General features: G+C 38.6%; 3 protein-coding genes and 1 long non-coding RNA gene across 5 annotated transcripts; 2 read left to right on the top strand and 2 right to left on the bottom strand.

Moving 5' to 3' along the window:
* Positions 1-21,539: 21,539 nt before the first annotated feature.
* On the top strand, positions 21,540-23,599 carry LOC139128293 (uncharacterized). The gene is made up of 3 exons (XM_070694097.1): positions 21,540-22,235; positions 23,146-23,232; positions 23,517-23,599. Exons 1-3 carry the CDS (start codon positions 21,716-21,718, stop codon positions 23,597-23,599), a joined length of 690 nt encoding a protein of 229 aa, XP_070550198.1. The 5' UTR covers positions 21,540-21,715.
* A 2,154-nt stretch (positions 23,600-25,753) lies between these two features.
* On the top strand, positions 25,754-57,274 carry LOC139129764 (uncharacterized). Of its 2 annotated transcripts, XR_011551663.1 has the most exons (4): positions 25,754-25,842; positions 26,331-26,717; positions 27,340-28,001; positions 57,163-57,274. XR_011551663.1 is itself a non-coding variant. In XM_070695452.1 (3 exons), the coding sequence occupies exons 1-3, from the start codon at positions 25,809-25,811 to the stop codon at positions 27,912-27,914; spliced, it is 996 nt and encodes a 331-aa protein (XP_070551553.1). In that variant the 5' UTR covers positions 25,754-25,808; the 3' UTR covers positions 27,915-28,169. The 2 variants fall into 2 exon arrangements, 1 of the variants encoding a protein (XP_070551553.1); XM_070695452.1 differs by lacking the exon at positions 57,163-57,274 and having other exon boundaries at positions 27,340-28,169.
* Positions 31,197-60,575, bottom strand: LOC139129765 (uncharacterized). Its single transcript, XR_011551664.1, has 3 exons — positions 58,897-60,575; positions 45,670-45,757; positions 31,197-32,818 (listed from the first exon to the last, which is right to left on the bottom strand). It is a non-coding gene; the product is annotated as an uncharacterized lncRNA (long non-coding RNA).
* Positions 60,576-68,819: 8,244 nt separating this feature from the next.
* On the bottom strand, positions 68,820-71,608 carry LOC139125435 (uncharacterized). The gene is made up of 5 exons (XM_070691518.1): positions 71,504-71,608; positions 71,011-71,178; positions 70,568-70,678; positions 69,753-69,960; positions 68,820-69,122 (listed from the first exon to the last, which is right to left on the bottom strand). The coding sequence occupies exons 1-5, from the start codon at positions 71,573-71,575 to the stop codon at positions 68,998-69,000; spliced, it is 684 nt and encodes a 227-aa protein (XP_070547619.1). The 5' UTR covers positions 71,576-71,608; the 3' UTR covers positions 68,820-68,997.
* Between the last annotated feature and the right edge of the window lie 481 nt (positions 71,609-72,089).

Below are 72,089 nucleotides of genomic sequence, written 5' to 3'. Positions count from 1 at the left end.
TGTAACGTTTACACAAAGTATTTCCGTCATCTTATTTGTAGTTTCTTTCTGTTAAAGCTTATAACGAACCTGTACTGTAAGAAGGATTTAATTAAGTATAGTTTATATAAGGATTTGCATTAGAGTTCTCTTTGAAGTTTGTATCACGCGCCACAAACAGAAGCAGATTGTGATTTAATCCGTACCAGGCGTACTTTCTTATCAAGCATGATTAGACACCAACCGCCATTGATCTTTCAGATTATTCTTTCCAATCTTACGCTTATCATAGACACTTTACTCTTGAGATTTATTTCGTGTTGTTTTTTGCATTTGTGAATTCAGTTGTGTAAGATTTTTGAAACTCTTTATCTTGCTGGCGGGAGGATGTTGGGAATCACGTGTATGGTGTAGCTCCGCCCACCCTTTCCTTTACTAATTATGTAGATTATGCATTGGGCGTGTCATTAGTTAGTCGTGTCATTCATTGATTCTAATGATTATTCATACTACAATGTATATATGGATCTGTGATAGTAATAAAGGTCAAGATTTGAACTTGGTCATACTAAGACACAATACAAAGCTGTCTCCGGCCTATTCTGTCTCTCTCTAACCGAACCTATCCCCAAGTGTGTACCCCACACGTTCCTGTGGAATAGTCCGTTTTACATCACAAGATTGGTATGTTATTGTTGTTTTGAGTGTGTATATGTGTTATAGACAGTCAAAGCAATGCATTGTGGGATAACTGGGAATATGTGTTTTGCATGGTGCTGCCAAAACACGCAACTAGACTTCCAAGTGTTTACAATTCTAGAACACCAACGTCACAGAGCGAAATGGAACGGCTCGAGGCAAAGTCTAAGAAATAATAATTACCAGACCAAAGCTGACTTTTTATTAAAAAAAAAGGAGGACCCAGTGCAAAAGCGACGTAACCTTGTTTATTCAAAATCAAATTTTTGATATATATTTGTTCGGGAATGACAAATACATATTTTTTGAATATTTTGAGTAAAACAGTCAATATAACTTAAATGAAATTACGCAGCGGACGTACCTTGAGTTACGACCCTTTACACTTGATGACAGTCCGTGTTCTAAGAAAATAACTCAATAGTTGTGTCTGTTTTGCCCGGGAAAACTGTAAAAAATTCAAAATATAAAAACATCTCATAATGATGATGCTATTCAAAAATATTTCATCGAAAACGGAAAATCAACATGTGCATAAAGGACGAAACTAATGATAAGCTACGTCCTTTTTGTTCAAAATGCTAGTGCCAGATAGACATAACTCTAATTTTTTTAATTTACATAAAACAATTACATAATTGTTACATTCATTTGTGACATGTTATATATCTATAACATTACCCTTTACCCATGAAACAATTAGCTACAAACAAATTCAATTTTAGAGTTAAAGGCTTTTAAAACCTTTATTCCGCTCTAAATTAGTTTGTTGAAAAATGAGTTACGTCTAGCTTGCACTGATCTATCGATGTTATGTAGAAAGAGTATAGGTATCCCTCTACCTGAATGGACATGACGGAAACCCTACATGACAAGTTATCTCGTGTTATTTCCAATTTGCCCTTGTTGCTGCAGTATATTTAAAACTTAAAGAGGCACCCCCACTGGTTACATTTTTAAAACACATTTTTTTTATTCCAACGGTCGATATTTGACGTGGCGACTGCGCGCGGATCGCGAGATATCGATAAAAACATGTCATTTCCCGAGCGTATTTTTACATCCCGAAGTTTTACGATCGTTTCTGATTATGACCCGAAATCCCCGAAGGTTTGTTGTTGTGCTGATTGACGATATTCTAGGGAGTCCATAATAAGTTCGAACGACGCAATTTTACCTCCCACTGCGAAGACTTTATATACAGCATTATGCCTTCACTTCAGGTAAGTTTTTTTTAAACTTCTCCTTAGTTTTTGTCGTTTTTATTATTCTCAGTCAGTTCTATTATATTTTTAACCAATACCACATAGATATCAGTTTTTACGTGTAAAATATTAGCCGCCTCTGATGACTACATTTTGTCGTCTGCCACACAGTTACGCGTGGTTCGATACATAGCGGCCGCCGCGTGGTATGCGTGCATACCACGCTGCGGCCGCTATGTATCAACCGCACGTATCTGTGCTAGTCACCTATGCGAATTCTGGTGGAATCAGCAAACTTTGTTTTCCGTTTTTTCTCCGAGTCAGTAAGACTCGGCTTTCCCCCATGGGGCATGACCGATCACCGATGCGAGTGGTACTGTGGCGTACAGCAGCGTTAGCGTAGACTCGTACTCCATAGCTTAGTTGAAAATGGCCCCAGTGCAGAGCGTTCGATGTTCGGAAGCTGAATTTAGGTGCGCCACCGAAATTCAAACATTTACTTTTTTGAGAACATATTTTTATCGATATCTCGTGATCCGCGCGCAGTCGCCATATCGATTGTTTGCATCAAATAATGTGTTTTAAAAATGTTACCAAGTGGGGTTAAGGGATTTGAGTGTATATTTCACGTATATTGTACATGTTAACAACGATAAATTAGGTCTCATACTGACATTTAGCTCACGCCTTGAATCATTTATTCTATTATTCAATCTTTATATGGTAAGCGAAATAGGATGAACATTCGACAATGGGTAACATTCACAGTCTCACTCATCGTTTTCGCCAGGGGGCGCCATTCAAAGAATGGCAGCAGAAAGCCCCTACTACCACACAAAGAGTTTGAAACATAATGTGATCATCTCCAATGGGCTTAGTGATGCACGGTTAAAGACCGACTGGCCCGTCTTCTCCTTGGTATTAATTGCCGATTGTCCTTTGGGATACTCTTTATGGTAAAGAAATACAAACCGCTAAGATTCCGGAGTTGCATTGTCCTCTGGCATACACTCAGTGTTAGTCAGTTATATTGATGAATAATTTATATCCAACGTTAACTTATATTCTAAAATTAAGTGATTTGATTCTTGGCAGCTTTCCAACTAGAAAATGTTAATTTTGATTATACTGTGGCCATGCCATATTCAATACCTTTGCAAGGGCTATTCGGTAGTGTGATATATTTACAAGCCGCTTAAAATAATTCCGTGCTAGAGTTTGTTGTTCAAGTCATGCATCCTGTTTATTATCATAAATTCACCGTAGAAAGAAATAGAGTATTCTGTCCATTAAAACGCCATACGGAATGCGCCTTCATGGTTGAACGTTTTCAAGAGACTCATTGGACGAGTGCCAAACTATGTCTCGCGCTCTGTACGTATATTGCATACATTGTCTTCATCGGCGTTCGAACCCACAATATACGACATCCAGTCAGTGCGTTGACATCTCAGATACCATTCCACGTTGCGCTTTTGCTATAAATCGGTAAGAAAGTTTGGTTACAATGTAGGAATACGGTCAATAGTCGGCCCATTTTATGTCCAAGTCACGAATGTAAGATGTATCATAATGAGGTCCATAACGTTAAAATTTGATGGTAGGTAATCAAAGTTTTCCATTAAGGTAGTATGCACCTCGAAAGTGAAAACTTAAACTTGTGCTCTAACTTTCCTCAAGGAATCTTTCAATCATTCTCTTTCAAAATCAAGAATAAAAATAAGGGGTCACCATGCAAATTTTGGTACTAGAGAAACAAATTACCCAGTTTACCGATATTAGAAATTCAGAATGGCCGCCATCCCTGTGTTAACTCTATGGAGAAATAAAAAATTCGAAAACTAAGTTTTCTCTCACCAAGAGCTTTAAAATGAACCCCCACATATGGTATATCAGAAGAGAATGGTAAAAGTTTGAGAGTCCAAATGTCTGTCCCTGGGGTGCGTTCTACCTTAAGTTGCGGTTGTCTAATCAGATAGTTAATGAGCAACACGTAAAGCAAACATAAAGTAGGAATGTCTGGTTTCTTTGGAGTTTGCAAGTCGCGGTAATGATCCGTTGTTACTTATTACTCTTCTAAAGTTTATTCACCTTAGCCCATGCTTATAGAATTTGAATCCATGTCCGCAGTTAAACAATTGAATATCACAGTTTTAAATTCTGTTAAAATATGAGAAGGTCCCTAAGATATTTATATTGACGTACTTTACGTGCGCATACCGTACACTTGCTTATCTCAATCGCAGCTTCGCACATAAGCCGACCTTATATGTAATAAATCAGGGGTCATGCGTACAAAGTAGGTTTTGATATTATGCTATTTGATAACCTCGGGTTGAGACAATCCATCATTGCACTAACGCTGCACATACTTACTGACCAAACCAAACACAAAAAGCGTACACGACATGAAACTCCATATGACATGTATGACGCCGCCTACGACGCATAAACAGCTGTTCAGAATTGACGTCACATTCTCGCAACGGCGAGAATGTATGAGACAGCGATTGCCATTGACGAACAATCACTGTATGCAAATAACATGCTTTCAATGAACCCAAGTTGGACCTGCTGTTGACTTGCGTCAACCTTAAAAACTAGGGGACCTCTACCATAGTTAATACACTAAGGACTCCCCAACTTCTTCTTATTTGGTCAGTTTTTCAGAAGTTTCAACAGGCTATAACTCTGCAATGCCTTTGAGCCCAAATGTTTAGGTCTTTTTATTCCACAGAGAATGTTGACTACTTCATATTTAATAGTTTTATTGAAGTTTATAACTGACGCTCTAGCCTTTCCAACCACCTTAAACTCATTTGTATTTGAAATTAGTGAGTAATGATAGGTTGGATACTGCACATATGCATCACTGTACGGATTAGCAAATCTATATCGAGGCTTCTCAACAACACAAAAATGCGGTGAAGTAAGGATACACTGTGCCAGCCACAATATCGCACTAGGTAATATTTTTTTAAACATTTACGGATTAGTAAAATAACCCGCTACTTAAATCGTTCATGACGATGCGGAGTCTAGATTTTACGAACTGTCAACATCAATCGGAGGCATAACATACACATGTAGTGTGACTTAACAAATTCTGAGCGGTACCATTTGCTCTCAAAAGCAAACAAAAAACAAACAAAAGCGGTAAATATCTGCAAAACAAAAACACCGACAAAACTGAATGCTGAAGTATAAAATTTGCGGAAATTGAAACAAAATCTACATTTGAAATCATAAAAGCAGCGATCCCAGGACTTATTCATTCTTCCTGGCCGAAGAGACAATAACTGTTGTATTTTCAGCATCAAACGAAAGTGTTTGTGAGTAAACAAGAGGGAATCGCATCACTACAACGCTTTTGCTGAATTTCGAGGACAAACAGAAAATTTTCTTACATGTAATGGATGCTAATTTTCATTGAAGAGAGTATAAAACACGATTGGAACTAATTGTGATAATTGGATTTTCATATTTTTCACAATTTCTCAAAAGTGTTAGGTGCCGTATAGCTGAATGTTTCAATATTGCAAATTACTCATAAAAACAAGTGTGTAATGTAAAAAGAAAAGCAGATGAGATTACATTTGCAGATTAAATCGGCATTACTTCACCATCTAATTATCCCAAATTAGTTCCAATTGTATTGAAGAAATTTAAATAAAGTGAGATGTCTGTGACCAGTTTATGCCAAAGTCACATGTCTCGTCGACCTCTAGACTGCGGGGAGTATATAACAACTTAATAATATCCAGAAATAAGATGTTCTCCTCAAAGATTGTCAGATTATCAAATTATGTAACTTCAAAGGAAATGACATTGTCAAAGTCCAGAACTCTTGTTTTCTATCTTGAAGTGTTTTCCTGCAAAGTTATATGTATGAATAACATGTTCTTTATTTGTGCGAAGGTAAACATATTTTACCTCTACGCAAAAACATGCAAAACCCAAAATATATTTATTTAGTTTGATAAGTTTCTTGGATGTTTAAAAAAAGTTGAAATCAAAGTTTAATTTACTGAGTCTTATTAAAAAGAGTTGAATCCACGTGCATTCTTACAGATGAATGCTGCGGTTTTAAATTATGCGATAATAGGAGACGGTCCCTAACATTTCTCCGTCGCCCGTTTGCCAATAAAACAAGTCCTTATCGCAGTGGCGGCACACACGCACACAAGGTGATATGATATGTACTGATCCAGCGTTAATGTAAAAAATAGAGACAATTTTAAATTGTCAGGTAGACTCGAATAAAAACCAAGGCAATCCGGTACAATACTGCCGCTACAATGACCAACTTAAATCGGCGTCAGCAGTTTACACAGCCCGACATTCACGACATTAACCATGTGTCATGCTGTTAGAAACACCACTGTCTAACTTGGAATGACGTCATCGTATTGTAAAAATGCTTTGGCAGTGAATGCCGTTTGATGAGCATCGATCGTTGCTGATCAATGGATGCATTTTGACCTAGGCGACGCCTGTTTGACCAGTAAATCATATTTTAGCTACGGCCCCGTACTTAAAGTTTGCGATATACACCGCGCTTTGTCTAGTGTTGAGCTAATATTTACTTAATCACAAAAGTTTCAGTTGAGGAACATCGTCGTAATGCACTGTACTATAAAATACTTCGAGGGCCACGCACTTTGACCGACATTTGCTTCGCGTATCACAGCAAATAAATTAAACAAATTCGAGGCTGCCACGCTTGTATTCTATGCTGGCTATGTAGCGAGAGAAACGACGAGCATACATTAAGTAATTTGCTCACCATATTGACAGCAATTACTAAAACTGTTCAAGACTAGCGATGAAACTTGACCGCAAGCGTTGGAAGGATAATCAAAGGTTATCGTCTCTCATCATTGACTTCAATTCAATACACCTTCTTATTCCTTTATATGACAAATTTAATGTGCAACAAAAGAGTCCGTCAATAAGCTGTTTGATAGATTTCTTCTGCTTTCTTCACAGGTGCGATATTGCGGCTGCGCAGTGAATGATAGTTGCTTGGTACACAGTTCATTTATAACATTATAACCCGTGTTACAATTGAGCGACACGACCTTTGTTCCTTAACTTGACTTGTCACGGCGCGAAATTCTTTCGTCGTTATAAAGCCTGGATGAAAATTTACGTAGCTAAACGGTCAGCATTATCCTAAAGATAAATGGGATTTAGCAAATGGCAACAGGTCGACTTGAAGTAGGTATCATCGAAAAGTCCAGCCCAGGGAACCTTCGAACTCAGTCGTTGAATCCAGGTGGCTACTGGCGACTAAACATGCGGCATACCATTAAAGACGTGAATAGTGTGTCTTAACAAAGACGACACAGACGAGAAATGATAAACCGATGGTGGTTTTATCGAAGGTCACACTTTAATGCCGTTGCTGTTGATGCACTTAACATTTAATGCACCGGTGCCCTACTCTTTACACGGTTTCGCAAAGGCAGCGTTCATTGTCTTGATGCACTGACTATACGCGACTTTGTGCATATAGCATTATAAGGACGTTAAATGGGAAAATACGGCTTACTTTATTTACGGAAATGGCAGAAACCCAAGTCACCTACATTCAGGGTTTATAGTCCATACACTTAATCTGCAATTTTGGCTACGCAGGACACTGATCTCAAGAATTATCATGGTTGCGTTGCCTAATGGTTAATTGAACTAGTCTGTTATAAGCTATTCTACATATCTGTATCCATAGCACAATATCCACCAATGAACAAACTGTGTTATCATTTACTGGTTGAAACTGAGAAGCTGTTCAATGCGTAACAATATTTACGATCAAAATGGGTATATGTCAGTAGAACCGCAGGTCCAAACATTAATTTATGATGGTTTCACCCGCAATGATATCTTTGAGATCATTTTAGTTTATCAAATGTTTATTTAAGATCTCAGATCATGTATGTCCACCTTATCGCTTACATGTTTTCCTTCGTACCCGCGAAGGCAAACTAAAGCCTCTGAAAATAGGAAGCAATTTCAGCGTAGCAGTCTATGCGTGCTAGAGGCAGCCGTGTGCTGCTAGTTTCACATGGTGTAAGGTCAAACAAGCACTGACGCCGCCTCGACGAAGTCACTGACAGTTGGAATTCTTATTTGCCATTTTCGAGTTCATCCTCTATCAAACTTAAATAAGAGACTGTCGACGTTTTTATCAGTTACGTTGCATGTTCTGTTTTGAAAAACACTGAGAGGCAAATGACAATTTTGTTCCTGTAAGCCAACGGGGATATATTGCAACTCGATTTCACAGTTATGCAAAGAATACCTATAGATTCGCAATTGATCTTACGTTTCCTCCTTCAACGGAAAAAGCCGACAAGTCGAAAGACACTGAGTTCTCACTTCTGTTGAAAATATTTTGAAGTACATCTTGTTTGAAGAGCGGATAGAAGTTATGATAAAGATCTCGTGTGATAACAAAGATTGTTCACTTTCACTTCTTCTGAGGTCACGTGTTTATTTTTTGTGTCATTGTTTCCTGCGTGATTGTCGTGACTGACGATACTTAATGTTTGTTAAAACATGAATAGTAAAAAAAGATACTAAATTGAAGATATAAGGTAATGCGTACAGTGGGGTTTTTAGCACAGACAGTTTGCTACCTATAAGCTCAGGTTAAACATAATTCCCCGTTTTTGGCGTCAGATGTTTATTATAGACTTGTGATAAAACAGTCAGTGGTAAATCCTTAGACATACGAATGTACTTAATAGGCTTTTGAAGTATTTCATAGTATATACGTTAAACATGGGTATGGAATTAACAATGACATGTTTGCGACCATGATTACATTATATCTTTATCCCCTGATTACTGTACTATGTTTCTTGTGTGCCATGCCTTGATGGTATACTATGACAAACATCTTCATTTTGATTTTCAATATGCACTCGTGTTTCTTTTCCACTTTCCCGTAATGCAAGCAGTCGAATCTGTTTTAATTGCCTAGAGCATGGCATGCATTTCCGTAGAACAAAGAAAAACTATAGATCAATATTTGCGTGCGGTCAGTCATGAACATTATCAAGGAGAGAGAGAGAGAGAGAGAGAGAGAGAGAGAGAGAGAGAGAGAGAGAGAGAGAGAGAGAGAGAGAGAGAGAGAGAGCGGTCTATTAATCGTTTATACTGTGCCAGTTTATTAGTTGTCAAATGTAGAAGCTTGCTATCCACAGGACCAGTTCACAAGAATTCTGCTGTTTCAATGACACCGATTGACAAAAGCAGTATCTGTCTTGTTATCACAAGTTGGTAAACTTAAACGCACTCGTAAATTAATGAGGACGAAAAGTTGTTTTTTTGTGGTCACGATTTTAGAGTCAATTTCGGTCCAGGTAACTCTTATGTATTCCACTGCAAGTAATCTTATATACTCCATGCTTAGCAACTGGTTCACTAATTTGTCCTAAATTCTGCATAGATACGCTATCCAGTGGTATATTCGTCAACCCTATCCTACGGCATCTTGATGAGGAAATACATAGCCTGTCAAACCTGTTAGTGTCGGTGTCTTTGAACAAGCCGTGTTACCAAAAACAAAATTCACGTGTTGTTGTCAGCTTGCATGTTTAGTCTATATTACTGAGAGACCAATATTATCCTTTAATACACAGTAAAATTACTTTTTTGGCAATTCGAAAGTTGCAGTAACATAAGACACCTCATTCTTTGACAATAGAGTCAAAGTAAAATTAACTTATCTTATTCTAACAGAAACTAAATTTAAGGTTGCGCTGCCTAAAAAATGGCGTTCTTTTGTCAAATTGCACTTGTTTACATAAATGGGTACGTCTCATACTGACCATGGTTGTGACAAACGCCTCTTGGAGGAAAAAATCACCGATCATAAAAATAACCGCACTTTTCTGAGAAAGCTTGCAGTTTAGGTGTTATGTGTTTGTTGTATGCATTTTGTGGAGACAACGCATCGTAATTTCCATAAACGTTTCCGTCCTACGTCATGATTGGCATGGATTATGCTAAGTGCTAAAAGGCAAAGTCAAATAACGATTTCCAATAAAAAGTAGCAGTATATCTTTAGTGCCAACTGGACGGTGAAAATGAACGGTAATGACTGCCAAGTGCGATCGTGAATCAGAAGTGTGAGAAAGCGGAAGCTTAGCGGGATTGAAAAAAGTAGCCTAAGACAAGTACCGGAAGTGATGCTCAACGCGTATAAGACCGCCAGCAAAATGGTGCTGTTGAGATCAACACGTAGACGGGATATGACGACTTTTTCCGATTTTTAGCTCCCATAGCCATATGTATATATGGCAATGGAAGCTATTCTTATAGGCTAGGGAAATGTCTGTATGTATGTATGTCTGTATGTCTGTATGTCTGTGTGTCTGTATGTCTGTATGTCTGTATGTCTGTCCGTCAACATCAAAAACTCCAAAACCGCTGTACATTTCATCTTGATATTTGGTGTGTACATGGATGATGGGCTGTAGATGAGATTTTGTTCAAATGAAGTTGTCATTGCCAAAAATATGCAAATTAAGTGAAAAAATGTAAAAACAGTCAAAATTAAAAAAACTCAATAACCACTGAGCAGATAACATGAAAAATTAGCATGTAAGTACTTTGGGCTGACATGAAATGATAGTGCACATCTTAGGTCAGTATCTTGGACTTGCTATTTTTCATGAATTTTTTTGTAATTTTCTCCATTTTTGGTCAAAAATCTCCTGCTCTGAAACCACCAGTGTGATTGATTTGAACTTGGTATGGAAGTGCATAGGAGTGACCTTTCCCAAATTTGGGCAAATCTAATTTTGAGCGAGCCAATAGAGCTAGAGGTCTGATTTTTGGTATATAGGGATAACTATAGGAGAGAAATTTTTTGACCAAATGTCATGTGACCTCGATGACCTTTTACCTAAAATATATGTTTATGTCAATAAATAAGTAACCACAAGTGCTATGTCCTTTGTATTTAGTAGGATGGGAGACCTTATGACAACACACGCTTTACCTCATTAATTATGTACACATCTAATTCTGGGCAAGCGAATAGAGCTAGAGATCTGATTTTTGGCATATAGGGATTAATTAGCAATATAATTTTTTTTTTCAAAATGTCATGTGACCTCGATGACCTTTGACCTTGATAATACATATATATGCATATTTCAGTAACCACAAGTTCTATACCCTCCAATTTTGATAGGATATTAGACCTTAAGATGTCACATCTTGTACCTCATTTATAATGCGCATATGTATTTCTTGGCTGGCCAATACTGCTAGAGGTCTGATCTTTTTTCCCGATTTAGAACCATAACTTAGACATGCCTCATGTGTTTCAAATTGGGAACAACGACATAGACGTATGTGCCCATAGATCCCAACATATACACTCCAGTGATACTTCTTAATGACCACATTTTCCTGCCCCATCAAGACTAATACTCCTATTACAAGTGGGGACTATGTCATTGTAAATGACTTGTTGAGTTAATGGTTGTATCACAGTATTCGATATATCTAATTCTGTATTTTTTCCATTTTATATTCTGAATAATTACATTAAACATATTTCACTGTCTCCAGTACATTTCATTTAAGTATTTTCACTACATGCACTTTATCCCTTTCACACATGTTCAAATATCTGACCAGAGAACAAACACTAAATAGTCCAGGATGGGAGCTACAGTGTCATTGACGCTATTTTATAAACGCAATTGGAACGATCGCTTTGAAACTGAATACTTTACATTGAACTGAGTGAGTGTGTTTCCAGGCAGAACGTTTTCGAACAATTACTCCATGAATAAGTGCAATTACCGATAACTTTTCCGGAAGCCTAGAATAAATTAAACAGGCTTGGTAATTAGCTGGGTAACATTGATGCCACTTGATCACTATTAATCTGTCGCAAATTTTCTATTAACTATTAACTATGTACTTCATTCACATGGCAAGAAGCCACTTTAACGGTTACAACTTACTAGTGTTCATGCACATGAGGCAGACGCATTTTGTCTCGCTTCGTTCGTTTGGAATCATTCTAAGTACATACGTTTGGATTTTTTAAAACTCATTAGAAACTCTTTCTCGAACCAGAAACGTTGGTTTTCTTCTAAATAAACATAATCGCTTGATTTATTTGTGACATGGCTGTTTATCGCTCAAGACGGCGCATTGCGGACCCTGAAATTCCTCAGCCACCCCTAAAATAATGGTATAGTCCACTAGGTATCTCTATGGCATGACAGTTGATCTGGCGTACTTTGTTTGCTCAGTGAGAGAAATATGTTAGTTGAATTGGAATCGTCGTGCGTTTGATAGTGTTGTTGAAACAACTATTTCAAGAGCTTTGTCAATCATTAACAAAGACAGATAACGCAAAAGCAAAACAGCCGTACTTTGTTCCGTACGCGTGAGCTGAAGTTTCTAATGAGATATTATGTTGTAGAAAGCAATGCAAACTTTTTGACTGGAGTAAGAATGCACCTCGGGGACAGATGTTCGGATTCTGAAACTTGTTAAATTCTTTTCTGATTGGCAACTTGTAGGGGTTCATTTTAAAGCTGTTAGTGATAGAAAGCGTTTCACCATCTTACTGTCTTGGAATATTTTTCCCATACAAACTTAACATAGGTTTTGAAGTTCAATTATCGGTAAATCTTGCGTAATTTGTTCCTCTAGTACCAACACTTGCATGGTGATCCGCTCTTTTGTTGTTAAAATAACAGCCACCAACTAAAGAGTATCATATATTGTGACTTTGATTGTAGGGAATAAATTATATCACTGAACTTATACGAGTTTTGGTATGGTTTTATTACCGCATTTCTAATTATAGATGCATCACGATCTGGACAGCAACACTTGGCAAAGAATCCGGGTAAGTGTTAAATAAAGCCTATAGCAGACACTGGTTGCTGTTACAAGATCTAGCAGGTATATCACTGTTCGTGTGTTTGGTTGGTAACCGGGTGAGCCTGATTGGCGTGGTTACAATGCACTTGTAAGGTACAGTGCCACATGCGTGGTGAGTGATGTTTTCAAGTGTGACAAGAGCAGCGGACGAGCCAACTGTAAATAAGGCAATATCTGTCCTATCGTGCCGAGCATGCTGCGCAAAAATGAAAGATATGTCAAATCCATGATATGATTTTTAAGAGTCAAACACCATGTGATTTGCAAACGTCTGTCAAGAAAATGTTGTGGATATAATTCAGTGTATTATTAAAGGTTAATAGTGATGGTTTGCATTGTCTTGACCACAAACAGTAGAAGCGAGATCTTGCCTCCATTGGCTATGTCTTGACATAGGGCTATCTGACAGTCTAACAATGCCTACACTGTTGGCATGACCCCGCACTGAGAACACATACCCCTGATGCGATATCAAAGCAGCTGTTGCCGTGGACACGTGAAGTGCATCTCTGTGGAGACTTTATGGACAATCTTCTATTGTAGCAGAATTAGAATGGCTTACCAAAAATATCCCTAAACATTGGTCGATTTTTCATCCGAAAAACTCAAAGCCTGGGTCGATAATGAAGCAAATGTCCCCTGCTTTACATGCAACAGAATACAGGTGAAAATTGCCACATTTTGCCAAGTCAATCCTAACAATGGGTCATATTTTTGGATTATACGTTGGCAGATGTTTTCGACGGATTTGGCATTCCCCCGTATGAAATATCGGGAGTACCGCTACAGAGCAATGGAGGCTCGTTGACCCAAATTAAAATGGGTGCTTAGTTTGTCTCTTTTTTACCTAAATACGTCCCGGCACTACCAAACGATCCTCATGAATTGCAAAATGCATTAATGTACAAATAGAAACCTGTTAAATTGGACAAGCAATTCCCAGTTTCAGTTTGATAGCATGGGAATACCATTCGCCTCGGACTGCCTTCAACAACAATGTGATTTCCGCAATCTTGCCAAATCTCGGCATCAGTGAAGTTGCTCGAATCGTCAGGTAGTCATAGCATTCTCGCCAATCTAAGCATGATTTCCTCTCCGCAAACCAACGCAAAAATCAAGTAATACAGAATTTTGTTGCCATAAAAGAGCGTGTGGTTTACGACAGTGAGTAATAGTGACGTTAGCTATTTTGATCTTAATTATGAGCGGGATGTCTACTACATGGCTCAGTTTATTGGAGTCCAGCTGGACACACGGCGATTTTCAACAATGATTGATTGCCTACACATGGCTATGTTGTCGCGGTGTGGGACACATACTTAGCAATACTCAGCCATTTTCAGACCGAATACTTTAGTACACACAATAATTGTATGTTGTTTAAGAATCAGCATAGGAGCAATGAAGATTTTTCTCAGTACATTCATTTTTTCGCGGCCTGTTTATATGTTGGTATTTGTCGTAAATTACTATTCAAGTGGACTACTATGTACCTATTTCAGTGTGAACCCATTAAAGTTAATAATTTACACATGTGTTTGTCACGAGGTCTTCGGTTTGAACACAGTTGCTTGTTGTTTGTGTTTTACTGTCCAATATTTCTTGGTTTTCCTAAAATCAAATTCCGCTGTTCCGGTCAGGCCTCTGTTCATCTTCAACTTCATTTGCACAGACCCCGAGACGAAATGGCAAGCTCTGACGTAAGACGGAGTACTTCAGACGGCAGAGGGGGTGTACCTGCTGAACGGTCAGATCGTAATGGCGGCCGACGTGGCAGTACAACGGCAGCAAAGACGAAAAGGTAAATGTTCAAATGCCGTGCTTTGTTGAGTTTTCAAAATTATGTCACCACTATATAGGTTGAACACAGATCGCTTTCTGATGCATCGAAAGCCCAAACACCCGATAAGCACCCATTGATTTGTAGTTTTCTCATGACTACGGATGTAATAAAATAACTGGGTTAACATGTAACAACGTAGCTCGGTATACTGTTTCAACTTATTACGCATGGCATCAACTGACAGTGACCGATGGCGGTCAAATATGATATGTTATAGTTGCTGCGAACAATGATCAGTGCCCTAGGACGACGAACTGCATCCGGCCAATTTGAGTGATAATGCACCTCAAGTCAAAACGACGCCTTTACTATTTGACTAAGCATGCACATTAGGTGACACTTCTGCACTGTAAAGTCAAGTGTTCAAGGATAGAACACCACTTAAACGCCTTTTTGTAACACTTTTTGAACGCGTCTAGACGTTCAGAAATTTAACACTACGTGTTCAACCAATGTGCAATTTTTGAACACACGTGTGTAGATTTTGAACACTCCGTGTTCACCAGACATTATATTGAACACTATGGTGTTCCATATCTGAACACACGTTGCACATGAAATGTGTTCAAAAATTGAACGCATTTACGCGTTCAAAGGGCTGTAACACTTTTTGAACGCATGGACGCCGTTCAACGATAAGTGTGTTAAAGGTTAGAACATATGATATGCACTTGTTGAACACCTTTAATTTGGGGCGTTCAGGGGGAGTTCAAGCCTGGAAATAACAAAACAGACCGCAGATATTCAGTTAAATTATTTTATTTAAAAATACACAAAAATTCCTTAAGTAGAATACAATTATTTAGAGTAAATTGGGCAAATAAACATGGTCACTTTGTAAAGTTTGTCAGAGGAAAACACCAACGGTGTTAACACCTTCCTATCAAAACATAAACAAAAGAAAATCCTCATAAACACTGTAGATCGTTTTCAAACAATATGAACAAAGTAATGACAAAACAGGTTTTACTTAAATATTCTGGATTACGTTATATGTTCATAATCTTAGTTGTAAAAACGTACAAAAACATTTGTTCTGAAAAAGCTCAAAATTTGGCTTACTTGAATATATCATATTCTGATAATTCCTTATGTCTTAAAAATGTATGGAAGTCTTTAATGTCTCAAAAATACAAATTTGCGTATTTCATCATAACTTGTACATATATGATTAGGATAAGCCCTGGAAACCTGTACTCCAGATATAAAAGGAATCGTACCGGCCGTTTTGAAGAAAAAGCTTGGGATGTAAAAATTTGAGGACGATGCCACACATTCACCTATGATATAAGCTCTGCGTCCTTAACAGCAAGGCTAAAAACAGTAACAAATCGAGAACAAAAGACGTGTTGATCTACAATACAAAATAATCTAAGATTTGGTAGCAGGCTATAATCAACTAACTGTTACTGGAGCATAAGCTTTCAAAGACGTGAAGTCTCCTTCATCAGATGCAAGAGTGGAATGAAGATTTGAAGCCGAAAATGACAGAAAATTCAGAGTGAATGTAAATTTCAGAAAAAATTCAGAAATTCAGATCAGTGTACATTTTTCACTGTGAATTTTCTGTCGCTTTCTGCTTAAATTCTTCTTTCCACCCTTGCATCTGATAAGGGAGACTGCACGTATTTGAAAGATCATTCTCCAGAACAAAAATACAGAAACTTATCAAAATTCAGTTACTGACCCTCGAAAGTTTAAATCAACATTAGAGATGAACTGAGATTCTCAAGCTTCTTTCCAGACAGCTACCTGTACACTCATCTTCTTCAATTTCTGTACCATCAGCTTCTGTAACAACTCTTCGATTTCACGTTAATCCAACTTTTCACATCCTGAAAATAATGCAACAATAGGTAACATGAAACTTCAAATGAAGTACAAGGTGGCCTTTAAGGTCAAGGAAAAGGGGTGACTTTGGTATACAGTGCTCTTTTCGATAATGTTACAAAATATTGGCTTCTTCTTGTCATCAACCGATGAAAAGTAAAAAAAAGCCAACTCTCATATGCTGAAACAATAGAGTGTACACTCTGCCATCTTTAACTATTGTTTTAAATTTACATGCGATTGTGATTACTAAAAGACATGTGTTAGCTGTGATTACGCAGCGGTAATGTGCCATATCGATCACGCTCGCGTTAAGGGTCATCGCTGAAGTTATTCGGTGATGACCCTTGACCCGAGTGCGATCGATACATCATGGCCAAAAACACCGCTGCGTATTCACAGCTAGTGTATGGTCTACCAGCCACTGAAAGAAACAAGGATTATTCACGTATTTTAGCTATTCCAAAGTACTATACAAATAATTTCAAAGGATAATAATACAGATACTTCAAAATTTAAAACCTTTTACTATTTTGGAGAGAAAACTTACCCTTTCTGGTCTTGCTTCCGCACGATCACGACTTCAGCGTGCGTTTACAAGAAAAATGTCGCAACTTCCGTTTTGATGCATGACGGGATAAGAAAAGGCACCAAACTTGAACACCAAGTGTTAAGGAGTAGAACGCCTCTTGCACGCCGATGTTAAAATTAAAACGTTCATTGTGGTTATCTGATTTTCTCTTCAAAATTTCAAAATTTCAACCCGTAATAAACGTATAAAATTATTTTGTATACTTCCTTTTTTAGAAAAAACATGCTTTCAGCAATTTTAGACCGGAGATATTTTTCACTTAGTGGGAAATTCGTTACATCAAAATCCGTGTACAATTGCCGGACAGCGAGGCAGTACTAAATTTAATATAGCCACAGTAAAGTGAAAAACATTAAAGATTGTTAATTGTTTTACAGTATTGTAAAATTTCTGTAATGCTGAGTTTTTGAACACTTGAAGGAGATGGCTGTTAACACTACGTGTTCAGGTTTAGAACATCATTGTTAATAATATGAACACTAGTGTTAACAATATGAACACTAGCCGTTCAAATTTGAACATCGAAATCTACATTTTGAACGCGTAAAGACGCGTCTGGCGTCCGCTATTTTTACAGTGCGCCCTCTGCAGTCCGACATTAAACGGAAAGGGGATAGTTGTGACCTGGATTTACAGGTGTTTCGTTTTATATGTACCTCAGTATAACCTTTACAAATTGAGTCGATGTCGATATCATGTTACATGGCTTGTGCAGAAAATATTATCAATACAAACACTTAAGAATATCTTCAGTGATCAAAGTTGTCATGTAAAATTACGCCCGAGATTTTAGTATGTAGATGTGCATTGCATTCAACCTATTTTGCTGCCAGATTCACAAAAGGTTGAACTATTTTGAATCAAAATATGGTGGTAAGCATGAGAACAGGTATTATTTCGGCTTCCGAACCAAATTTGAATCGCAAGTATCGGAGGGAACAGAATGTGAAGAAACATTCACTACGTATTCTTCACTTTGATTAGTTTCAAGTGAAAACATAAATGTTTACAAGTGTAAGAAGCAAGAACAGTTTTGGACCGAAGCTCTCGGGAGCTAGGTCCCCTTTTGGTTTCACTGGGGTTCAACTTTCTTCTACAACTTCTTCTTCTTTCAAGATAGAGAGACACAATCATAATTATCGCCTGTGTTGTTTTTCTGAATAAGCAACCTCAAGAATGGTACAAATTTTCATGATAGTTTTCTTTCAACGAAGGTCATTGTCTGGTTCAAAACGTTTGAGCGTACGATTGTGATTAGCGAGGCTACATCTGGATGTAATGCCCTCGAGTCGAATACAAAGATCGTGATTCTGTTTAACTCGTGAGGTGATGTGAGCTGAGGTGAGGCAGGAAGTAAACATCTGCTGTTATGTCATAAGTAAAGTAGGAATAAAAGTAGGAGTAATGCACGTAAAATATGAATTTTAGTAGCCATAGTAGTCGGTAATCGAGCTCGGTCTGTACGGTCGCTCTACTCTTTTAAAGAGTGCCGTGCTTACGTAGAACTGGCTTCGACCATTTTCAGCTTTTGTGCCAGGTGTTGGCACAACGAAGCGTCTTTTCAGTTCTGTCGTACCGATGTCGCATCGCAATTGCCAAGTGGTGTCAGACTTTGAAAATACCAATAACCAATAACCTTCATGAAACGACAGTCCCTCATGGAGAGACTGTAACGAAACTAATATTCAGTCAAACTTCACCCGGAAGGTAGTCGCTGTTTTCACACACTGCCTTGCATGCAAATGCTATTTGTATTATCGATGTGAAACACCTTTCGACCTGCTTAGAATATTAACTAACCCCGAAATTTCAGGGTTGTATACATGGCGAGTTACTATCAGCGAAGTTGTAGTGCTATGGCGCTACATTCTGTTCCCATTAATTATACGCATATCTCATTAAGGCCTTGCAAATACAACTGGGAGTCAGATTTTTGATACCCAGGTACAACTATGGGAAGAAAGTTTTTTGACAAAATGGCATGTGACCTCGATGACCTTTGAACGTAAATATACATCTATGTCTTTAAATAAGTAGCCACAAGTGCTATATACATCATATTCTTTATGATGGGTAATCTTATGGCGCCGCATTCTGTACCTCATTTACCATGCGCATATCTAACCTAGAGGTCTGATATTTGTTACACAGGGACAATAGTAAGAAGAAAGTATTTAACAAAATGTCATGTCACCACGATGACCTTTGACCTAAAATATGCACATATGCCTAAAAATAAGTAAGCACAAATGCTACATGGCGCCACATTCTGTACCTCATTAATTATGCACATATCTAATTCACGGCTGCCAAATACAGCTAGAAGTCAGATTTTTGGTGCACAGGGACAACTATGGAAAGAAAGTTTTTTGACAAATGTCGTGTGACCTCGATGACCTTTCAACCTAAAATATGCATGTATGTCTATAAATTAGTAATCACAAATGATATACCCTTCATATTCTGTATGATGAAGACCTTAACATACCACATCCTGTACCCAATTAGATATGTGCATATCTAATTCTGGGCTAGCCAATAGAGCTGAAATCTGCTTTTTGATACACAGGTATAAGTATGGGAAGGAAGGTTTTTCGTCGACAAAATGTCGCATGACGTCGATGAACTTTGATCTCAAATATGCATCTATGCCAATAAATCAGTAACCACTTCTACACTCTTCATATTCGGTGTGTTGGGGACCTTATGGCACCATATTAGGACGTTATTTGAGCTCCATTTCACAAATGTGCCTATAAATCAATAACAACTGGTGCTAAACCTGTAAATTTCGTGGGATGAAGCAACTTACAGCTTGGGGGGGTACTTATTATAATTCTGATATCATTTGCCAGTGTTTGCAAATGCTCGGGCCCCGTGAAGCTGATTTCAGATTTAATTTCATTTGTTATTTATAGATAAGAAGGTAAAATTCGATCTAAATTTTTTAGTAAACCCCGTAACTACGTGTGAAGCGAGGGAGGATCAATAAGCCGTAAAAGTTATAGTATTGGTGCCCGTTTAACTCTCTGGAATTATCCATCTCTTCTAACAACAGATCAAATACGTTCTGAGAACATTGTTGACGAATCACATATGCTTCGAGTACACTCATTATATTTACCATGTTGTAATGAATGCTTAACTATTCTTCGGTATTATAATAACATAAGACGAGCCATCAACACGATTCATTTTGTTGAAGTCGGTTCGCCCTACTGGCGATATAATAGAAAGCTATTTCTATGAAACAGTTGTTAATAAGTTCATGTTCATGTACATTCCGCACTCTCCATTTCATACAATGCAAGATCCGAGGTACATGAATATTCCACATTGATTAAGGGTCATTAGCATAGAATTTTAATACCGAAACAATGCTCATTAATGTAATCTGCATATTTGAATATCATTATACCTCGCATCTTGCACTAATAGCTCCATTTCGAAGATTTTAGGTTGCTTGTATAAAAATAGCATTCTTGAAAATCCCAAATTGCAAAGATGCGAAAGGGCGTTTTGGCTGTCGATATACCAAAGTATCAGAAGAAATGTTCACACAAGCGAGACATTGTTGCTATTTTAAATTTCACTTTTAAAGGTATTAAAGAGAGACCTCTATCAACGATGACACATTCTGTTTTGATAATGTAACTTTGCTACATATCAAATACTGACTGAGACGACAAGACAATGGAAAATATACGTCGTAGTTCTTTTGTAGCTAAGATAACTTCATAAGATAGACAATTTTTCTGTATATAAGATTTCGTATAGAATACAGACAGATAAATGAGAATACAGACACACTATATTCATTACAAAGATGCTCATTGCAGGCGATTTATTTGTATTTTATAGTTAAACGATCACTTTGTCTCCGTAATAGGTCTATGGCAAGCAAGGCATTAATCGTATGTGACCGATGGGGACCATCAATTCATGGAGGAATCACCGACGGTCTTCATCTAATGATTAAATTACTACAAGAAATGGGGATATCTGTCCATTGTACTGCTTTGCAAGCAACAGAAGAAGAGGAACTCGAGGCAGAAGAACTCGGTGTAACTCTGGAACTTCCAACAAAGACCGGCACATTGCAATTCAGATCGCCAACTCGTGACTGGCTGCTGTACCATAACGTACACTATCCAAAGTTAGAAGAATTAGCGAATGTCAAATTCGTGTTTGGCTTCAGCGCGTTCACCTCGGAAGCTGCCTTTAAAATCTTGAGTAGGGTGTTTCCGAAAGCGTCCTGCTATCTGATCAACCTCTTTGAGAAAGAAGACATTACGGATTTAATAGTTGGTTGCAGTAAAGAGGAGCTTGAATTTCAAAAGCGAATTCTATCCGACGAATTTAAGAATGCAAAGTGCTCATTTTCTCTCGGAGAAACTGTGTTCGCGGGGTACAGGCGGCTTTATCATAAAAGCAATCAACAACTTCTTTCTCCTATGATAAATGAAGAGTACCTCATGCCCCCAAGATCAGATAAACTACCGATACTCGAGCATGAAAGATTTCAAATTTTATCGTCGTCCAGGAATACGAATTTGATGATCCCAAGAAACTTGATGTTATCATCAATGCGGTAAACGCAGTCGCAGACGATATCTATGAGCTCCAAAAAACTCCTCCCGCATGGAAATCATAGGAATACCACCGAGTAGAGAAGATGAGATAGTGGAGAAGCTGACACGTAGCTCAAGATTGAAGATCACGCCTAGTTACGTGACTCTTACGGATGAACTTAACAATGAACTTTTGTCTTCCCATCTAGTACTTATACTGCCAACTACAACAAGCTATGTGAACCTCACTATCGCAGGCATGTGTGCAGCAATACCAGTGGTCTATCCTCGAGGATCTCACAGCCATGAGCTTGTCAATACACATATCGATGTAATAGAGGCGAAAGAATGTGCTATTGACATGGATGAAGATCCAAAAGATCTGAAACAACGAATAATATCCGTCATGCTGAGGAATCCGACAGCTTTGGAGCGAGCGAAGATCATAAGGGACCACATTAAGGATAAGGTCGTTGAGGATCTACGGAACAGCAATGAAAACTTCTTTTCCGCTATAACTGCTGATATGCAAGCCTCTTCCAACGACCAAAATGATCTCGAAAAAGAAACAAAATCTGGCGAAAGCAAAGGTATCAGAACTTGCATGCAGTATACTTAGCTTTTGGTGCATTAGAAAGATTGTGTTTGTGTTAGCGTTGGTACATTTTGCCGGTAAAGGGAGTAATTTGATTATGTGTTGAGGACGTCTTGGTTTTGTAAAGAAGTTTTCGAACAAGTATTGGAAATTTATGTTCACATACAAGTGGCAGAGAGAGAGAGAGAGGAGAGAGAGAGAGAGAGAGAGAGAGAGAGAGAGAGAGAGAGAGAGAGAGAGAGAGAGAGAGAGAGAGAGAGAGAGAGAGAGAGAGAGAGACCGACCAACAGGCAGACATATGACATACATATCTTCATATTCCTCCCTCCATTCATACATACATACATGCATTCATACATACATACATACATACATACATACATACATACATACATACATACATACATACATACATACATACATACATACATACATACATACATACACACATACACACACACATACATACATACATACATACATACATACATACATACATACATACATACATACATACACACATACATACATACACACAGACATACATACATACATACACACATACAGACAGACAGACAGACAGACAGACAGACAGACAGACAGACAGACATACAGACATACATACAGACATACATACATACATACATACATACATACATACATACATACATACATACATACATACATACATACATACATACATACATACATACATACATACATACATACATACATACATACATACATACATACATACATACATACATACATACATACATACATACATACATACATACATGCAGATACGTGCAATGGAAGAGAAGTGAAATATGGACAATGACATCAAGAGGCAAGTGGAATGACCTTACCCTATTTATTTTGAAATCTTATTTTCTGTCTTCCAGTGACTGAGCAACCAACGGTTCCACAAGTGGACAGAAGAGCAAATAATATCAAAACCAATTCCAGCATTTCAGATGACCAAATTCAACGTAAGTGTTGAATTTATATAAAGAGAAGGACAGCAAGCAAAGCAACGAATATGGGACAAAGATAATGGAGAAGATTGGCAAACTATTGTTCAGGCATATAATTTGCCAGCCAATGGACACTTAATCCTTTTCTGACTCGTTAATTATTCCCATAGATATGTAAATCCTTATTTGTTTCGTCTTCTTTTATGTTTATTTACCTATATTCTATAACAAGAAAAGCGCGTTAGAAAATTTCTGTCATTTATTTATCTTTGATAGTTGCTTTTATTGTTTCATTACAGAAAGTCAAACTACAGATGCTGTGAGAAATATTTCCAGTGGGGTCGTTGATAAGAAACTACAGGTAAGGAAACGAATTGACTGAGCTGAGAGTAGTCATACCAGCGAAACATGAAGAGAAATACTGTCTTCGTTTACATTTGGGTGCAAAATAGACAACACCATTGGGAAAAGGGTTTCAAATTAGCTTTGATGAAGTGTTACGCTTTTGTTTTGTTTTGTTTTGTTTTGTAGACTTTATTATTAGATCTGATTTTTTGTGTTTCAGTTAGCCAAAGTTTTGGTGTATTTGAGAGTACTACAAGTGTGGTTGTCGATAAGAAAAATGACAGTAAGAGAGTTTGTTTTTGCGAAAAGCAAACAGTAATGACAGCGAAAACGGTTGATTTAAAGACTTGCGAAGGAATCTGGGATGGCATTTTTCTCTACATTACAGTGTCGAAGCCAAGAGTGGCTTGCCACCAATATTGTCCTAATATATATGGTTAGACCGTTTGCATTTAATATATCTGTTTATCTCATTAGCGGTATGTACTTTTTGTAAGCGAGGGATTGCACACACGCACAAACATTATATATATATATATATATATATATATATATATATATATATATATATATATATATATATATATATATATATATATATATATATCATCTAGCACCTAGCATCTAGCAAACGTCAGACTGACGATTGAAAGATGCATGAAACTATAGTAACATATATGATCACATTTTACTTATATTAATTTTGTTATATATAAATATATATATATATAATTATATAATTTTATATATATATATATATATATATATATATATATATATATATATAACAAAATTAATATAAGTAAAATGTAATCATATATGTTACTATATATATTTATTATTTATATATATAACAAAATTAATGTAAGTAACATGTAATCATATATGTTACTATAGTTTCATGCATCTTTCAATCGTCAGTCTGACGTTTGCTAGATGCTAGGAACTTAAGTGTCGGGCATAATTACTTTGCACGTGAATAATTTGCCTTGCTATTTATAGCGCCCTGCTTAAAGCATTCAGATATGTCACAATAATTACATGTGAATACACGTATTCATGCAATATCCCTAAAGTATATTTCATATTCTTAAATTGCCCTGAAATTGCATAAAATGATAGAATAAAATTAGTATAAAGGAAAATGAGGGCAACCCTACAAATCGGTTCTATCAATTTTTATTAATATTACGATATGGTGAATAAAAGGATCATTGCATTTATTTTGTGTGAAATACATGGCGAGACACCGGTGGTGAATATTCTGTATATTACTGAACATTGTATAGTATCAGATTCGACTTAAAGGCCTATGAGCTGCAACTCTGCGAACTTTGTCCAGCCTCAAGGTATCTCCGTTTTCCCCAGATATTCATTGCAATCTGCAAATTGAACAATATGGTCATTATCTATGCGTCAACAACGTTTGCTTGTGGTAGAGTAGGCAATAAATTGAATAGATTGTTGTTCATTTAAAATTTCCCGCCATTTTCAAAAACTTACCATGTTATGTGAAGAAACGGATTTTTTTTTGTGAAAGTGGAGTGAATCCATTTGCCGTTCTTTTTTTGGGTGGCACCATGTTGTATTTGTAAAGATACAAATGTGTGCATACACCATTTACGCCTTTTATTATATAGTTGTATGGAGACGGCCATATTTGGCTGCGGCACCCGTTTATTATTTGTCTTACTGAAACCTCCCCCATGTGGCCACACTCAGTGGATAATATACTTGAGTAAACATCTTTGAGTAGGAACACTTGTACGAACTAATTTTAATCTAGATATAATATCATGAAAATAATATCAAAAGTTGCAGCTCATGTGCCTTTAACATTTGTTTCTCCGGAACAACATACAGAGATGCAAACAAGAGAATATTAGTGCATTGTTCAGTGATGGAGCATTCAACACCATATAAAGGGGTATTGTTGTTATTATACGCAATTAACGATACAGTTTTCCAACTATTACTTTACCAACAATATGAAACGTTATTATTCGACGACCGTTATAAAGACCTTCGTAGTCTCTGATACACTCAATACTGGATAAAAAATATGCATGCATACATTTGACAGGTGGTGTTATAGCCTGTATTCAGTTCATTCACAGATGCAACTGTCGTTGATCAGTCAAACCTTTCTTACTTTCCCTGTATCCTCACCAGAGATTATATTTTTGCAGGCAACCGGAAGTCCATAAATCCAAACGACTGTCAAAGCTTTCTCCTTCTCACCACCTATGGCGAAGGAAAACAAGCGAATGCGCCATCCATGTAAGAAGATAGAATAGTTTTTATTCAAAATATGTGGAACGAAAATGTACAGCGTTTCAAGCGGTCACTGAAATACGTAGAATATACACAGTCCTAGTATTGTCTACGTGGTTGAAGACGTACACAACTGCCAGTTGTCACAAAATTCTACTTTTCACTGAAATACGATCATGGACATGTCAGATGTCGACTGAAAGTAATAACAGGTGGAAACATCAAGGACAATTGTAGCCGGTGCAAATTATTATAGTTTTCTATACTATACAAACAAATTGCAATCCCTGGAGCGGAATCTGTCCTGTCTTTAAGAAGGAAAAGTTTAGAATACGAGTGGTGCTAAAATTACTGTCAGTTTATAATGATCAGAGGTAATAATGGCTACCTTAACTATTTTACTGTGAACTTGTCTTACTCTGGGATACGGACAACGTGTACAAGTACAAAGTAATGTACTCATAAAATAAGACAGCTCCCTTTTGTCACTTCAGGTCAAATAGAAGTAAAAGTAAGACCAGACGGTATCATTCCGAAGGAAGGGAAACGTGTTAGGGAGGTTTCTGCTGCCTTCTACTCCAACGAACATACAAAAGAAAATGCGGTATTGGTTGGGAAACAACTAGATCAACGCAGAGATGGTATGAAGTTACATCAAATAGGTAAAGGCAGCATTTCATATATTATGGATTGCCAGTCATCAAAAGCCCTGGAGTCCTTGATGAGTGACTATTCAAGTGGAAGTCTTCACAGGATGGTGAAGAGCACATTTATGTCTGACAGGCTACTGGACGAGATTGGAGCTCTCTACCTGTCGTTAGGAACATCAATTGACCATACAGAGTATCTGCTATGTCAGGAGGAATTGGCAGACACTGAAGGTACATATTCTTATGACGTTTACACATCATAGCATAGATGTGTAGACTGGCAACAAATAAAGACTTGTGATAAAGTCGAACAATGCGATTGGTAGACAGGTCACGTATGTGTCTCTATCTTTGCGTAAATGGTTTTTAAAATGTTGTTTGGGATGCGTATGTGTAGATCAGTATTATTAAAGACGTTTGCTAGTGCGTAAATCTTTTTACTGATGAGTAGACTGACATATGCAAAACAAATAATACACGAAACGTACATTTGATATACTTTTATACATAAGACTTCACGTATGAGCTCTCAAAATACTGTCTGCATTATTAATGTAAATTTAAACTTTACGACATGGAACAGTAATCACTTAAAATGTCTCTAAGCTTATAAGAAATGCAGTCAATCCGTAACAATTGCAATTAGGACCTTTCCTATGCCCAGGCAAATAAAGCTCCACTCATAATTTGAAAATGTAAATAGACACAACTCTCCAACTGCAATGCCCCTTTTGACATTCCCTGCAAAATTATTGAGTTATACAAGTGAGATTCCATAATGCTGAGATCTAGTTTGGAGAAAACTACTTTGTTATCTTCTACTTTAATGGTTATCATTCATTTCTGTATATAGGTGAGAAGATATACCATCTATCCGTCGACGAGATTGAAGAAATGAACCAGAAAATTGAATCTGAAATTCCAGCGCAAATGGCCAACGTTACAGTGAAGCAGGCAGAAATAAGGCAGAAAGCTAGAGACAGAGATATTCTAAGAGGAATGTCAGTCGAAGAGGACAAAGCTAGAGCTTCTGAACTTGATGAACTTATGAATGAATGGATTCAGATAAAGGAACAGTTACAACAATTGAATGATACTCATTCTGATTTAGTTTTCGATCGCAGAGAGTTCACTCAAAATGTCGGAGCCATAGTCGATGAAGTTGACATTCCTTTAGAAATAAAGCAAGAACTAATGGCTGCTTTCCTAAAGTTCCTGCCTGTAGGTACAGACAAGACCAACAAGCCTGGCCAAAAGCTGGTGATAGAGGGAGACTTACTCATGGAATATGTGGAGAACACCATTCTTGACTTTAACATTCCTACAGAGACGAAAGAAGATATGAAGGAGCGATTCAGAATGATGATAAAGAAAAAGTCAGGGAAGTCGACTGTCACCGAAAGTTTGGCTGCAAAGCAAGAAATCTGAATGAGCGTATCCTGGCAATCGTTGATGACGCTGATATTCCTGGTGAACAGAAAGAGGTCTATCATAAGCTGAGGCATGTTAAAAGAGGTATGTTAAGCTATAAAACGAATTAACATTATAACATTTTACAATCTGAATAGTTGAACCTTGCTATAATCTTGAAACATGGAAAATGCTAAAGGTATACAACGGAGAGTAAATATTGTGAGCATATTAGAATATGAGCTATTCGGGACTGAAGAAAATTACAGTGGGGAGGCCAGTGTTTTGTGGCTTTGTCGAATTTTTCGCAAAAGCATTTTTGAATGGTCATGATATTTCATGCATGCCTTTGGGGTAACCATTTTTATATCACTATAAGCAGGCAAGATGTGGCCGATAGAGGTTTTTGTGCAACAATACAAAATCATAATACTTGCAAGTCTTACTGATACTTTATGTAAATGTACTTTGCTTGAAATGGGAGATAAAAGGGCATGTGTTTGATTAACGAATAAAGGAAGTCTCTGGGTAAAATATGAACATTTATTGCAATATATTAGCAATATCTGTGCATTTATAAACGTTACGTTCGATAATTAATATAATTATAGCAAGTGCTTATGTGTTTGACCAAAAATATGGATCAACTATACATGGTAAGGAAAACTAAACTAGGGCATGAAAGGAAGTATATTAGAACCAGTGAGAGACCTACAATACATTGCACAAAATGAACTGAAATAATACAGTAAATTTTAGAATCCAAACTCTAGAAAAAAATTATATCTCACTAGCATGAGATATTTGATGTCCAGCAACTCACAGCAAAGAGAACATGACAGTCTCTTCAAAATGCTATGACTTAACAGAGAACTGAAGACTGATTTCAGTGAACATGTAACTCCAGCCATATAACGTGGAAACTGCTGATGTTTGCTAAGCATGAGCGCAGTTCAGAAGCAACAAGACATTGACAATGGCATAGTTCCCACTTGTAAGTGGGAATTTGTCAGTGAATGTAACTAAATTGGAGTCGCTATGATGCACATAAAAAAGAAATGAGGGCATGAGACTTATGCATAATTGGATGTTATTGTAAACATGAATAAGACATCAGTTTGAATGGCATAGGCTTATTTTTTAAACAAAGTTTCATGTACTGGCTCTTGAAATGTCAAAAACAAGTCATTGTCAATGACATAGTCCCCACTTGTAATAGGAGTATTAGTCTTGATTGGGCAGGGAAATGAGGTCATTAAGAAGTATCACTGGAGTGTATATGTTCAGATCTATGGACACATAGGTCTATGTCATTGTTCCCAATTTGAACAAGAGGCATGTATAAGTTATGGTTCTAAATCAGGAAAAAGATCAGACCTCTAGTTGTATTGGCCAGCCAAGAAATACGTATGTGCATAATAAATGAGGTACAAGATGTGACATCTTAAGGTCTATTATCCTATCAAAATCAAAGTGTAAAGAACTTGTGGTTACTGAGATATGCATATATATGCATATTGAAGGTCAAAGGTCATCAAGGTCACGTGACATTTTGGAAAAAAAAACAACATTGTATTGCTAATTAATCCATATATGCCAAAATTCAGACCTCCAGCTCTATTGACTTGGCCACAATTATATATGGGCATAATTAACGAGGTTAAGCATGTGTTGTCATAAGTTCTTCCATCCTACTCAATATAAAGGACATAGCACTTGTGGTTACTTATTTATTGACATTATCGTGTATTGTAGGTAAAAGGTTATAGAGGTCACATGACATTTTGTCAAAAAATTTCTATCCTATAGTCTATCCCTATATACTAAAAATCGTACATTTACCTCTATTGGCTTGCTCAAAATTAGATATGCACATAATTAATGAGGTACAATATGTGGCGTCATAAGGTGTCCCATCATACCAAATATGAAGGGTGTAGCATTAATGGTTCCTGAGTTATGGACAAATATGTATATTTGAGGTCAAAGGTCACCGAGGTCACATGACATTTTGTCAAAAAAATTGTATTGCTAAGTTATCCCTACATACCAAAAATCATACCACTAGCTCTATTGGCTTGCTCAAAGTTAGATATGCGCATAATTAATGAGGAACAATATGTGGCGTCATAAGCTGTCCCATCATACCAAATATGAAGGGTCTAGCACTTGTGGTTACTGAGTTATGGACAAATATGTATATTTGAGGTCAAAGGTCACCAAGGTCACGTGACATTTTGTCAAAAAATTGTATTGCTAAGTTATCCATATACCAAAAATCAGACCTCAAGCTCTATCGGCTCGCTCAAAATTAGATATGTGCATAATTAATGAGGTACAATATGTGGCGTCATAAGGTGTCCCTTCATACCAAACATGAAGAGTGTAGCACTTGTGGTTACTGAGTTATGCACAAATATGTATATTTGAGGTCAAGGGTCATTGAGGTCACGTGACATTTTGTCAAAAAAAATGTATTGCTAAGTTATCCCTACAAACCAAAAATCAGACCTCTGGCTCTATTGGCTCGCTCAAAATTAGATATGCACATAATTAATGAGGAACAATATGTGGCGTCATAAGCTGTCCCATCATACCAAATATGAAGGGTGTAGCATTAGTGATTACTGAGTTATGGACAAATATGTATATTAGAGGTCAAAGGTCACGTGACATTTGTCAAAGTGTCTGAGATATCTGCATGAACGGATGGACTCACATGGATGGACTCACGGACTGACATGACCCAATCTATGAGCCCCCTGGACTTTATCTGTGGGGACTAAAAACTGTGTCACTGCATCCTTTTTGCAATATGAATACTATGAGAAACTAAATTTTTATTTTTCTTGGCCTTATACATGGGAGTCTATGGACTGCCTTATACATGGGAGTCTATGGACTGCCTTATACATGGGAGTCTATGGACTTCCTTATACATGGGAGTCTATGGACTGCCTTATACATGGGAGTCTATGGACCGCCTTATACATGGGAGTCTATGGACGGCCTTATACATGGGAGTCTATGGACTGCCTTATACATGGGAGTCTATGGACTTCCTTATACATGGGAGTCTATGGACTGCCTTATACATGGGAGTCTATAGACCGCCTTATACATGGGAGTCTATGGACTGCCTTATACATGGGAGTCTATGGACTGCCTTATACATGGGAGTCTATGGACTTCCTTATACATGGGAGTCTATGGACTGCCTTATACATGGGAGTCTATGGACCGCCTTATACATGGGAGTCTATGGACGGCCTTATACATGGGAGTCTATGGACTGCCTTATACATGGGAGTCTATGGGGGTGAAAACTAAAAAGTCCTCTAACACGGCCAAATTTGATCGCATTGTGAAACAAATCGACGTGCATCTGTATGAGGTAGGGTACTATCCTTGTACCAAGTTTGAACGAAATCGCTCCAGGCGTCTCTGAGATATCTGCGTGAATGGACGGACGCACGGACGGACGGACGGACGCACGCACGGACGGACGCACGGACGGACGCACGGACATGACCAAACCTATAAGTCCCCCCGGACGGTGTCCGTGGGGACTAATGACCTGACTGGTACAGGCATGTCCGAGTAATGGCTCTTGACATAAAAAAATCAGAATGCTAGATAAGAACCAAATGTTAATTACAGAAAAGATCTGCTATAATTAGCTACTGACACTACTAAAATAAATGCCTTTTATGAAAAATCATTAATTATGCAAATCAGCATTTAATCTCTGTATGCCATATCACTACTGGAAGATCAACATCTGTACCAAGTTTCTTCAAATTTGGTACAGCATCTCTAGACATATCATACTAATTATGAAAGTTTTTCAAATATGCAAATTGGCAATGAATTCAAATGATACTACTTTGAATGTCTTTGCACAGTAAAACAGTACTGTAAGATGAACATATGTACCAAGTTTCATCAATTTTGATGCGGTATTTCTGAACATAGCCAACTAATTAGAACAGTTCATTAAATATGATAATTAGCAATAAATTTGAATGACACTGATAAATGTCTTCATTCAAATGATAAAGCAATGTGTGCTCAACATTTGTACTAGGTTTCATGAGATTTGATAAATAATTTCTTGACATACCAGCCTAATTACAAACATCATTAAATAGGGCTTATATAAACAGGTCACTGTCATCAGTAGATTTCGAGTTCTGATTTTTCCAGAATGACAAATCAAAGACTGACAGATAAACTGACAGACACAAACTGCTGGACTGATGACATTGGTTTCAGTGCAAGTACCGGTACATGTAGGGCATATTTAGACCTGTACTTTAAATAATAATACAAAAGATTTAGTTAAATTATAATACCAAATAAACAGATGTAAGTTAAACTGGCTAGCAGTGATTGTGAATCTTGTTGAACATATCAATTCTGTACTGCATCCCTAATATTATATTCAGAATATATTCGGTCACCCGTGGCAACTTGGAGCTAAAGCTCATGATGTGAATGAGACAGGAAGCATCACTCAGTATGTACATGTATGTTTGCGTGTAAAGTCTCTTAAATCCTCAACTTCTTCATTCTATATCCTTGTGTGAAGTCTCTTCAAATGAGAAACATAATACATTATCTTCCTCGTTGTGACTGTCAACCATTATCAAGGCAATGTTCAAGTTGTGTTCATTTTATCAAAAATTTCATTGGATCCATGAATATTAGTATTTGACATTGTGTCAGTCTTCATCAGAATTTCACTCACTGTAAGTTTCAAAGTGTGGCAGTGGTCATCAATTCTGTAGTCTGAGCATCATCAATACTGCCCTCAGAGTCAATAAAAATTTCAACTCTATATTCATCATTACAAGTATGACTGTGGAATATTATTTCATATTTTCCTCTTCACTGTATTGCAATAGGTGGTCCTGAAGATTCTGAAAGATATAAATAAAGATGTGGTTTAAGTCAACTTTTGCATTATCTGATACTTTTAGTTTTATGAGAGTGGAATTTCAACTCTCCTACTAAGTACCACTGGTAACCTCATTCTTTTAATAGGCTTTACTGGCATTAAACATTTCGATGGTACTGTTGATTCCCTGTGTGCAGACACTCATGATCAGTGACTGCAGTACTACAACCCCACTACAACACTCAGTCACACTGCCTGTATACCAACAGTCAGTGAATGCAGTCCTACAACCACACCACAATACTCAGTCGCACTGCCTGTATACCATCAGTCAGTGAATGCAGTCCTACAACCCAACCACAACACTCAGTCACACTGCCTGTATACCAACAGTCAGTGAATGCAGTCCTACAACCCAACCACAACACTCAGTCACACTGCCTGTATACCAACAGTCAGTGAATGCAGTCCTACAACCAAACCACAACACTCAGTCACACTGCCTGTATACCAACAGTCAGTGAATGCAGTCCTACAACCCAACCACAACACTCAGTCACACTGCCTGTATGCCAACAGTCAGTGAATGCTGTCCTACAACCCAGCCACAACACTCTGTCACACTGCCTGTATACTAATAGTCCGTGAATGCAGTCCTACAACCCAACCACAACACTCAGTCACACTGCCTGTATACAACATTCAGTGAATGCAGCCCTACAACCCAACCACAACACTCAGTCACACTGCCTGTATACCAACAGTCAGTGAATGCAGTCCTGCAACACAACTACAACACTCATTCACACTGCCTGTATACCAACATTCAGTGATGCAGTCCTACAACCCAACCACAACACTCTGTCACACTGCCTGTATACCAACAGTCCGTGAATGCAGTCCTACAACCCAACCACAACACTCAGTCACACTGCCTGTATACCAACAGTCAGTGAATGCAGTCCTACAACCCAACCACAACACTCAGTCACACTGCCTGTATACCAACAGTCAGTGAATGCAGTCCTACAACCCAACCACAACACTCAGTAACACTGCCTGTATACCAACAGTCAGTGAATGCAGTCCTACAACACAACCACAACACTCAGTCACACTGCCTGTATACCAACAGTCAGTGAATGCAGTCCTACAACCCAACCACAACACTCAGTCACACTGCCTGTATACCAACAGTCAGTGAATGCAGTCCTACAACCCAACCACAACACTCAGTTACACTGCCTGTATACCAACAGTCAGTGAATGCAGTCCTACAACCCAACCACAACACTCAGTCACACTGCCTGTATACCAACAGTCAGTGAATGCAGTCCTACAACCCAACCACAACACTCAGTCACACTGCCTGTATACCAACAGTCAGTGAATGCAGTCCTACAACCCAACCACAACACTCAGTCACACTGCCTGTATACCAACAGTCAGTGAATGCAGTCCTACAACCCAACCACAACACTCAGTCACACTGCCTGTATACCAACAGTCAGTGATGCAGTCCTACAACCCAACCACAACACTCAGTCACACTGCCTGCATGCCAACAGTCAGTGAATGCAGTCCTACAACCCAACCACAACACTCAGTCACACTGCCTGTATGCCAAAAGTCAGTGAATGCAGTCCTACAACCCAACCACAACACTCAGTCACACTGCCTGTATACCAACAGTCAGTGCATGCACTCCTACAACCCAACCACAACACTCAGTTACACTGCCTGTATAACAACAGTCAGTGAATGCAGTCCTACAACCCAACCACAACACTCAGTCACACTGCCTGTATACCAACAGTCAGTGAATGCAGTCCTACAACCCAACCACAACACTCAGTCACACTGCCTGTATACCAACAGTCAGTGAATGCAGTCCTACAACCCAACCACAACACTCAGTCACACTGCCTGTATACCAACAGTCAGTGAATGCAGTCCTACAACCCAACCACAACACTCAGTCACACTGCCTGTATTAAAAGTCAGTGAATGCAGTCCTACAACCCAACCACAACACTCAGTCACACTGCCTGTATACCAACAGTCAGTGAATGCAGTCCTACAACCCAACCACAACACTCAGTCACACTGCCTGTATACCACAGTCAGTGAATGCAGTCCTACAACCCAACCACAACACTCAGTCACACTGCCTGTATACCAACAGTCAGTGAATGCAGTCCTACAACCCAACCACGACACTCAGTCACACTGCCTGTATACCAAAAGTCAGTGAATGCAGTCCTACAACCCAACCACAACACTCAACAACACTGCCTGTATACCAACAGTCAGTGAATGCAGTCCTACAACCCAACCACAACACTCAGTCACACTGCCTGTATACCAACAGTCAGTGAATGCACTCCTACAACCCAACCACAACACTCAGTCACACTGCCTGTATACCAACAGTCAGTGAATGCAGTCCTACAACCCAACCACAACACTCAGTCACACTGCCTGTATACCAACAGTCAGTGAATGCAGTCCTACAACCCAACCACAACACTCAGTAACACTGCCTGTATACCAACAGTCAGTGAATGCAGTCCTACAACCCAACCACAACACTCAGTCACACTGCCTGTATACCAACAGTCAGTGAATGCAGTCCTACAACAAACCACAACACTCAGTCACACTGCCTGTATACCAACAGTCAGTGAATGCAGTCCTACAACCCAGCCAAAACACTCAGTCACACTGCCTGTATACCAACAGTCAGTGAATGCAGTCCTACAACCCAACCACAACACTCAGTCACACTGTCTGTATACCAACAGTCAGTGAATGCAGTCCTAAAACCCAGCCAAAACACTCAGTCACACTGCCTGTATACCAACAGTCCGTGAATGCAGTCCTACAACCTAACCACAACACTCAGCAACACTGCCTGTATACCAACAGTCAGTGAATGCAGTCCTACAACCCAACCACAACACTCAGTAACACTGCCTGTATACCAACAGTCAGTGAATGCAGTCCTACAACCCAACCACAACACTCAGTCACACTGCCTGTATACCAACAGTCAGTGAATGCAGTCCTACAACCCAACCACAACACTCAGTCACACTGCTTTTATACAGACACTCAGTGAATGCAGTACTACAACCCAACCACAACACTCAGTAACACTGCCTGTATACCAGCAGTCAGTGATGCAGTCCTACAACCCAACCACAACACTCAGTCACACTGCCTGTATACCAACAGTCAGTGAATGCACTCCTACAACCCAACCACAACACTCAGTCACACTGCCTGTATACCAACAGTCAGTGAATGCACCCGTAGAAAACTGAACGACTTATCAAGCAGTTACGTAGTGATTAGGTCTGTACCGACCCAAAACGACCTATTTTGGGGAAAATAAGTGGTTGGAACTTCATACATACTTATTTTGTGATCATACATACCTAATTGTTTTACGTCCGGAGAGCATAACCACTTATTTTGTTATCTACTTGGTCAAAATAAACAATTCCGTTTAATTTCCTACAGACTTATGTTGTTGCAGGCCGGTGTCGCGTATTTTAAGTCTGCACAATAAATACGCTGCATATTCGGAAATGTGTGATAGTTGATTTTGATTTTGAAGTTCAACAAATTGTGTGAAAAACTACCATTTGACTTTGATCGGTACAGAAAATCAATCACTGACTTTTCATGTACGTTTTGCGAATGATCAGTTCTCATTGAAAAGCGTAACTGTTTCTACAGAAAAAAAGACAAAAAACGATCAGACAGTTCGTGTCCGTGTCGGCTACATGGACGATCTGCCAAAAAACGCTTTGCGAAAAATGAACGTTGAGCTCGACGTAAAATATGCTTGAACTTATTTCACGTGCGTATCTCCCTTTAAAAGCCTAGTCTTTCAAAGAACTGCAACTAAAAAATAACGTATATCTGGTTCTTTTGTGTTTTCTTACCGGGCCCTTTCAAACATGAACTACGAGTCCGATCACAGAGTAGATTGAAAGCTTACGACTACGTATGATGCCAGGCAGCTATCCAAGCGTAATAAGCATAGTTTCAACATCGACTCACACCGGACGTGCGCGATGAAAGTCATCATCGAGCCAAGTTTGTAAGTCACGAGACTTGTATGTCGGAGACGTTTTTGCAGAGCGTTGTGATGATCTGGTAAAGGTTTACATGTAATGGATTTTTCTGTCGTTTTAGCTTTTCAAACGCGAGCTCGCATCCCGGGCTCGCATACAGCTAGCTGTGTTCGATCACGTTGCTAGCTGGCTGAGTGTGTGGGTGACATGGGTCATCAGACTTTGAACCCAGGACTTTAGAATCACGCCTGATGATGTCATAGATCATGTGAAGACTTCTTTATGATTGGTCAGATTATTGTAGATCATGTGAAGATTTCTTTATGATTGGTCAAGTTGCCAAAAGGTCACGGGTCAAATCCTAAGCGGCAAATTAAATCTGACACTGGGACGTTTTGAGTGAGAGAGAAAATCGTCACCTCTTTCCGCTCTGATTTTGACACAGTTTCGCGTAAAATTACCGTAGGACATAATCATTCAGGGTATGTACAGGTTAGCTATGAATTTAAAACCAACAAACAGCGTTTACGATGCGTTGATGGCCCTTGGATGACCGATTCTGAGATCGACCGCAATATCGTCCCGTAGAACACGAACACAACCCATATGCATTGTTCGATCGGAGCATGGAGGCAGGATAGACCGAAGAGATTCTTTAAAAATTCGGTAAGTAATTTCCAATACGCCTTATCCACGAGTTGTCTCTGTAATTTTCGCAGTTTTCACTTCTTTAGTCACGCTATATTGATGTCATTCTTGGCGAACCCTGTTCAAGTATACGAAACGAACGGACAGTGTTGGCAAAAATTAAACCATGATGGAGGTTGGTACCTCAATATAGACAGTGAAGTGTTACTCCACACTGTCACTGTCTATCTCTGTGCGTTAATTACAAGGAGAGTTGTAGTAACGAATAGAGCCAGGCTATTATCTGTTATTTTTACTCATTGATTCAAAATTTTGACCGGATTGATGATATACAACAGATACTCATATATTTTTATTATTTAAACTTTGACCTGGTTTTAATATTATAAAGGGATACTTTTTGATTTACATTTCTTCTGTTTGAGATGTGCTGAACCCTGGGCCCAATCACCACCAGTCAGTAGTTGTAGTTTGGAATGGCGTGTCACTAATCAATGGGGAGAATGAGGCTGAAAAGCAAAGATTTGGTAATCACAACGAACATAATTTATAGATATGTCATGAGTGTTTTTATCAGAAGGTAAATTATTTTATATAAATTATTATAATTTCATTTAAGCACGTGAATGCTCTTTCCATGAATTTTATATAAAGGATAGTCGACGAAGTACAAGCAATTTCACTCTCCACATGTAATGCATCCTTGTCTGTTATTTATCATTTTTATTCTCAGTGTATCTATCGGCAAAGGCCAAGAAGCTGAACAGACCAATGTGAAGTTTCAGAACAAGATCGGAAAGTATAAGGATGGCATCAAAAACAACTTGTGATAATGTGAACAATCAAATGCAGACTTTAAGACGTGTTCTGTTGGGTTTTTCACATGAACCTCCCCTTCCCACTATGAAATAAAGAGCTTGCAAACTTGACATCAGAGAACTGCTTCTTGTGTTGTCTTGTTGCTTCTTGTGCTGTCTTGTTCCCTATGTTGAGGTAAGACTAATTTTTAGTTTCTTACATGGCAAGTCTATCCACTACAGTTCATTACAAAATGATTCTGAACCGAGTAAATTTGTAATGGATGGAAGTATTGGGAAGGCTACTATGTACACTGTCCCATGAACTCTGCTGGAAGCTGCCCTCTGTCTTGGGTATCACTGTCCATTTTTCAGTTGTTGACCTGGTATATCAAGTTTAGAAGCATGATAATTATGATCATACATAAAATGTTGGATGTGGCTGCATCACGACACTGTTGTCAATTCCTGGTTTTGCAATTTTTTCATGCATCGAGACTTGAATATATAGGCATCATGTATGCTAATTTTTAAGAACATACATACTTATTGTCAAGAAGTATGTATATATGCTAAAATATGTAAATTTTACATACCAATTTTACCTGCTTATATATGCTAATTAATATATGTAAATTTTACATACCAATTTTACCTGCTTATATTTACGCGCTTTAAGTATGTATTGTTAAGTGGTTATGCTAATTTTTAGGTCTGTATGGCCGATGCCTACCTAGCTAATTTACATTTTTCGGCCTATACACATACTTAGTAGTATGTACAGACCTAACTTTGGCCATAGACAAAAGGAACAAGTCTGTAACGAAACAAGTAGGTATCTGCCACAAAAAACAACTTATATACAGACTTATTTACAGACTTATGGATAACTTAAATAAGTATGTGAGTTTTATAAGGGCAGTCCTACAACTCAACCACAACACTCAGTCACACTGCCTGTATACCAACAGTCAGTGAATGCAGTCCTACAACCCAACCACAACACTCAGTCACACTGCCTGTATACCAGCAGTCAGTGAATGCAGTCCTACAACCCAACCACAACACTCAGTCACACTGCCTGTATACCAACAGTCAGTGAATGCAGTCCTACAACCCAACCACAACACTCAGCAACACTGCCTGTATACCAACAGTCAGTGAATGCAGTCCTACAACCCAACCACAATACTAAGTAACACTGCCTGTATACCAACAGTCAGTGAATGCAGTCCTACAACCCAACCACGACACTCAGTCACACTGCCTGTATACCAACAGTCAGTGAATGCAGTCCTACAACCCAACCACAACACTCAGTCACACTGTCTGTATACCAACAGTCAGTGAATGCAGTCCTAAAACCCAGCCAAAACACTGAGTCACACTGTATACCAACAGCAGTGTTTGAAATTCGTGGAAAATATCAACCAGTCAACAGGACTGGTAACTTTAAAAAGTTGCCTATCCTGCTAAAAACTTGCAAGTCCTGATATTATGCCTGCAATTTAACGCAATCAAATACAACTAAGAGTTACCTATACTGTAATAGGCTATTACCTTGTCTGTGAACAAATGAAGATGGGATATGGAATCATCTTTACTTTAAACAACCTTTATTTATAAACAAACATCAATTGCAAGGTACATACTGCATAATACGTGTAATTTACTTTGTATTCACAATGCGTATTATCAGTTTCTATGTATAACAGAATACAATCATATATTTAAAGTCATGAGTCTGGGAGAAAACAGGTACACAATGTACACAGTTTTGCATGAGCATGAGCGTTTCTGAATAGTTTTATAGACAGCTTATCAAATAGTTCAGTGTTCATCGATTGCAGTATCTTTTTCACTACCGAGTCACCTGGAGCAGCATTTTTTGCATCGAGGTACATATTTATACCCCTCTGAAGTTTCATGCGTTTTCAGAGCCTCGTGTCTGAGATTTGTAGAGCCTCTCACGAATGAACCATTCGAGTATTTTTTGTACTTGGCAATGGCATGAATGGGCGCGTACCAGGGTTTTACATCACTTTTTACTTTTGAGAGTCCCTGGGACCCCTGGTGTTAGAAAATGGGAGTCCTACATCAAAATATGGGGGTCCCAATTTATTTCACAAGAATATTTTAGTGTTTATCCATGCCATGGTCTTCACTGTGTTCAATTAGTATTAAAACACGGCAAATGGTTGCACATTTCTTAAAATAACTCTTGCATGAAAATTCTAGTTCATACTGAGGGCCCTCATTGATCAATTCAAAGAACACTATTCATAATTGAAATTATCTCATAACTTTAATGACAAAAGTTCACAACGTTGTGAAATTTGAAGAAGTATTCAAATTTGGCAAATTGACAAGAAGGTAAGTAATTCCATATTCTGAAATGGCATTCACCTAGCAAGTCCAGTAGGTTTGAGTTCACACTCTGCCAGCAGCTCCTTCGGCAAATAACCTAGCAGTGTTCATGAAGTCAAAATCATCTATGATGGGGCCAACCAGTTTGATGAACATTAGTCTATTAAGCCTTTGAGGATTGAGTCTATTTCGTGCCCTCTGTTTGATGGCATTTTGTACTGAAAAGCCCCTTTCACATGGGGCAGAGGACACTGGTATGACAAGAGCAATTTTAGCAAGAATGGCAAAATCAGGATACTCCTCTGTAAAATCAGTTAGCAACAGCTTGATATACATGTCAAAATTCAGTGCGTCCCTATGAGATCTTGTGAAGTGTTTGTAAAACAGAAAGTGTACCCCAGCTCTATCAGCATCAATACCTGGTGTATTGTTATAATGATTCAACAGTTGATCAAGCTGGTTGACCCCATAGTCAGGTAGGTTGGCCACATTGTCAGGATATCTGTGTGGGTTGAGAATCACATCAAAACATTCCAGAATATTCATCTCATCATCTGGAAATCTGCTATCTAAATTATGCAGCAGTTTGTTGATATAATTTGCTCGTACACTACAGAACCTCTGTCTGAGTGGCTGATTGTCAGTGATTTGAATGTTTTTGTATGTGTTTTTCTGACCATTGCCAGGAACATCACCCAAATCATTAAAGACTTCTCTGACAGTGTGTGAATCATTAGTCATTGTATTCAATGTGTCCCTAGTAGACTGAACACTTTTTTTGATATGGGATAGGTTGACAGAATCTTTCTGAAATGTAAGGCTCAAAATTCCTATCACAGTAAGGACATCAATCAATAAGGCAGTGAATAGCAGAAACAATGAATTAGAGACAAATTTCAACAGCCCATCAGCCTTTCCCCCTTTTTTGTCACTCGCAAGTGCCAAGGCAATTGGCTCAAAACTGATGAAAATCATCTTGACAGCTGATTCAACCGACAACCAACGAACAGATGTAGGCTCAGTAATTTGTTTTGCCTTCCCATTCAACAGAGTTTGAATTTCTCTAAGTTTGTCATATCTCACACTAGAGTCATTGAAGTATTTATACAATGAATGGATTATATTATGATATTCTTTGCAATATTCAATATCTCTGCCTGCTTGAGAAGCAGCAAGATTCAATCGATGTGCAACACAATGCACTTGAACAAGGTTCAAACGACCGGTCATTACGGCCGCCCCGTCTGTTCCTAGTTCGTATATTTTGTCTACGGCCGCGTCACAGATTTCTTTGCTAATCAAAAATTCAATCAAGGCGGTTTCGACCCCTGCAGCAGTGGCATCTGTAATTTGCTGGTTACCGAGGAAAGAAACATTCGCCTCGCCATTCTGAATATATCGAACATATATAGCAAGTTTCTTATGAACGGTAATGTCTCATCCAACATTATACCGATGAAGTCACTTGCATGTATACTATCAATCAGGGACTTCTCGATCACACGTTGAATACACTCTTCAAACTCCATAACTATCTGAGGACGTTTGTAATATTCGATGTCTAAGCCGTTCAGATTCTGTAGATGCATGATGTCAGTGAATACATCGCACGGAAGGTCACGTTTAGCGATCAGGTAAACAGTACGTAATTGTGCAGCGTACGCCTCGAGTTCGTTACTCTTACCCTGCAACTGCCGGTCCTCTGCAGATTTGCAAGCAGTAGTAAATTGCGACCTGAAGCTTAGGATTTTAACACTTGTGAGATGACTTTTCGAGTCCTGATGACGAGTGAGAGTTGAATGTTGGAAATTGGAACAACCTTCCGTGAACGGGCATGTGACATTCGCTTTCAAACATACATCGCATTCCATGACGTTTCGCTCTTCAGAATATCGAAGCCATTTAAACCTATCGAGCCAACTTCTGTTGAATGTTCGTAATTTTGCTGACTTGGCCGGGGGACCTGATGTACATGTATCAGTATCGCATGGCGTAGCTGCTGTTTCGGCCTCGACCAAACCCGCATCGTGCTGGTTGCTGCGGCCGCCGAAAAACTTTCGCAGATCGGCCTGTTTTGGGTGTTTGACACGACCCGCCATGATGCATAAACATACATGTGTTAATCGACGCAAACAAGAAATCGACCAATTAAGAATCAGTTTACATTTTGAAAGTCACTTTTTACGGTTATAAAATTTGTTTCCGCGGGTACCATTGGTCATCAAACAGTGGAGGCCAATGCACTACGGAGCATTCCATTAAAGTATGGGGTCGGTAAGGTTTACTGGGATGTGTTTTACGTGTTCAGCAGCTTCGCGAGATATACACCATGTACACTAGCAACAGATATTTCTGCGTCCGAAGGGACTCGTAGTTTAGTTTTTGAGGGGTCCTGCGTCCGGTTTTATGCGTAAAGGACGCAGAAATGCGCGTCATGTAAAACCCTGGCGCGTACACAGTTGTGCATAATTTGCAGTACAACTTCTGCTCGTGGGCACTATCGTCGGTGACTAAACAATCTTTAAATTCAATATTCCATGACTGAACAATTGTTCTCTTACGTTTCGTGGCATCATACTCCCTGTTTGCCCGTAAGGTTTCCTCCGGTGTTCTTCGTTTAGCCGGGAGAGTTGGTAGGCCTAGATAATAACGGATCGTAATTCCTCAAAACTTAACACCTCGCAATTATGTGTTATTGTCGATTGCCACAGTACTTTGAAACTCATGCAAAATCTACTTTGATTGGTTGATTTTCAAGGTCATGCGTCATTTTGTACAATCGGCTTGTTTCTTACTTGCAATACATGAACTGAGGAGGGGCAAATGATAGGGTTGGCGGCGCAATCCAGGACGGCCAGTGTCACATAACGGTCTATGAAGTATGATCAGCCAAAGTTAATTGTTGACCCCACGGTGAATTCAACCTGTCCGACGGACTGGTAACTTTTTTTATTTTACCAGTCCAGTGGAAAAATAGCCAGTCTCGGACTGCCGACAGGCGTTATTTCGAACACTGCCAAAAGTCAGTGAATGCAGTCCAACAACCCAACCATAACACTCAGTCACACTGCCTGTATACCAACAGTCAGTGAATGCAGTCCTACAACCCAACCACAACACTCAGTCACACTGCCTGTATACCAACAGTCAGTGAATGCAGTCCTACAACCCAACCACAACACTCAGTAACACTGCCTGTATACCAACAGTCAGTGAATGCAGTCCTACAACCCATCCACAACACTCAGTCACACTGCCTGTATACCAACAGTCAGTGAATGCAGTCCTACAACCCAACCACAACACTCATTCACACTGCCTGTATACCAACAGTCAGTGAATGCAGTACGTCCTACAAACCAATCACAACACTCAGCAACACTGCCTGTATAGCAACAGTCAGTGAATGCAGTCCTACAACCCAACCACGACACTCAGTCACACTGCCTGTATACCAACAGTCAGTGAATGCAGTCCTACAACCCAACCACAACACTCAGTCACACTGCCTGTATACCAACAGTCAGTGAATGCAGTCCTAAAACCCAACCACAACACTCAGTCACACTGCCTGTATACCAACAGTCAGTGAATGCAGTCCTACAACCCAACCACAACACTCAGTCACACTGCCTGTATACCAACAGTCAGTGAATGCAGTCCTACAACCCATCCACAACACTCAGTCACACTGCCTGTTTACCAAGAGTCAATGAACGCAGTCCTACAACCAAACCACAACACTCAGTCACACTGCCTGTATACCAACAGTCAGTGAATGCAGTCCTACAACCCAACCACAACACTCAGTCACACTGCCTGTATACCAACAGTCAGTGAATGCAGTCCTACAACCCAACCACAACACTCAGTCACACTGCCTGTATACCAACAGTCAGTGAATGCAGTCCTACAACCCAACCACAACACTCAGTCACACTGCCTGTATACCAACAGTCAGTGAATGCAGTCCTACAACCCAACCACAACACTCAGTCACACTGCCTGTATACCAACAGTCAGTGAATGCATTTCAGTCCTACAACCCATCCACAACACTCAGTCACAATGCCTGTATACCATCTGTCATGCAGTGAATGCAGTCTACAACCCAACCACAACAGTTTGCCTGTATACCAACAGTCAATGAATGCACTCCTGTAACCATACATAATACTCAGCAACACTGCCTATACCAACAATGTCAGTAAATGCAAACCTAAAATTCAACCACAATACTTATAGTGTGTCGATTGCCAGTCAGTGAAAACAGTAAAAACTCAGACACAAAAGTTCTCAAAATTTAATGAGGGAGGTTTTCTTCCATTTGTATGATCTGAGATGAACAATCGCAATGACATGCAGAAAATGATCAGAAAATTAGGTCTGAGACCGACATACTCATACCACACTGTTAAGTGTGGTATGTTACTTATACCACACTGTTAAGTGGTATATACCGGTACATGTAGGCCTCCATCACAAACCGAATCTCCTTGTTCCATGAATACCATCGTTTTCAGTCCTACTCAATCAACTTGTTATTTACCCACTTTGAAATACAGAAGTCACAAATTTCTCACATGGAATATTCTTGAAATCTATAATTGGTGTAATAGAGAATAACAGCACATGGATCAATGGTTGCAACACCATTCTTCCTGGGGAAACTGTTTCAACACAGATCTATGCATCAGCCTACCACTAATGCAACAGCCTGCTAAAGCTTACTAAAGAACCATAAATTTATTCTGTTGTGATATTTAAATGCCAACAGACTTGCAAGTCTAGGACAATGTATATGACCCAACTTGGTGGATATCCCACAATGCAATGATGTGAGCATGCTCTGCGCATATCTATATCCATATGCTCAGAGCATATCCATACCCATCACAGCAAGGCAGTGCTGTGTGCACAGATTATAACTAAGGCCATCTTATGTTGAACTTTGACTGTGAAAGAATAACACATACCTTACTTGGTTTGAAGTAAACTCAGTGTTTTTGAATCTGACGACCTTAGATTGCAGAGTAGCAGTGAGATAATGTCACTTCATGTAGCCTGAAAAACAAAAGTTTTGATATTCTGTCATCAAGTGCATATATTTTACACAGCTGAAATGAAGGTATACTGAACTTGCTATAAAAGAGACAAGGTGCTACACTGTACAGTATTTTATTCTGAAGATGTACTTTGTTGTTGCAGTTGCTGATATCCCCCTTGAGTAAGTTGAAGGTAAAATATCATTCTAAAACTTTTGGAAAAATACAGTCCCATATTGATTAATATCCACCGAAAACTAAACCTCTAGCCCATGTCATTTCTGATATACTCGGTAGCAAGTCAAAGATTGTTGAAGATCATCCAGGGCTGTCAATGTTTTTCAGAATAGAAGGGTACAATTGAAAGAATAGGAGGGTACAGCCTTGTGCGGAGCGAAGCAGAGCAAGGCGTGCGCGCAAGCGCACGCGGGGGGAGGCCAGGAGGGGGGTGTCCCCCCTCCTGAAGCTGAAGCTTTTCTAATTATTCATCTTCAATTGGTGGCCTGTGGTGGCACTTTTGAGGGCAATTTACTGTCAAGTTTATTATAACTGAAGTATAAAAAGTAACATGAAATTGAATCTTGTGAAATAAATTATGGAAGACAAACAGAAGTATTACAGAGTTTATATGTTTATTGATACACCAGGTTATTATTATTATTTGCCTACAAATTGTGTTGAATTACAACCTTATGGTTGAATTACAACCTTATGGATTATGGTTCAGATCATAATCTGAACCATAATCAGAATCACTGGAGTACTCATCTAAGCCCAAGGTTTGTATCGGTATAGCAGTACCAGCTGACAATACCTCAATATTGTGTGATTCTCAGGCTGATGAAACAGTAGCTTCAGCAGAAACCACATCTGCAAAAACTATTTCTTCAGATCACGGTCCCTCCACAAAAGACCGTGTTCAGATGTAGCTTTAGAAACTACACCTGCAGAAACTATTTCTTAAGAAACAACATCTGCAGAAAGTAATTCAATAATTGTAATACGTTCCCATTCAAAAACAGCTAATCGTATTAGAATCTAAAAAAATCTTGTCCCCACTGTAAAACTGATGTCATAACGTCATGACTAAAAATTCCGATCTGCGTCTGGTTGATACTGCTGTAATTTTATTTTGTCTGTTTCAAGACCTCTCCTCAGAGTTACCGGCTATGAATTTCCAGTGTGAAAATTTACAAATGTAATGGGGTAAATGCGAGACCATTACCAGAGACAATTTGAGTGGACGCTTCGTCATACAAACAATTACAATACTCAAGTTTACATCCAGTCCACTAATGAAATTGCGTGCCTTCGTTGTCCGTCGGCCTCTCAGTTGACAAGATTGAGAGTATGTTGATTTATTTACGTAGTAAATCCTTGCGCGTGAAAGTTAACGATCAAATATTTTCTCCTGATGACTATCATAGTATCTATTCTGATATCCCTCACAATAGTCAGAGTTTTGTCGAAACCCACGCCTGCCAAGTGGGTAGGCTCACTACATGCATGTTATATCCATATCCAAAACATGGTTTACCGCCGCGCCGCACGTACGTGCAAGATACCGCGAAAGTATATAGTCAAGCCTAGCTAAATTTTGTGATTGCCCTAAACATTAAAAAATGTTGGTCTTGGTAAATGATTTTGAAGGATCGGAATACCGATATTTGCTTTTGAGGAAAGATTTCGGATGTCGGAAAATATTTATCAAACTTCAATACTCGAAACAATCACAGTACACAGCATGTACTACCGTATGAATACATTTCATAGAACGGCGGCTTGGTGCAAACAAATTCAGTGGTAGTCAAAACTCACTAAAAATTATGTCAATCCCCACAAAGTTTGTTTTGCGTTGAGTAAACGATTCTTACTCATTGTAAAGAGCGTTCACGATCTGCAAACGGGAAAACAAATCAAAAATTCCAGTCGCTAAATACACGTAATGCTATGGCATTTTGCTCAGACGCGGCGTGAAATCTGCATTGCATGCTATACCATTGATGGATTGAAACCCCGATCACTGAAATTCCTCAGGAAAATAAAATGATCTACAAATATTGACATTACTTTTATATCCAGAGCTAGTGTGAGCCTCTCGGGGGTCTTTTTGGACCCAAATCCAACGAGGCTGTCGACTTTGTAGCCATATCGATCGTGTACGTCCGAAAACCAATCAGAACACGTAAAGCTTTTTGACAGTACCGATTAAAACCAATCAGAAATCGGCTACCAACGAGCCTTAGGGGCTGCGCCTCTGTAGCACAGCGCAGCCAACGGTAGAATTTGGACAGGAAAGAATTCATAACGTGTGTAAAGATCATTATTGCAGGCCTTGAATAGGGAAAACAGGCGGCGGCAAGACCTGTGTCAGACAGCGATTTGCCGCCGGTGACCGGCTATAATTGACAGCCCTGATCATCCCCAAAATTGACGAATAAATTTTGATCACATTGTAGTCAATGTCAAACTGTAATCAAACCTATTATAGCCTTGGTAGTTGCAGAAATGTGTGAAATCAGGTCAACTTTCATCCAAGGTCATCCAATACCAGTAACAATCTTACCAAAACCATAGCTGTAGCCTTAGGGGGCCATGGATAATTAAAACATGGGCACAGTAAACACAACTAGGTGAGTTCCACTTCAACCCCCCAACACCCCCCCACCCCCACCCCCTTCCCCTTAACGAAAGTTTGTCAACAATGATGCGACCAACAGAATGAAATGAATTGAATTCAAAATGATTATTATGTTGTTTTACTCATGCGCTGAACCAAATGTTCCGGTATGTCAAAGTAATGCTGGTGTAGAACCAGTGCTCCACTGGCATGGTACACACCAAACAATATAGCGCTACATTTTTGATACACAAAAACATGTATGTTGCAATATAAAAACATGTAGTGTGATTTTTGCGCACAGTGCCACTGTAATCAAAATACAGCCACAGCACCAACCCTCCAAAAAACCCCACAGAAATTGCATTTTGCACATGTTTTAATTATTTACAGTCCCTTAGTAAGTTCTGAGAGATGTAAGAGTAAAGGGTCATAAAATTTCTCTTTCAAAAATTGAGAAATCAATTACCTAGTCTTACACTGATCAACACCTCAAGAAATGTAGTTGCTGAGATACATACAGTAGAGTAGATCAAAGGTCATTCAAGGTCACAGCAAATGCAGTAATATTTTCATCACATAAAACTCAATTACTGCAATGACTGGTGGTTATTATATTGTGTAGAAGATTTTTAATATAATTTCATTGTTATTTTAAGTTTTATGCAAAAGGCATTATGGCTGTATATTAAACCGTAATCAATTGAAATGTAAATATCAATTCTATATACTCCGTCTCTGACTAATTATGAGGAAAATGGGAGTTCAAATGGCTGATTGGTTTCTGGGAAGGAGACATATGAATATTTTTCATGTTTACGATAAGTTGTCAGACTCATAATATGAAGGCATTGAAAGACTGAGGAAAGAGAAGGCTGGTATTTCTGAATACAGTAAGGATAAGAACAGTCTTTTCAGTGCAGATATGAGTGATGGACAGTATAATCTCTCCAGAATACAGTGATGGTTGAGGAAAACATTATCAGTGCAGAATATGGTGAAGGATGATTAATTTCACAACAGAATAGGATGAAGGACAACTTTGTCACAGAAAGTACGAAATGGGAATGTTTGAAACTCAGAAATTCGCCAATATTTCAGTGATTACAAGGGAAGCCTTATTAATGTGCAGACAATTACATGCAGCTAAATACAAGATAAAATGCAGAAATTCAGAAGAATGGAATCTGCACATCCTTTCACTTGTTTCTTTATGATATCTGTGATTATTTCCAATAAAGACATGTATATAATATCATAGTCCAACAAAACAGTCACATCTCCATATAAAAACCTTTCATTGAAACCTCTGATCAATTAATCACACACTGCTGTTCATACCTGAACATTGCCTAATTACCTACTCTGTTGAACTCAGTAGATGATCAAATCAGTCAGTCAATAACTCCTGATATATTTGTGAAACACATCACACTGCTTTATGATACAACTAACAGTGTTTACTGCAAATGAAACGAAACCAGCGGAAAACTGCATGTACATACAAGAAACCTCAAAACTTCTCTGAACGATGACTCAAGCCCAGGGGATCATGGGAGTATGATACAAGCCAATGGGGTGGCAACAGAAAAGAAAAGTGATAATAAAGCATTGTGTAAAGTATGACAAGGTCAGACCCAGCTGGTCATGGTGACATGACACGAGCCTGGTAGGAGTTACCGGTAGACAAGTAAAGAATGAAACCAACAATGAAAGGTGACTTGAAAACCAAGGGGATCATTGTGATATGATATGAGCCTGGGGGAGCCAAACTGGTGGAACGTGGAACAGACAATGAAAAAGCACACTGGACACTGGTGTAAACAGATGACTCAAGCCCGGGGGATCATTGCAATGTGATACGAGCCTGGGGGGGTAGTCTGGTGGGAACAGAATAGATGAAGAAAACAGGCGACAAAGAATGTGTGGGGTATGATAGGGGACTCTGGCCTATGGATCGTGGTGACATATCCCGGGATACAAGCATGGGAGAATTCAGACAGGTGGAGAACAGAACAAACAGTGAACATGCGTGATATGATATGAGCCTAGGAGAGGCCAGACAGGTGGTGACTAGAATGGACTGTGACAAACCCACAGGCAGAAGCAGGTGACTCAAGGGGATCACTGTGATATGATACAAACTGGGGTGAGGGGTTAAACAGGTTGATATTGAACGGACAGTGCAAAATGTATGAGGTAGGTGACTGAATTGGCCTAGGGGGTCACTATGAGATGATACAGGACTGCATGGGTTGAGTCAAACAGGTGGAGAACTGTTCAGACTATGAAAACATGCATGGATTGAAATCCAGGGGATCATGGTGACATGATACCAGCGTAGGGACATTAGACAGATGGAGAATGGTACAGACACTGAAACATTCCTGGAGTTTAGACAAGTGAGTCGAACCCAGGGTGACATGCATGGGATAGAGTAGAGCATGTGACCGGGGGCCCAGCATGCCTGGGGGAGTCAGACAGATGGAGACAAAACAGATGTTGATTGAACAGAGAGGATCATGGTAGTGTAATATGAGGAAGACATAATCAACAGAGAAATGCGCACAGCTAAAGAGATGTGACCCAGAACCCAGGGGATCGTGGTAGTGGAGGCTGGGGAGTCAGATAGATGGAGAGTGCATGGTGTATGGCGGGTGATTGGAGTCCCAGGGATCATTGTGATATGATATGAGTCTGGGGGAGCAGACAGGTGGAGGTATGGTGATTAAGGCAATGAAGCAAATAAACATTGTAAAGCAGTGAACTGAACAGGCATGTACAGAAATGCCAGTACATGCAAAGCAATGTCTCTTCAAAAGCATGTTGCCATCAATGGAAGTGCAAAGTCCATTGTAGCAGGAAATGTCAGTCACTGTGAAGCAAAGTCCTGCAATGAGCATGTTATCATCAGTGGAATGCATGATGTGAGGAAACTTATGTACAGATATAAAGGCAGTTATGAGAAATTACTAGAAAACTGCAATACTGCTAAGTGAATGACAAAAGAAAAGGTCTACAGTCCACTGCATTGAAAAGACTGACGCAACTGATGTGATGTAAATCGTGTTTTCGGTGCTGCCATAACACTGTTTGTGGTAATATATTAAAAATAGAGATGAGTCTGCTGACTGAAATGTTATATGGATGGCGATTCACTTGCAGGTAGACATCGAGCAATGTAAACTCAACAATAAGATTCATGCACTGGCTTATTGCACGTAGGCTTTGGTTGAGTATTCCTGGGGTCGCAGACACTAGCAAATGTATCTTTGTGCTTCAAGTTCAAGAAATGAAGACAGAGTTCATAGTGTAGATGCTGTATTGTAAGTGCAAAGCGATGACTTGTTGAAATGAGTCTGTTTCACACCTGGTGTTAACTGTCAGTGAATGGGGTTGCCTAGCAACAGGACAAAGTGTTCACTGTCACAGAACAGCACGAAGGTCTCATACTCCCCGGGGGGGTAACTCCCATAGATGGCTATACGGGGAGGGTCCGCGCGAAAGGGGTCGTTTTTTTGCACTGTTTGGTATCAGAAAGGGTATACTTTTCACGAGGTGTTGGTATGAGAAAGGGTCCGGTTTTAAACACAAACTGACATTTGTTAAAAAATCATGCTGTCAACACTGGAAACCCATGTATCTACATCCCAGATGTACCATCAATATTTCTGATCTGTCGGTTTGACTGTTGGTACCCCTGGTACGCAAGGCGAGTGAGTCGTATCTGTATACGTATGGTATTGTATGGTATCAGATAGCTGTGGAAACGCAGCTATCTGTTGGCGGGGTAGCGTGAGTTGCTATGCGGGTCAAAGGTCAACCCCGCCACTCACATAGCAACTCACGCTACCCTGCCAAGAGATAGCTGCGTTTCCACAACTAGGTATCAGAAAGGGTAGGTTTTTTTGCTCAAAACTGGTATCACAACAGTTTGGGTTTCCATGTTCGTGCGGAGCCCCCCCCCCCCCCCGTACTATTAGCCATGGAGTTACCCCCCCCGGGTCATACTCACAAGTTGTAGCAGAAAAGGAACTGAGATGGTTTGGGGATTAATTGTCAGCATTTGGGTGCTGTACAGGGTTTTGCTTCATGGGAATGGTGCATTAGTTCTGAAGTGGTGCATCTAAACACAAGAACAAAGAATTAGAAATGTTGTAAAAAATGCCAGATGTATGTTCTCTGTACAAAGAGCAAACACTAAAGAGGGGCTGGATGATGTTAGTACATTGTAAACCAGGAGACAGCCAAAGTAACACAAGCAGCAAACAACTGAATAAACTCAGCAAATGCTAGTGAATTTGATCTCCCAATGCATTTCTTATTTCCAACAGAAAATGTGAGTTGGGCCTTATACTGGTAGTAGCATGGGGAAAAAAGGAGACATTGAGTTTTCATTATCAATAAGGACCTAACAGACTTGAATATGCCACCAAGAGGCCAACAAAGAGCACCGAATGACGTGAAAGACAGAGAAAGACAATGTTTACATCATACAGGTCAATGCCAACTGGAGTATAGTAATATTTATTACGTAGCATATCCTTTGGATGATATTTCTAAATTCCAATAAAGAACTTCATAAAAATATCAGTGTCTCCAAATAATCTCCTTGACAATTTAATTGCAACCCCTGATCTCTTGACCACTCACAGCAATTAGTCCATAAACTGCCTAATTAGCTACTGTATCAGGGATTACTGATACTCACTTCTGTCATGACAATACTGTCCTCCTCTCTATTCTGTGGTAAAAATATTGTCCTTCACTATATTCCTTTGTGAAAATAATGTCCTTCAGCATATCTCCCTGGAAATACTGTCCATTACTCATTGCTACACCAACAACACTGCTTTCAAAACCACATTATATTAAGTGTCCCAGTGAAACCTATTCAACAATGCAAATATCATCCTTCACAGTGTTGTTTTGATAGTTACTGTCCTCTATCCTGACCTGCTTTGCTTCTTGCTATTCTGTTTTGTAAGTTCACCCTAGCCTCTTATGATAAAACTATTCTAGGAACAAAGAAACCGCTGATTTTTGACATGCCATCGATAAAACATTAAAGTTGTAGAATGGTGACATCATTAAACTGTTGAGTGGTGCCTGTGGTATCTTAAATTATATTTCCATGCCCTAACCTATGCATTTTAATTGGTTGAGATAAACCATGTGACATGCCCACAAACACACAGTAATGCATTGTTTACATGCCTGTGAATATGAATATTAACAATCACAATCACAAAAACAATTAACTTTACACTTAATATGTAATTGTGAATTGTACGAAGATCATAATCAATCACAAGATCAAAAAGAGCCATTTTGGGCCACGTTAAGACACTTTCCAAAAACATCTCCGGATTTGCAAAATTCTTTCAGCACATGACAGTGCATCACATATTGCACTGAGCTCACATATTCCATACAGTGCAGCACATCACTGTTCAGTGAATACAACATTTGTAAATTCTGGGGCCACGTTGTCATTGGAAATTTTTGAAAATTTTGAGAGTTTCTTGGGTTCACTCCCCGTCCAACATTCAAAAACGTTGATAGATGTATTAAATAAACAAAAACACCCAAATCTTTTTCAACCACTGAATAAAAACATTGTTATGACAGAAATTGTGCTCAATTGTGGTATCTTACATCTAAATTCAAATGCAGCAATGGCCATATTCACCCCCTTACAATACAACATTGACTTGGCAAACACAACATCGTGAAGACCCCCCAAATATTCTAAAAATACTTCAGAAATTAAAAAAGACACAGAATTCACTAAACAAATGTAAAGACACTGCCTTGGCTTCAGAAAAAAAATTCCACAAGATTGTAGCATATTAATTTACACCAAAAATTTGTTGAGATATAGCCTTTTTTCCTAATTTATTAATTATGCAAATTAGTAGTTACCACAAAGATTCAACTCACTAAAAAAAGACAAAAACACTGTCTTGGCCTCTGTAACATGTCTGCATACTTGTAGTATACGGTAATACACCAAACCTTTATTGAGATACAGCATAATTACCCTAGTTCATTAATTGTGCAAATTAGTAATTATTTCAGCATTCAAATTCTCTGGACCAAATGCAGTGATACTGCCATTGTTTCCCTTACATTCCAAAACAATTGTTGTACATTCTACTCAACCATTATTGAGATACAGGATGAATTTTTTTAATTATGCAGTAAGTGATTACCATATGGACATAAAATACAACAGACAGCAGGCAATAAAACTGTGTTGGCTTCAGTAAGAAAATAACAAAACTGTAGCATATTGCAACAAACTATTATTTAGATACTGCATAATTATCTAAATTCATTAATCATGTAAATTATTACTTACCACAAAGATAAAATTCACATAACACAAAACAATGACACTTTACTCAGTAACAATTGCACAAGATTGTAGTATTTTAAATTGCACCACTACTGATGTACAGCCTAATTACCAAACTTCATTAATTATGCAAATAAGTAATTATCACAGAGGTAAAATCCACCAGACAAGTGGCAATAAAAGTGCCAGGGCCTCACTAACAATTCACAAAATTGTGGCATATTACACCCAACCACTTTTGAGATACCGTCTAATTACCAAAGTTCATCAGGGTTTTACATGACGCGCATTTCTGCGTCCTTTACGCATAAAACCGGACGCAGGACCCCTCAAAAACTAAACCACGCGTCCCTTGGGACGCAGCAATATCTGTTGCTGGTGTACACCTTGCGAAGCTGCTGAACACGTAAAACACATCCCAGTAAACTTACCGACCCCGTACTTTAACCCTTAAAGTGCCGCGTCGGTTTATAAACCGACACGGCATTCTCGCTCTCAGCGCCACGTCGGTATATAAACCGACAGTGATTGCGTTCTATGCTTATGCCTAACTTAGCTATGCATTGCCGAACTCAGCCAGAAGGAGGGTATTCCTGACCCTTTGAACCCAGTTTAGTACCATATAAGGACTAAAATAATGACATCATGCAGCCTAACAATCGAAAATTCCAGTAATTTATGCGAACTTTCTTCAAAAGAGGTCAGCGGTTTTCATGAATATTTACATGTAATCAGGTCTGCAGTTTCACCCGTACGCGGATACGGCCACAGTGCATTGAACGAAACACGTACGTACGTTTTGAAAGCTTTACCATGCCGTAGACACGGAAGACAACTATATTATGCCAAGCTACTGCCCTCTGGGTGATAGAAATGATAGATTTTACAGTTTTTTGAGAATATTTTATGGAAAAATGACGCGATTTGGTGACCAAATCGATCGCGATAGTGAACTTCGAACGTATCGGCGGCCAAGATGGCGGCACTGTGTGATGCCTAACTCTCGACATGGAACCCGAGGTTAAGGTTTTCGAAGTCCAAAACATGCAAGATTGAGAAATTTGTAAGGATTCGGTTAAATTGAAGTGTATTTTGTGAATTTTCAAGCGTTTGACTGCCAAAAAGCCCCTTTAAACTCTTGATATTTGACCTCCGGCCGTCCTGAAGCGAGACGGCCATAACAGTCGACCCGGTTTGTAAATGAAATGTAGTTGTTCTGAACTGTTGACATTGCGAGACATTTCCTACGTGTTACGCATTTTTTTAACTGAAATAAACCGGACATGAAACTTTTTTCTCGATACTTAGTGGTTTCTTTCCATTTGTGGCGGATTTTGTGGCGTGCTTGTCAAAAATGTGATCAAACTTGGCGAACGGATTGACTAGTATGTATGGTAGTACGAGTCCGTGACTCGATAAGCCACAGATAGTTACACACGCGTACGTGAATTAAACTAATGTAAGTTGGGTCAAACACCAAAATTAATCGATAAAAAGGTTAGTGAAATGTGTTTTTGTCTTCAACTCTTCATTATAGTTATACAGGCGGTTCAAACTATAAGAGTCAGTTGATTATGCCCTATAGTTGTGTGCATGTGTTGCACAATAGTTACCCCTCCATGTACAATATGGAACCTTGTTGTCTCTGTGTATGCAAATTAATACTAATTGAACACAGTGAAGACCATGGCATTGATAAACTATAAAACATTTTTGTGAAATAAATTGGGACCCCCATATTTGATGTAGGACTCCCATTTTCTAACACCAGGAGTCCCAGGGACTCTCAAAAGTTAAAAGTGATGTAAAACCCTGGTTCATTAATTATGCAGATAAGTAATTATCACAGAGGTAAAATCCACCAGACAAGTGGCAATAAAACTGCCAGGGCCTCACTAACAATTCCACAAAATTGTGGCATATTACACCCAACCACTTTTGAGATACAGCCTAATTACCAAAGTTCATTAATTATGCAAATAAGTAATTATAAAAGAGATAAAATCCATCCGACAAAAGGCAGTGACACTGCCATGGCTTCAGTAACAATTCTGCAAAATTGTAGCAAACTACACTGAACAATTATTGAGATATTGCCTAATTACCTAAATTCATTAATTATGCAAATTAAATTATCATAGCAAAATTTAAATTATCACCAAAAACCTAAAGAATACAAAATAGTTTTCATTAGTGATCAGTGTAACATCTATAAAATTCACAAACAGATGGAAAATACATAAACCTACCCGATCTTTATGTTTATGGGCAAAAAATAATTAATTATGCAAATTAGTAATATTTGTAAAGTAATAAATTATTTATTTGTGAAGAACTTTGCAAGAATTTGTCAGTTTCATGTCAAAAGAAATCGTTATAAGGCAGTTTATTGTTTTATCAGCTGTTGACCTTTGACCTACATTTGCAAATTGATATCTCATAGGGAAACCCCTACCAGACACTATCAGGTCATTGTCAAGGCGTGGTGAGAAACCAGGAGAAGTCTTGAACCCACGGGGATTGACAATAAACCAGAATGGAGATGTAATTGTCAGTGACTACCGATATGGAGACAGTGACGATGGCAGTGTGAAGACAGTAACAGCAGACACTGCACAGATTCTAACATCTGTCACAGTTCATGGCTTACCTCACAGATTTAGACCAACAGACACAAAAATGGCAGACAATGGTGACTATTACACAGCGGATATCGGCAACCAATGCATTGTAGTGAGTGATGCAAAGAGTAAAGTGAAACAAATAATAGCAATGGGTAAACTGAAATCCCCCACTGGTGTATTTGTTGATAAAGACAGAAATGTTTTCATAGCAGACTACAGTGCAGACTGTGTAATCAAATGTAATGGAGATGGGGACATTATTTCAAGTCAACAACTCAGTAAGCCCTGGTCTCTGACCATGAATAGCAAATATCAACTCATAGTGTCATGTCAGGGTGATGTAAAGTGTATCTATGTTTTGGACAGTAATCTTGAAATATTGAATCAATTTGGAAGTGATCACTTAGTGAGACCATGGGGAGTTACAGTTGACAATGCAGACAATATTTATGTGGCAGATGGTAGGAAGATAGTGAAATTTGATAGACAGGGTGAATACCAGGAAACTGTAACTGTAGATGTAAACCCTTTGGACATTGCAGTGTTTACAGACGGTAGAATAGTTTATTCAGATGATTTCACTGTCAAGGTCATTTACAAGTAAGAAATCTGAGAAGACAGTCAATGCAAATATTGCAGCAAATACAACTTGTACAACTGAACAACCTACAAACACATCACCACCATAACTGACACAATTTCCGCCGTTTTCATCAAAACGCACCATTTTTTGTCAGCCAAGTTGGGGTTAGAATTTCACGTTATGACGTAAGGAAATGACTCCAAGTGGAATTGAAGTCATTGCTTGAAATTCTGTATTATTTTCAGAAACAACTTTTTGTAAATTGTGAAGTAATTTTAATTCTACTTGTTGTGATGCCATTGAACAATGTCAATAATTTCATTTTTCTCAGAAACTATTCATATTTTCCTGGTCATGTTGGGGTTAGAATTTCTCCTCTGGATGTAAGGAATCCAATAATGTTAAAATTAAATTCATTGCTTGAAGTTTTGTATAATTTTCAGAGTCAACATTTTGGAAATGTAAAGAAATGGCCATCTTGTTTGTTTTGAACTGAAGCAATTGTTTGACATGGAGTTCACAAATAATTTCATTTTTCTCAGAAACTATTCATATTTTCCTGGTCATGTTGGGGTTAGAATTTCTCGTCTGGATGTAAGGAATTCAGAAATGTAAATATTTAATCCATAAACTTAAATTTGTATTATTTTTCAGTCAATATTTGTGTATTGTGATTGATTTGAAGCAATTGTTTGACCTGATCAATGTAAATAATGTCATTTTACTCAGAAAATATTCACATTTTCCTGGCCATGTTGGGGTTAGAATTTTACCTCTTGATGTAATTTAGTTCATAAAATAGATATCAAAGTGATCGGATGAAATTTTCATATTATTTACAAAATACATTTGTTAATTCTGTACAGCATTGCAATGACAGTTGTATTCACTGTAAACATTCATCAAAGCATCGCTGTGAAATCTTCTCATATTTGTTTCGATTTCAAGAAAGACACACATCAGATCTTACCTGAACAATGTCCATACACTCTGAGACTATTCCTGGTCAGAATAATACCTTCCGATTTCTTGTTACAAAGCCAGATTTGTAAAATTCCGGGAGTAAATCCACAGGTCACTTCAGCAAGCAACCTGTACGCTGTGTTATGATTCTATGTGCACGTTTCACCCGGAATAATTTCCGCCATAGAAAATGTAGTCCCGAATAAAATCTAAACATTTAAAGTTTTTGCAGTTTTGTTAAGTTAATGATAGCAACAAAAGAGATAAGCTTAATCGCCATGGATCGCACATCCTACCACTTTTGTATTTTTAACATGTCTGTATTTCAAAGGATGAGGGACGAACCTGTTCACAATACAGTGTTGAACTCTTACGCGTATCAGCTGGGGTCTGATAGGTGGCGCTATTTCAATTACCGCCGTCAGGCCCAGGCCAGACAATATCGACTTCGAAAAATGAACTACGCATTGGTATATTTGTCGTGCATTGACGTCGTTTTATTTTTTATAAGATTTATAATCATTGAAATGTAAATAGAGCTATCTTGCCAGAAGAATGTTGGTTTTTTTGTATTTGAGCGATATTGACAACTGTTGGGTTTGTTACTGCACCGTTGATGTCAAGTTGTTTTACTACAGCTCCGTTGTTACTGTTATTTTACTGTTATTAAAATGATGCAATTAAGTGAGTATTTTTGGATCAGAAATTGTATTCCACGTTTTTCCCTTGTAGATTTGACTTGGTATAGTTAAGAATAGATTTGTTTAGGAGTAGCATTTTTTATGTAAAACATAATTTCACAGCAATTTCTGGTTACAGGATGGTGAAAACTGAAGACGTTGCGAGCGTAGATTAGACAAGTTTCTGTGAGATTAGTAAACTTGTTATCGAGTATGCCTAAATACTTGAGTTTTTTATAACACGTGGAAAAATTTTGCCAAAATGTGTGAAATTATAAACATTAAAGTTGTGTGTATTTTTTCAAGAATATATTGTGAAAATTTAACTTGTAGTTTCCTTCTATCTTCCAGTCATTGCTACACGTGGTGAACGCGTTTTATTTGTATAAGTGTTGACTTTTCAAATTTCTGTTAGTGAGCTGGCTTGTTATGTTAAATTACAGTTGTTATTGTTATCAAATTACTTACTTTTTTCAATTGTTTCATACTGTAAACACTAAAATAATTGATATGTTCGAACTCTTGACAAGTAGCCTACTAGTCAAATGCAATCTCTATTTTCACAGCATTGTTGGTGACTGCAGCTGGCATGGAACATTTGTATTTACTTGCAGAGATAAGATAGCTATCTCTTCGATAGGTATCGTTACTTTCACTCATTATTATCCTAACGTCACATGCATTATTTTTTTGGATATTGTACTGACATATACTTTTGTGTACTACAAGTATCTTAAAAACAGAATTTATAGCCAGTCTCTTGATTTTCAATCGTTTTTTAATGCATGACAAGTGCACAGAGTTACGAGGTTTCAATTTTTTGTGAGTGTATTTTTTATTTCATGCTAGATTGATATCAATATTGTTAGCCGTTTCAGAATATTACCCTAACCCTTGTAGTTTTAGTGTTACCGTTCACCTTTATGTGTTTATAAGGTAAACTTCGAGTTGTTTGTCTGAACTTTCATATCTAACAATTTGAAGAATCGCAATAAAACGAAATCACAATCATAAAATTAAAGTCTATGTCCTTACCATTCACCGATTTTAAATCGACAATTACGACGAATTTCCCAGAGAATCTATTGATTTGTGACATTTGTATGGTGGGTAATTCAATGCTTCGAGTGTGCACATTTCTATCGGTGAGTTCTGTCAGACTGGCAAATCTACTTCATAAAACTATGTCCATTTTGTACCATCATACACCATACACATACTACCTTGTTTTCCAAATATATGCGTTTCCTCTCGACGCTGATCAAGTTCCATACGACTGATGGCGCTAGTCCTTTCCTGGAATGCAACCGCAAACGAACGGTTTACACGGCTTACAGAGCTACTGGTACCAACAATGACTTGAGAAAATCAGTTGACAGTCAACATGCATTTTTTCCACTCTTAAAAACTGTATTGATAATGACTTGTGAAGTTGTGTTGGAGACATTCCCGATGTCGCATTACTGAAAAGAAGCAAACTTTTTCGTCGCTGTCATGTACCGAACCAATGGAAGACTTACGAGTCGAGTACAATGTAATGTTTTGTCTGATTAGACTGGAAAGCACTGCAATGATTACTACAGCACTGGAATATCCAAATTTCATGATGAATCCTGATCTAGATGTTATGGAGTCAGACCGCCGTGACGGTAAACAAACAGGAATCGTAAAGACACATACGGGAAAAATCGGTATGGCAACATGACCAGGACGGACGTCGCTAAGTAGTGAAACCCTCTTGTCAGGAGTGCAGTAAAATGAGACAAAAACAACTTACAAAAACGTTAGTACCTTTTAGTGCGATTTGAATTAATTCAACCGATCCGCATGAGTTTATTCTGTACATACTTCTTGAATAAACTTTTTTAACATTACAACTGACTCTCTGAGAATCAAGCGATAAAATAATGAATCAAGCGTTACACGAATTTACAGGTAATGTACCGACGGTGTGAGAGAGCGAGAGAGAGAGAGATAGAGAGAGAGAGAGAGAGAGAGAGAGAGAGAGAGAGAGAGAGAGAGAGAGAGAGAGAGAGAGAGAGAGAGAGAGAGAGAGAGAGAGAGAGAGAGAGAGAGGGAGAGAGAGAGAGAGAGAGAGAGAGAGAGAGAGAGAGAGAATTTGTTTTCCAGTTTAACGCAAAAACAACGAATATATTAATATATTAATATTAATATTTTCTGTGGTTGCACAACTTTTAGATGATAGAAATCTGACTGTCTCCTGTATTTTATTCTGCAAATTCAGAAAGCTCTGTGACCTTGAAAGTACAGGCATGCCATTGATATAATAGCCTATGTAGTGTCTCTATAACAGAAGTCATTATGCCGTGTCCAGCTCTGAAACTCTTTCAAGCCAATCACTCGATCAGAACATTGCACGGTCTACAACGAACTAGATTCTTCACTGCCGGCTTGCAACAATTTTGTCTCTGTTATAACTACAAATTCAAATGTGAAAGTATAAATCTGAAACAGATAATCCAGTAATGTTATCTTTTGAGATACAGTTATGATCCATTTATATCGGATTTTAGGATTATAATACCGTTTATCAAACGACGGTCATCAAATACAGATACAAATGCAGCGGCTCACATTATGTTTACAATGGCCACCTCGTCTGAACGCCCGTTGTGACGCCTGCAAAAGTAGTTTGTTTACGGTAGGCAAAATGTAGCAAATGAAAACTCGGATAAGCTTTAAAATTTGAAAACGACAACATAGTATAAAACAATAATAAACGACAGCGTGGGATATATTGATACGCCGAGCTACTATCGATGGCGGGCTACACTGTTTACTTTGCCTGGGCAGGTAAAGCATATTACACACTTCACTTTTCGTACAGTGCTACTCAGTGTTTGAGTTGGGTCATCGTGGAGTGACACCAGCTGAGGTTAACGCACTTCGTCGCTGATTAAAATCCAAACAAACAAACAAACATGGGAGGAAAATCATTCGAATAACATCTTGATCAGACAATTTTTAAATTGTAATTTAATTCTGGCTATATTTGATACAGTTTATCAGAGGAAAATGGACAGAAGAGCCATTGTTGGACGGACAAAACTGGTAACACCCGCTTTTATCCAAATGTCAGTGCTGAAATCTGGTTGGTTGTTCTAGAAATCTATCATCAAGTTGGAATAACAAGGCTACATCAAATAGGCAACTTTATGAAATTTCGATAATTAAAATAAGGTTTTACTGTAAGTTTTAATTAATTCTTCCCATTCTCTTTAATTTGGTTGTCTTTTTAGACGTCTCTTAAGTTGCACCGTGACTTAATTCATGTGTCTTCAAGATCCTTACGATGCCCGGGCCTTATTCAATCGGCAAATATCTTCAGGGCTTGCCATTTTATGTTGATTGGTTGTATTTTAGAATCTCCCTAAAAAGTATTGTCCAATATTGCCTTTCTAGTGCAGTAAAAAGATTCCCATGAATCGAGGCTGTAAAATTACCGTGTACGCGACTCGATTAGGTTAATACGTTTTCTAAAGCGGTTTGTAGACTAAATGAATCCTGGGACATTTAATAGAGGAAGTTCCCATAACACTAATAGTTCTCAGTCTTGGGCCCTTGCATTAGCGTGTGTTGACATTCACTTGTTCGCTCTTTCAATCCTTGATTAGCTCTATCACTATGCCTTTAGAGAAAGCCGGGACAATATTTCATTTTCCATGGTGTCATCAAAGTTTTATGTACTTATATATAATATCATAACCCTTCGTATTCCCTCTTCCCCCTTCCCCTTCTCTTTCCCCTTCCACCTTCGTTTTAGTTTTTCCCGGCCTACCTTCTGAACTTGTGTCATTGCGACCGAAATGTGATTAGTAAAATGTGTAGAAATTGTAGCCTTCTCAGTTGTCATACATACCAAGTGTGACAGCGATATGCGAAATCCAATATTAACTGTATTAGTCAAAGCTAACATTGCATTTCATGAAATACCGATGAGTGCCAATGTCATATTGTATGAGACTATCATATATCTGATAAATGAAAGTAAGACAGTCATTCCTAAACTCACCGGCACATTACAGTAAATACACCATTCATTCCACATGTTATTGGAATCTAAGGCCTATTTTTCGGCACTTAAGTGATGCTGTACTCTTTCCCTGAAGATCGGAAGAAACTAATGAAATGAAATCCATAGCTATCTCTGCAGTAGAGAGTCACGTGACTTATGGCCACACTAAAGTGTCAACAGCGTCTTGTGTCGTTATGGCCTTTGGTTAGCTTAAAACTTTAAAAATATAAATGCGAAGTTGGTGCGGATCACGCGGCTTGCACATCAACTGCAGCACTGGCCTCATGGGCCGTTATCCAGCAGTGGGTGCACTATGTTCACACCGATGTGACACTCCAAAATAAGATACTGTAAAGTTGTAGTCACTAGTTTCTAATTTTACCATATTGTATGAGACAGGGTAGTGTTGAGTGCCTGTTGAGTGCCTGTACCTATATACAAAAAAAAACATGAACTAAATGCTTTCATTTTATTATCAGTCCATTATCCAACGGGCGTGCTAGAGTCTTGAACTCACCGTCCTCCGATAGTGAGTCCATTACTCTGGTCATACCGGGTCTTGAACCGGGTCTCGAACCCACCATCCTCTGATAGTGAGTTCTTTGCCCTACCCACTGGTCCACGGTGCCCTTCAAATACGTTGAGCTTCATCAGCTACAATGCATTTGTAAAATGATATTAACAGGACCTGTGTTGTCTTCATTCTAAAATGTTAGCAAAGATATTATAGTTCACAATATTTATTCTCACATGTTGGCTTATTTCTCTTCATTATGTTTTGTTTGTGTATCTGCTCGATTGTCTTGTCACCCACGTTCAAATAGGGATACAACTATCACAAACTAGGGCACACATAACAATAATCAAGTCATCAGGATTATAACATTTAACTTCAGCTTTATTTAAATATCTAACGTTAAAATGCAGTAGGGGTAATTTTGCCAATAGAAGTGCACGACTGCCCTGTTACTTGTCCGAATGTCGTGAAATTAAGTAATGAAACCTCGATAACCTGCACGTGTTGCATGTTTTAAGTATTATGACAATTTGAGAAAATTTGGTGAAGTTTGTAGAAATCAGCTCATTTGCTTGTAACCGTTCTGTAAAAAGTATCGAATGTTAAAGCTGAATCAACAAACCTGCCACATGCATAGGCTATCTGATATTGAAATCTTAAACTTGTATTGGTTGACTTAGAAGAGAAGTGCATTTCATTCAGATGCTTTTTCGCTGTCAAAAAAGTGACTCAAAGGCTGCCGATGATGAACGGCCACAAAAAATTCCCAGATACCTTGAGAACGATCCTTTTAACTTATCAAAATAACAGTAGATGTCTACAATCTTCATCTAATAGGCGTACAAAATTCATTGCAAGTGAGTCGAGCCTTCATCGTGACTCATGCAGGTTGTGTGCCAAGATTGAGTGCGCCCTCATCGTTGAAGACCACTCGTAAAACGCAGTAAGCAAAGTTTAACTCTGTGTAATAACGTATCAAACCAAGTATCTGTAACATTCTATTCCATAACGCATCACATGTGATCTTTTACAAACATATAGAAAGAATGGGGAATAACGGACCCGTGCACACAGCAGAATTTTCCCAAACGACGTGAAAGAATATCATTCTGGCCTTTTTAGGTGTTAGATTGGTTTGTGTTGTCTCGACAATTTTAAATCATTTGTATTCCGTGCTATAATAAACCACCACTGGTACCGAATTTTTTGGTGTTTAGTATTAGTTGGTATGTATAAAATATGTCGTTCGCACAACTGTCACCTGACTCTTTAGGTCTCCATTAGAGGTGTTTGAGAGAGGTGTTCGTGTTTGTTTTTTTAGGGCAGCAAAGAGTTTGTAAGATATCAATTTTGGTCAAATGAGTGAGGTGGGTATGACAATGTCATGCTTATTTGCTTAGCAGACAGTTAGTGCTTGAATTCTCTTAGAGGTTGCATTACTAACCGACATGGTCAGTGGATCGACCAATAAGAGGGCGACTGACTACAGTTAAATGTTTCCTCATTTTACACCGCCTAATTTCTGCTGTATCGGGTCATGTCCCAGTTGACCTTTTCCAGGTCACCTGTCTGTACTTTGACACGTTATTTGTGCGGATACCGGGATACGGAGGAATTTGAACACTTCCATTCAGTCGGCAGTTGGTTAGCAAAAATTTCGCGCCAAATCGATGCCATAGATGAACATAAAGCGATAAAGTTTCGTATTACAAGCAAGTTTTCACACGCAATGTAGCTCTGTTAGGCGTCGATGGACCGCAGGAGTACTTAGGGAGCTTTCAGTAATTACAGGGGTGTGGGCCGGGGGAAATTCGCGGACACCTGTACAAGAAATTTGATTTTGGAATTTCACCAAAATGTCGATTCACTATGCATTGGGATCTATGATGTAACTATGAATATTTTGTTTCAGTACAAAATTAGATAAATCTGTGCATTTATGTATGCTTAATTGTTTAGATTGTTGTTCTTGATTAGACTAGAGTGGTTACAAGTCTATGGTTGTGTAAGAAATTTGATTTTGGAATTTTACCAAAATGTCAATTCACGATGCATGGCGGTCTATAAGTGTGTGCGTATTTTGTTGGTGATTTCCTATTCAGGAAATATCACACGGACAATCAAAGTTTTGGCCATAATATCAGCTTCTGTCAAAAGTGACCCTCCCCCAAGGTAGGTTTATAAGAAGTGACCCTCCCCCCTGAACTGTATTCTAAAAAGTGACGCTCCCCCCAATTCCCCCGGCCCACCCCACCTGTTATTATTTTCCGAGAGGAAAATTTCAGAGTTAAATACGTACTTCACCTGCCGAACACGTCGTCGTATTAGGTCTTACTCCAAGGCCGGTGGGGGAACAGATTCATCTTAGACGTTGACTTCCACCCAGTTTAAGATAATAATGCGTGTGATGTGTGATAGAGAGTGTACGAGCGTCAGTGCTTCATGAACTCCACAACGTGTGGAGGGGTCGCAGTCAGAAAAATGGTAACATCTATAAGCTCGGTTATTGAATGAGTACTTTTTGAGAGTGGATATTTGACCGAGCGGGTTTGTGTGTGTTATAAACTCTAATAAACTCTGCATTCACTTTTACTTACTGAAGTGCATCCAAGGCAATGCAAGGTCCACGTATCTCAATGGAAATAATAATGATAAATTTAAAAAGCTTTCTGCTCAGCTTATTTGTATTATTTCTGTATGCGAATTTGCTTGAATTCAGAATTTTTATAATGAAGTTTGTAAATATATGGCCATCGGAAAATAAACTACAGCATGCGTCATGAATTATAAAGGACAAACAAACATCTCTCACGGATGGATCAACTTCCAGTACGTCTATGCAAATGTACGAGAGAGAGAGAGAGAGAGAGAGAGAGAGAGAGAGAGAGAGAGAGAGAGAGAAGAGAGAGAGAGAGAGAGAGAGAGAGAGAGAGAGAGAGAGAGAGAGAGAGAGAGAGAGAGAGAGACAGACAGACAGACAGACAGACAGACAGACAGACAGACAGACAGACAGACAGACAGACTTTAATACACATTTTAATGACTAGAAACACAAGAAAGAGGATCTGATCAAATTAAGATGATATGTATAGGATAAAGCCCAGTACGAGGGCTCTTCTGGTATATAAAGTCCAACCCAACGATAAAATGTCGAGGCCGCAGGCCAGGGTTGGACTTTATATACCAGAAGAGCCCTCGTACTCGGGCTTTATCCGACTTAAAAACTATCGCCCCTAACTGATATATTTTCGTTTTCAATGTGTTTACGTCAACCGTCCCCTTTGTCAATGTAACATGTTTAGGATATGAATTAAAACTTTTATTTGTGAAATAGCCTTCCAATATAATGGAACATCCTATAAATGCCCTAGGGCACATTATATAAATGCCCTAGGGCACAGCAGATTTTGTGTTGCAGCTGGTTTCCGCTGTGTTACCAAATTTGAATATTAAAACGTACCAGATGTCTACAGAATATGACATGTTCACTTTGATTGGACTTTTGATTGGACAGTACTTTACTACGGCGCTGTCATTCGTTTCTGGAATTTGGTGACCAAGCTTTACGAGTAGATAAAACACCCTGAATTGAGCACTCTGATTGGTCAATCAATAGTAGATAGTTTTTAATGCAGAGAAACATACACCTCGGACAAGAAATGTGTAACTGAGATGAAAAGTGTTAATTTCTCAATGATGACACTTTGCTGTCATGCTGACAGCTACATATAATGAAAAATTCTGGTTGCCACCATCATATGGCGAGATCTATGAGACAGCCTGATTCTCAGCATTTCATCGATGTTATGGAAAATTGTCACCTTTCACCGCTTAGACTTACAATTTCCATATGTTCCCATATGTTCATAACATTGAGGGACAGAGAAAGAGAAGAAGTATCATTCGCCAAATTGTACTGCAGAGTTGCAGATACACTGCTCCATAATTCTGATTGGATGATGTTGTACACATATGATATCGCAAACAACATAATCTTCAATATGGTAAACACACCATTCATAAAGCCCGTTCAACAGCTTTGGCCTTTTCCAGCCAATCAAAATAAATTAAAATTATCTCGGGTTCCTGAACACACAAGATTATTCTTCACACTGCCACGTGTCATCAGGTAAAAACCAGTGACAAAGTGTTTCGTTTCTCTCAGTCGAGATTGAAGTAATTCATATTTGTATTTTATGAGACTAGAAAGGACGATATTAAAGTAATCAATTACTGTAGCTATTTTAAGGTCGTTTGGAATATGATGAACTGACCTTAAACGGGGTCAGACAGCAAAGGACGCAAAGACACAAAGCGCATTTTACATTGCCACAACACACGTGGGCAAGCAGCGAACCAAAGTTATTTAAGGTGCAACAGCATAAAACAAAAGCAAGACAAAATGACAAATACATATCTCTTTTGCCTTTGTCTCTTCGAATCGAATAGACTGATTCCAATATGGTGTTTTTGTACCATCATGTCACGTATATCCTTTAAATATCATGGCTGACTCCCATTGGTATCCAGAAACATTAACTTCATCCAACCAACCGTACGTTAGACCAATAATGGGTATTGAATCAAACATAAGAGACAAAGATAGAGACAAAGAGAGACTTAGACAGATACAGAACAGTCAAAGAGACAAACAAAGAGACAGACAGACAGACAGAATGAGAGAGAAGAGAAAGGAAGAAGACGTCAGAAAGTTTTATTAAAATATCTTTCTGACAAATAATAAGACGAAAATAATAATTCAAATTAATATTATTATTTGCTTGTTTCCTAGGAAGCATCTAGCATTAAATACATGCAAATACCATGGGCGTCATGCAATGTCACTTGCGAGATCTTCTTCGACTGGTCCATCGGTTAACCATAATAGTACGTGGCGCACATACGGACCCTTACCCTGACTAGAACACGCACACAAGATTTACTGCATTGCCATTGCCATTGAAAGTCCCACTTGTAAGTCCATCTAAGGCAAAGTTTAACTGAAAATAACAAATGATAAAAAGGGCGTTAGCATATTATTATGCAAAACTATGGCAATATTGAAAATCATCACAACCGCAATCATCATTCTATCACTGCCATGTTTTCCAAAATTAAAATCATTATTATCATCGTCAACGTCCTCGCCGTCATGATCATCAATGCAAATACTATCAGTTGCGAAATTTCTCCTGATCAATAACCGAACTATCAAACAGTCAAGTGACAGCTAATCTATGTTATCGTAGTATTACCACTGTATAAAATTACCCGATGAAAAGTTCAGATAAATTGACAGTTTAAATAAAATAAAATTAAATAAAAACCAGGTACAAAAGTCTGTAATTTTCTGCATGTGGAACAAGTGAAATGTGTATCTAGCACCGTGTTCATTGGATCAGTGTGAGATTATCATGAAAAATGTATTTCTCCACTCTATTCAGGTGGCCTGCTACCACTCCAACTTTACAATACATAACATACATGCGGGTCTTGTTTCAAACAACTGTGGTAAGGCAGACAGATTGCGATGAGACACTAAAAAAATTAAAGTGGTCAGGTAAACAGTATAGCTAACTTGGGATGAATATACACAGAACACCTGACAGCCAGTTGGTGATTAAACTTACCACCACGGGTATCTAACTCCGATTGCTCGTCCTCGCACGGAGCACCGTCACACGTTTTGTTTTCCTCGGTTACAATTGTCCAATAGGATAGCTTGTCCAAGCAGTGAGACTCGACCAGAGGTGATATTGCGGCGACATCTTTTATCGGCGGTTCCTTGACTTCTATTTCCTGCTTATCGACTATGGTTCCCTTGTCCGATTTCTCTTCCTGCAGACAGAAAGGAAAACCTTTGGTGCAAAGATAGACAATTTTGCCACAAGATAGAAATCCCATCCCCAGATCACAATTAGACAAACTAAGCAGGTAAAAACATGTGATGGGATAGAATAGAATATCACGACGAAAGAGAGCGCGATCTGTATTTGAAATCTAAAATTCATCGAAATTCCGTGCTTTCTATTTCAAAATTTTATTTTTATTTGCTTGGCAATGACTCTGATATGATGTCAAATGAGGGCAGTGCTCCTCGGGTCTGACATGCAGCTATACAATTCAAGAATCACTTTGCCACTTCTCAATGTCGATTGCGTAAAACGATGATTAACACAATAAAGACATCTTGTCAGAAAGCGATATGTGATCGGAAAATGATAAAACCGGGCCTAGAGGGGACAAGGTCAGATAGGGTATCGCTCAATAGAGGCTTGAAATGCACCAATGGCTAACTTATTTCAGAGAAAAAGTTGACTGTTTATACGTAAATAAACAACATTCTAAGACAAAATCGGCACCGTCAACATTGTAAATAGGCAATATTCTGTATCAGGTGTGCCCAGCTATAGACAAGTGCTTCCGTCTTTCCAGTGAAACTTACCTTGGATGCTTCCATATCTTTTTTCAAATCCACAGGACTGACTTCTTCGTCGGCATCGTATGCAGACAGGTAACAAACACCCTTGTGTTCGTCAACAATTGCATCAATTTTCTGTGAGAGGTGACGGATATCGATATAAGTTGTAATCAGTTATGTATCAGTGCTTTCGAACACTGCATTGACGTATATTGATTTATAAGAGGATCAATATTAATTGTCAGGCACCAGTATCTTGTGATTTATCGGCAGTACTAAATGAACTTTCCATTATAGATCACAACGATTGAGACAAATTAGGTTGACGAAGACTACCTCAACAACAACGATTATGACTATGATGATGGTTTAACAACAATAACAACACTAATAATAATTAATAAAATAAACATAAAATAATAATAACAGAAATAATAATATCGCAGTGTATTCCAAAATACACTTGCCTTGTTCACGTCCCGGACAATGTAAGGCGCCTCCGAACCGGTCTTCGGCTTAGCACCGTCTTCAGGAATGGTGTATCCGGTCCGGTAGATCTCCTCGCCTTTGTCGACGTTGACTTCAACCACACCTTCGTATGTCTCTTCACCGTGTTGAACGGTCACTGGGTATTTCTACAAAATGTGAAAGATATCTTTCATTATAATTGGCGATAGGAAAAGTAGATAATAATTTAAAACATAAATCTTAGTTTTGCAATATGTTGATTTCGTTTGACTTTTTAACATGATTAGTGAAGCTTTAAAAGTTTTAAATTTGTTAAATCTCGTTGATCGGCGCTGACTCGAAGACAAAACATTAATACCTTGTATTTCATTAACAGTTAAGTGTGAATAACTGGTTTGAGGCAGGTGTATATGTCAAATTTTGTTTGCGAAGAATAAGAAATTAAAGGGAGAACTAGAATTGTACAACTACAATGATGGGTCCCAACTTTACCTGGGCCGAACAGATTACTGTTGCAAGCAATGGCATCAGCAGGCTGCTTCGGAAACATCGTCGGACATCCATGGTGAGGAATACTGTCACAGATTCTGATTCTGACAACGAATTTTAACAATCAGTGTTACTGTTCTCTCTTTGAATGTTCGTGTAACTTTAATATACGAAACGTCGAAAGCTTCCAACCGGTGCCAATGGTTTTCATGACATTCTTCACCATATTCGCTTTATGAATTGTTTCAACAACAACCGGCGTTAGAAACAAGCCATAAGCCGATCACCATATTGCAATTATAAACTAATATCGAAATGATTCAGATCGACAGCCTGACTGCGCAGCCGCTGCTCTCTTTCAGGGAACTTTAGTAAATATAGTTCGCCATCGAATTCGAACAAACGATGTACGGCAACTAGTCATCAGAGAGTTCATGAAGTACTCGCACATACAAAACTATCAAACTACAAAAAAAACTTAACCAACGTAATGAATATATCGATAAGCTGGGTTTCTGATAGCCTAGTAACTATATTTTGTTCGTCTGCAGAAAGAGAAAGTTTCGTCAATATGAAGTACGGTGGTTTC

This window comes from Ptychodera flava, chromosome 3 (assembly GCF_041260155.1).
Source record: "Ptychodera flava strain L36383 chromosome 3, AS_Pfla_20210202, whole genome shotgun sequence".
Classification (NCBI taxonomy): domain Eukaryota; kingdom Metazoa; phylum Hemichordata; class Enteropneusta; family Ptychoderidae; genus Ptychodera; species Ptychodera flava.
Note: the sequence above shows the minus strand (reverse complement) of the source record. Positions and strands in the feature narration are given on the sequence as shown.

What these genes read in the sequence shown, in the direction of transcription:
- LOC139129764 (XM_070695452.1), top strand. Translation starts at nt 25,809, where the DNA reads ATGGCGAAGGAAAACAAGCGAATGCGCCATCCAT. An exon ending in CAAGCGAATGCGCCATCCAT is followed by an intron (nt 25,843 to 26,330) that starts GTAAGAAGATAG and finishes TTGTCACTTCAG; the next exon opens with GTCAAATAGAAGTAAAAGTA. An exon ending in GGAATTGGCAGACACTGAAG is followed by an intron (nt 26,718 to 27,339) that starts GTACATATTCTT and finishes TTCTGTATATAG; the next exon opens with GTGAGAAGATATACCATCTA.
- LOC139125435 (XM_070691518.1), bottom strand. Translation starts at nt 71,575, where the DNA reads ATGGATGTCCGACGATGTTTCCGAAGCAGCCTGCTGATGCCATTGCTT. An exon ending in CAGTAATCTGTTCGGCCCAG is followed by an intron (nt 71,179 to 71,503) that starts GTAAAGTTGGGA and finishes CACATTTTGTAG; the next exon opens with AAATACCCAGTGACCGTTCA. An exon ending in TTGTCCGGGACGTGAACAAG is followed by an intron (nt 70,679 to 71,010) that starts GCAAGTGTATTT and finishes CACCTCTCACAG; the next exon opens with AAAATTGATGCAATTGTTGA.
- LOC139128293 (XM_070694097.1), top strand. Translation starts at nt 21,716, where the DNA reads ATGGAAATCATAGGAATACCACCGAGTAGAGAAGATGAGATAGTGGAG. An exon ending in AAAATCTGGCGAAAGCAAAG is followed by an intron (nt 22,236 to 23,145) that starts GTATCAGAACTT and finishes TCTGTCTTCCAG; the next exon opens with TGACTGAGCAACCAACGGTT. An exon ending in TTCAGATGACCAAATTCAAC is followed by an intron (nt 23,233 to 23,516) that starts GTAAGTGTTGAA and finishes GTTTCATTACAG; the next exon opens with AAAGTCAAACTACAGATGCT.